Here is a 72,089-nt window from a genome sequence, read left to right on the forward strand (position 1 = left end):
TCTTCTACTCTCTTTAGTAACTTTTCTCAAAACACATGGTCAAAGGTTTACCTTACATCAACTTTTGTAAGGGTGAGTGTTCATCATGTTCAGTGGATGTGCATCTTGAGGAGAAGTATGATAAAGGGAAGTCTTCAAGAGCACTAGTTGTTCTTCAGTTGGTTCAAATTGTCCTAGCAAGTCCTTTTGTAGTGACTTCAGTCAGCCAAGGCCACTACATTCTTACTTTCATTGATGAATTTTCACACTTCACATGGGTCTACTTCCCTCATCACAAGAATGACGTGGTTGATAAGCTTCAAGCCTTCAAGATTCATGTTGAACAAAAATCAAGGAAAGCCATCAAGGTTCGACAGATGGACAATGAAAGAAAATATGTGGACAAAAGACTTAAAGAATTTTTTAAACTTGAGGGAATTGATCTTTAGAATCCATGATCATTTAGTCTACACAAGATAGATATTGTAGCCCTAAGGATTAGGACTCTTAAGTTAATTGAAAGTTACATGATACAAGCCAAGATTCTTGATCCTACACTTGAAGTCAAAGCTATAAGAAATGTTGCTCACATACTTAACAGGTCTCCTTGTAATGCCTTAGATAGTAAGACTCCTTTTGAGGCATGGTGTGGTAAAAAACCAATTGTGAGTCACTTCAGAGTCTTCGGTTGTCCAGCATGGGCAAACATATCTTCTAGAGGATACAAGGCACTAGCACCAAGACCTTGTACTTTCATCAGATATGAAGATGGTGCTAAAGCATAAAACCTTATGGATCCTAAGACTCGTGATATTTTTGTGGAGAAGGATGTTCACTTTGAGGAAAGTTCACCCAGCTTATCCTTTAATCCTCTTCACACTTCATATACTATGGAAACTAATAGTGACACCAGTGATAGTGCTTTAATAGATTCAAATACATGGGGTTCTATTGATGGTTACAATGAGATTTCATGACATCAGTATAGTCCACATGCATATATTGCCATAGTGATAGGTCCAACATAGTAGGATACACCTTGTCTTCTAGGTTCAACAACAGGGGATGAATTTTTTGGTAAATAGATTTGTTCTTTTTAATTATAACTCTTAAATACCCAAACTTCGAACAATATCTAATTACAAACAATTGAAAAGCCACTTATGAATGTATTGGCTTTTCTTTGAATTGGTAGGTACAACTCCCTAGAATAGATTTACAATGAATTATGTTTTTCTCCTAAAACTAATTTGGGGTGTGTTCTTGACCTAAGAACAAAAGAGGTAGAACCAAGCTAGACCTAAATAGGACCTAACTCAGGCAAATAAGAATTTTTGAAGATTTAATTAAGTTTATAAATCCACATGTCTTATGAATTTACAAAGCTTAATAGAGTAATAACTAATACTGAACTAAGTTAATTTGAGTTTGAACTGCGATTAAAAAATAGAAAATGATGAAGGGATTTCTCTTTGAATGAACAATGACACTACTTATCACATTCATTTGTTGCTTTGAAATAGGGGAGTGAAACTCTGTTCTTTTCTCACTTCAATTCAAACAAAAGAGAAAGCATAAGACTAAATTTGACAAAACTAGAATAGAAAATAGTTGATATAAAATACCATTCAATTGTCTCTGGAATGTAAAGTACTTCACACTAAAAATTTGCCAACCATTTCTTAATCTTTCAATCTCATACATATACAATTTTGAGATGACCATTACAATGGAAGTTCAATCAGTTCATCTTCTCAAAGATGACAAATGGAAAGGTACCAATTTGTCATATTACAATAATTACATAAGAAAACAAAAAAAGGAAGCAAAATGTGAATCACATTGACTTCTTCCCCTTTTCTACTTTTTCTCTCTAGGCCTTAGTGGCAGCTATGATTTGGATGAGTTCTTCATGCCTAGGCACATGTATATTGGTATATCTCAAGAGCCATTTGGAATTTTCTCTGGCCAACTCCTTCACAACATTCAATTGATTTATTAGTTCCTTCGTGGCCGTGTATAAGCATCCATTGAGTGTTTGGAGTTCAAAAACCCTATTTTGACTACTAAAAGATACACCAGATAGACTATCCAAGAATTTGAAAAAGTTCTTCTTCATGACATTTATCAGAATGAGTGTTTTTCCTTGGCCACTAGTCTAAGAATTTGTATGTAACCCCTTCATGAGCTCAAATCCTCTATCTTGAGTCTTCTTGACTTTGTCCTCTATTTCTTTAAGCCCTTTCTCTGCTGATAAGATCATTTCTATCTTAAATTGCATGCTCTAAAGCCACTCAAATAGAGGTTCATCTCCCTTCAATGAAATTTTTTCTTCAACAACTTCTTTTACCTTCATCTATATGATCATCTTCAAAAGGGAGATACAATCATCACACTTCCCCCTTTCTCTAGCTAGAGTATTTCTATTTGATAAGATGTTATCCTTCTCCATTTCCAACCTTAGGATAACATTACCATTTTTTATTATAATAGCAGCTCCTTCTAATTTGAGCTTCTCAATCTATTCCTTACCAATCTAGCCAAAATGTTGATCTTCCTAAAGTTGAGAGATGAGAGCTTGAACCTTAGTAGCAAGTTGGATTTTTAGTTACTAATACTATAGAGATAGCTACCAATAGAGTAACTAACTATCTAATGAACCTATTCAATTCTTCTATCTCAACCTTCATTATGGTCTTGGACAACTTTAGACTTTCTAATTGCCCCTCAATCACCTCATTGGTTGACTTCCACAAGCTAACTTTGGTGTCATGTCTAGCCTCACCAAGGTCCACCAAGTGCAAAGTAAAGTCATCAGAAGTCATGTCTTCAATCCTTCCTCCTTTTTTGGGCTTAGCTATCTCCATTGTTAGGTGCCCTATTTTTGGATTTTGCCCAAGTATAGACAAGGTTTTCTATTTCTTTACTTTGGTCAATGTAGATCCAGAATGAACTACAAGGGATATAGTTTGTTTGGTGGAAGTGCTCTCATCTTTCCTTTTCCTCTTTCTTTCTAGAGTATCCTCCAACCAATAAGCAATACCAACCACTTTGGAGATTATATACTAAACATTTTCTTCTTAACTAGAGTTATTGTCATAACAGTCAAAGAGGGGATTATTCAGATCTCGAGAGATGAGCTTAGAAGAGCTCTGGCCTTTATCAACATATAGTGTCTTCTTCATTGCCTCATTAGACTTGGTAGACTCACTACTACTACTACTCTTTCTATCTCCCAAATCTACTATTTGTATTGTAGACCCACCTAGTTGCAGAAGTGTAGCACTTGTTGGAAAAATAGGGCTATGATGAGGAGAGAGAACTGGAGTAATATGGGGAGAAGGGACTGGAGAAACATGAGGTGATGGAATTGGTGTGACATGGGGGATGGAATAGGGGTGGTGGCATTATCCTTTGGCTCCTCTATCTTTTTTTCTTTGGTACCAATTTGGGTTCCAATGACTGGGAGGGAGCCATTATAAAAATTATTCACTATGGGAATATTCTTGTCTAGAGGTTGATCACCTCTACCTAAAGGTTGATTTGGTCCTTGAGTGGTAGCTTTTGTTATGCCTGGTGTAGCACTCTAGGCTGAATAAGGCATTGTAGCTATTGGAGAGGCTTGAGTGGTTGCACCTTTTCTCTTGCTCCTATTGGTCGTCCATTCAACCCACTTCCCCATTCTCTTGATGATCCTAGCCATCATAATATCTAAATCTCCCTCAGTATCTAGATAAGGCTTTGAACTAAGAGGAATGCCCCTTAACTTAGTTAAATATTTATTACTATACATATTTTATCCATCATCTTCCAAGCCTTCTACATTGAATTTGATACCATATGTTTTAATCTACTCCACTGTGAGCCTAGCGAAAGTGCAATCTCTACTTTCAAGTCCATCTTTACAGTCTACCTAATAGTCCTCAATAGTGGTAATGTGTTTGATTACACTTCCAATCTACAACACATCCCTCACATATACATTCAGGTCAAACATAGGTCTCACGACCTCATATGCCTCCAATTTTTATTTAGTCTCAAATGCTTTGAGCATATTTTTCACATCAGAATAAGACTCACAATTGTAAGGTCCAACTTTCATAGGGAATTCATACCCTTTCTTCTTCAGGCTTTCACTCAGCAAAATTCACCTGGATCACCTACCTCATGATCTCTATTAGCACGATCATGTCACTTGGATACCTGGGAAGCTTTAGAGGGAATCCATCAAAAGCTACAAGATGCAAATATGAGAAAGATGAGAAGTGGATAAAATAATTCCTAAATTGACTAATAGCTGCCATCACCTTTGGGCTAAATCTTCTCTTTAGGCATCCTTGGAGTTCCCTACAAATTCTCATTGTAAACACATCATTCACTCTGACATATTCTGCATGTGTTTTGTAATTGTAAACATGGGTGCAATTCATAACATTTTACATCATTAGGAAATTTTTCTATTCTTGGAAGGCCCGACCACAACTGTAGAGATGCTAGTATATAAATCAGAAATGAAGACATATAAAAGGTGTTGTAAAACTTTGCAACATTGAGAGCTCTGGATAGATTCTCACTTACCTCATTGGCCCAATCAATATACTATGTATCTGAACAAATAACTTCTACCAGAAATAAATATTGTTCAAAAAAATTTAGAGCCTCTACCTCACCTTTCAATCTATGTAGGTGAACTAGAATATCTACAATCTCAGGCTTGAGATCAATACCAAATAGGGTTTTGGGGACCTTACTCTTAGCACCTTGTAGTTTTTGGAACCAAGATTGCATGATTTCTTTCTCCATACCATCTTCTTTGTGGAGAACTTAGAGATTGATCCTCCTACTAGCAATTCTAGAAATTCTTCTCATTCTAGGAATCAGAGGCAATTCATCACAATTTGCCTATCAATAAAGATTAGTATTGTATGACCAGGTAGCAAAATTTTCCTAGTATCTGGATTATAGAAATTCATGTACTCATAAATCAATTTTGGAGTTTGGACTACTATTGGAAAACCTTCTGCCTCCACTAGTCCACTTCCTTAAAGCTTCTTGGTTATAGGATGAATCGGCTCCAACCTCAACTTCCTTTGAAAATATTTAATGTCATAGAAATAGAGTGAGGTATCTATGAAACTTTGTAATGTGGATTTGATTCCATTAAGTTCGTCAAATCTAGCAAATCTGGTTGCCATTTGATTAGAGGATAAAGTAGATCGAAAATTCAAATTTAGATTAGGCACAAAAAATCAAATTCCCAACACAAAATATTTGAAAGCCTTGTGCAATTTCAATAGTCTAACAGTTCAACAAAAAGTGGTGGTTTGAACAATTGTTATGTTTTCCTCTATATAGGAATCCTAATTCATCTATTAATTTTTAGGATCCACGCCACACAAATGAATTAAAGGATAAATCCATTTAATCAATAAATGCAAGAGCTTTTAATGGACATTTTAGGGTCTTTTCACTATTTCTATTGGCACAATGGTAACTTTCCATTATTCCATACTTACCTTTTCATTTTCCATTCAATTTTTAGAGAATTAAGAATAGAGTACTCTGTAAGGAAAAATTTGCCTAGCTCGACTTTGTTCAGTATAGCTTTCCAAACTTAGTTATATTTCTTCCATTATCATCTTAAGATATCTTGTGAGTAATTCAAGAGCCCAATCTACTTACAAAGTTGATTTATTCATAAATGCAAAAAATTGCCTTCATGGGTTGAAAACCTGCCGAGGAGAATAAGATTTTTGATTTTTTGCATAAGCTTTTATTTACACTTTATCCTTTGAGTTAGTATGTCCTTTGGGTTTAGAAAATCTGATAAGGGCTATGAAAGTCAAAAAGGGGCTCACTTATTTGTTTCTTTTCTTCACAATTACCTTTGGCAGAAAATATACTTCGTGGGTCACAAGCTTGCCGAGGAGAAGTCATTTTTGGGTTTTTTGCTTAAGATGATTTTAAGCATCATGATGAATCCCAAGTATTTCTTAGAGTAAAATAGTGCAACGAAAATAAGGATTTTCCACAAAACAACTCGTTATCTTCTTATCTCAATCCATGAGCCTCATTTGTTAATCATTGTGGGAAATTGCCTTCATGGGTTGAAAACCTGCTAAGGAGAAGACAATATTTGATTTTTTGCCAGCTTCATTCTTTCATGGAAAAAATAAGATAAGTTGTGAACAAGTCTAGTTTTGTGAATAACTTCATGAAATTCAAGAATCTCCATCAAATTAGGTACTAAGCTACCCATACAACATCAAGGGAAAACCCGCTTGGCATGAAATGTCAGAGAAGGAACATATAGGAAATTTGATAGAGAAACTTTCACCTAAGCAGGAAAAAAATAGACCTAGACATATCTAGACCAAACTAAGACACAAAATTTTATGCTTTTGTAAAATAGGTATAGTGTGAAAAGTGAGGGAACAAACTTCTTGGCAGACATTTCAGGTTTGTTCATGGAGTCACACATAGAAAACTTGGGAGACATCCTTGATGATTTACATCTTCTCTTTGATGAGGAAAATCCTCCTAGAGTTGTTGTGAGGGCTCACTTTGACCCTCATGTCCATTCTCTACATGATCGATCTTCATAGGTTGATGTGATTGTGGATTCTTATGAACAACAATTTTCAGAGGTCTTTTTATCAGTTGAGGAGATAGATGGTTCTTTGGAATAGGTTCTATAGACATCCTTGCCAGATCTATATTCATTTTTTTGAACACTATTGGAAGGGACAACCATCAACATTGACACAGGGACACTTGAAAAGGTTTTAGGACCAACATACATTTGTGAGATTGTACCTTTTTCATTGTTTCTTCCAAAGGGGAGGAACATCATTCAACACTCTTGGACCAACTTCTACCTTGGAGTAGCTTTCATTGACAGGAATTCTTCATTTGTGGGGGGGGGGGGGACTACCTTGTCTCTCTTCCTCTTCTTTCTAATGGGGGGGACTTTTTCCTCTAATGAAGTATTTGTTCTTCTCATTATTCACTATTGTATATCCTTGATGTATGTCATAATGGGGGGCTCTCGATTACTCTATCCATCCATGCATCTAGATTTTTTATCTCTCTTTTTGGGGGAGGTTTTTTCCCATGAGGTTTTCCCTCTTTCTCTTCTTTATGAGAGATTTCATTTCATTATGTACATGGGTACCTAACATGGCCTAGTAGCTAGGACCCATCTTGCATTTCATCCTAGATTTTGTAAGCTTAACGACATTCCCCTAAGTTGCACTTAAGTGGGGTGTTGGTGTAAATACATATTTAGTATTTATACTTTACTTAAGTTTACTCAAGTTAATGCATTATTTTATTATATTGCATTATTTTATTATTTATTTTGTGACACTTAGGAGTTTGTGTACTTTCATGAGTTGTCATGTTGACAACACAAAAGTAAGAAACTCTAATTTAGCACATGGTATGTATGACGCTAGATTTTGCATCATTCATTGAGTTTTCATGTAGACAACATAGTTATTCACACTCCTAATTTAGTAGATGGTGTCTACAACATAAATTTGCATGCTGCACCTTTGTAGGCTTATCCTTGCATCATCTCACTTACTTCTATGCTTAATAGAGGATAACCCCTATCTAATGGAGATGTGCCTGGTTGTATATCTTATCATGATGCTAATTCTTAGGCATTCTAGATGAATCTTAGAGGCCTTTATATACAAGCACTCCTAGTGCACTTTCATACACATCGAATTGAGTACATATCAATATTTTGATCATACTCTTTTTGGTCTACTATTGTGCTTGTGTTTGAGTTCTTTGATCTTGGGTAAATTTTGACCTAACACAAATTCTTAAAATATTAAATATTGCTTCCATGTCGGCTTGAAAATGATTTATCTCAAAATCTATATTATTCCTAACTATCATCTAAACTCTGCATTGCTCGGACTTTACTATTTTTTGATACTAGACATTGTTGTTTCTTGATCTATATTGTGCTTAGCACATACTATGTAACTCTATGCTTGTATGCTTTGAAATGCTCTGTCGATGTCAAGCTTGGCTTGTATAGAAAATAATTGGTAACCATACACTTACTCAGCTCCTATAGAGCTTGGTACATACTTGTGTACATGACACGACCTATATAGAGTAGCTCGGTCATAGTGATGACTGTCTAACTCTACCTTCTAAATGACTAAGTGTTTGACACTAATAAACAAAAATAGTTAGAGATACTAACAATATACCCCTTTGACATTACTAGAAATTTTTTTTTATCACATTTACATCGTTTCAAATAAAATATGATATTGAGCTCTCCCCTTAAGTCTTATGACTTATGCCAAAAATAAAAAATCAATAAATAATGTAAAATGAATATGACAACAAATTCATTTCCCTTTCAACAAATCCATTTCCTCCTCATTTTTTAGCACATACCTAATGACTATTGGGCCTGAATGGGTGGAAGAAAATCACATTTCTCAATGAATGTTTAATGAACTTGAGGGATCATGGATGACGCATGGTACTATGTGGTTCTTGCTACCTCCAAAATGTGATTTTTCAACTATAATCTTGTAGCAAAATCAATTAATTTGTCAGCCACTAAAATATTGTGATCTTCTTTGATAAGATCCTAGGCTTATTGAATCTCCCTTTTGATGCCCTCTAAATGAGGTATCAACATTGCTTAAATAGAGATAAAATTGGATCTGATGTTGTTGTTAGCTTTGAAACTTGGCCAATGTCCCCTAAGAATTCAATAAATTATTGTAATGATCAATAATAGATCCTGATGACTATGAAATAATGTTGTTGGAGCTCTTTATCTCATCTTGAATCTAGTGTATTTGTGCCTAAATATCACTTGTGAATCTTGGCATGTTTGATAAAATGTTAAACAATTGTTGTAATTTCTATATAAGTTCTGTTATAACTTGTACATGCTCTTGCAATTGAACTTTCTACTTAACCATGGTTATGGAAACTTTATCCACAACATTATTCTCAAATCTTCTTATAGACCAATCCATAAATTTCTTATTTGATTCCATATTACTAACATGTACTTATTCAACAATATTTACAAGCTGGGTAATAATTGGAGTTTCTTCATCAAAATTTTGAATATCAAAACCATCAACAAATTTTTTTTGCACATCATAAAGTACCCACTTTTTTTTATGATCTCTCCTAACTCTTCTTGTCATTTCTTTTTTTTTCCAAAATATCTTGTAACAAAATTGTTTGTTCCAAGGTGATATTTTCCCAATCTAATTGTGGTATCTCAAATATTTTATCCAAATTGACTTCAATCTTCAGTGTGCTGTCCTTTATTGATTTTCCACTTCCCAATGAAGGAGTGATGTTTCTCAATACTACTTTAGGAGTGGGTGAGGGAGTTTCACCAGTCAATTTTCTTGGTGCATTAGTGCTCAAGACAACAATGGTTGCACTCGGTTCAACTCTACTTATTGTTGCATTTTCCTCAATTTGAGGTACTCAACTAGTTTGATTGTCTAAACTTGTGTCTTTTACCTTAGTTCCTTCCTCTATACCTATGAGCCTTGATTGTTCAGCCTCTGGAGTGTCTAGGTGTCAACATATACTGGTGACATGCTACCTTGCAAACTCAACACACCTAAAATTTCTCCATTATTCGATCATCCTCTATTGTCATAGTTTCAATCTCTTTCTCTATCTCTTCTCCCTTTGTTGGTAGCCCAAAAATGATTTTCTAAAGTCATTCATCCTAATGTGCTACAATTTCTATTTTATTCTATAAAATCAAAAACATTCTATACCTAGGAAAAAATATGCTCCTATACCAAAAAAAATCTTGTTGATCTTAGGATAGATCAAGCATGAATCTAACTAAGGTGTTAGGCCTTTTCTTTTTCTCATCTTCTTCTTCCTATTGCAATCTTCTTTCTAGTCTCTCATATAAATATTTGGGTATATTTTTCTCAATTTCACTAGGAGCTAGCTTATGATTAGAAATCATATCTACCATAACCTCACCAATTTTGTTTCTATCAGTATTATCTAGTGTATCATATTTTATGAATCTAAAGCATGACAATCCTAAAGATCTTTTTTGATTTATAGATATCTCTTCAATAGACTTATATTTTCCTTTAGGTGGTCCTCTAAAAAGTCTTCTTCTCTTTTGTTTAGATGCACTAGGCTTGATAGTCTCTAATACTCTTTTTTTTCCAAGTTTCTTGGCACTAGAAGATGCCCTAGTTCTTGGCTTATTTGGTGATGGAGGAGAGAGGGATGTTAGTATTGTTAGTACTAGCTTCTTCTTAGTTCCTTGAACCTTCTTTCTTGGTAGATTCACAACAACTAGGGCTTTACCCTTATCTTCTTCATCTTCCTTTTCCTCATTACCATTGTTTTTTTCTTTTTCTTCTCCAAGACCTTGTGTTATTTGTAATAGTTCATTTCCCTTACCTAGGGTGCCCAGTTTTGCATCTAGGCATTCAAGAATTATTTTCCTCTTCTTTTCCCTAGAATCCATCATGATATTTATAGTTATTCTAGCCTTATCTTCCTCAAATCTTCCAAAATATTCAGCCTTACTGCTTCTTTCAATAGTGCAACAATGTTTGCACTCACTAAATCACTATCAATTTCATAATCAAAATTTTATAATCAAGCCTTCATTGCAATTACTACCTACACAAATATGTTATCTATAAATACAAGAAATATGTCATTGTATACCTTGTAACCAATTCTTGAGGTATCCTCATCATCATATTCATTCTTTTCTTAAATTACTCAAAATAAACATCCATGACATTCTCAAAATTTTCTCCTAATAGAGTAGCGTATTTTTTTTATCTATCTAATCATTGTTTTATTATGTTCCCAAAAAACATCACCAACACGAGTTAAATACTTTTGGATATAAAAGAAAATACATACAACAAGGGACCCAAACTTTCAAATTGAATTCTTTGATTTTTTGATAGATGAAATTTTTTTTGCTAATTGTAATCTTTGTAGCTTGGTAAGATCATATTCATGATCTTTCATCGCTATCTTTCATGCTTGATCCATTTTCATACACAACACACTATCTAGTCTTCTTGACTAGTAAAATTTGTGAGCTATAACCCTCACAACAAATTTGATTAGAGGATCAAAAATGTTTGCTATAGATAGATCTCATCTGTTCCACTTGGCACCTATATTTGCCTCAACTTCCTCTTGACTCAGGCATCATATAGTTGTCTTCTTATATAGAGTTAGCTAGCCTATAAATCCATGAATAATTTTATTTGTGATCTCCATGGGTCCATTCTATAACCAAAACTTCATGTTATGGATTCTACACAAAATAATTTTAATCTATTCAATCTTGAAATTATTTGGAAAATCTAGGGTACAAGTTAATCCTTTCCTTTCGACATATGATCTTACACATGTAAAATCTCCTAACATCATGGATCATAAAAACTTTGGGTGATATCGAGGATAGCACACCCATTGAATCTCCTTTCGTTGCAATTTCTGGAATAGCATGAAACTTTGGTGGAGAAAAGGGGTCACTCTTCACCAATTGAATTCTACTAACCTCTTGGCTCATTCCAATGGTAGATAAAGATATCATATTCTCTATTACGGTTTGAAGTATTTTCTTTCTCTTCTAAATTACTCAGCACAGTTCATATCTTCACTTGTTTAAGCTTCTCATTTGAGTCACTCTTGAAATCTATTGCTAGTCACTCAAATCTCCAAATTTCTCTATGATCATGAAATATATGTGCAAGGTGTGAGATAATGTCTTCAAAACTTGATATATACCTTCTTTTGATCAATTTAGGGCCTCCACTAATGTTGTATACTCAGGCAGGTGGAAGCCAGCTGTCAAAATTGACATTGGTGCCTTTGCAGTACGTCTTTACTTTACATCTCAATCTCTTCCATATCACTCAATCTCTACCTTTTCACTTCTAAAGTGCTCTATCCATGTTGCAATTCTTGGTAAACATATACAATTTTACTAATGTTTGACAACCCTCCATAAAAAATTTCTTATGCATCTTCATATATGCAAATATGAATTTTGGCACATTTCATGTAAGGAAGTAGTGTATGATATATCAATTAAATATGAAATTCCATATGTACCTCTCTTTCTTATTTTAAGATGACATGATCACCTTCTCCATTGTATTGGGTGAACTTAGCTCCATTTTGTAAGGAAACTCAGGTGTGAAAATAGCTTCCTACACTAATCTCTTAAGGAAAGTATTGTACAAATTATTTGTAAATCCTTACAATTATAGATTTGATATTATGTAAACAATAATATTGTAGTCAATCATGATTATAGAAAATATATAGAGAAAGAAAATACATAAACACAAAGATATATCGGTGGGGAAAAACCTTTCGGTAAAACAACCCCACCCCTCCAAAACTTGCACAATGTATTATCTTCAACTCAAAGGTTACAAAACACTTGTAGTACAAGATTTTTTAGGACATGGAAGACTTATCCAATAGCAACCAACAATACACTTTTTCACTCTCCTATCTACAACCCTAAAAGTGCTTATATAATGTGCTTTCCATTTTTAGGGCAACTTCCAAAGAACAACCATATTAGGGTTTTACCATTCTCCATGTTCTAGATGGAGACTCAAGTGTATAGTACTCGATGGTCAATTTACACATGTCTCACCATCTTCACCCATCATCATATCTTCCAAAGATAGCTATTACATGTCATAGGAATCTGTCATAGCCATTTTAGTCATGATCTCCTTACACACAATTCAAGATGTCAACACATGCAAGTGGAGTACACTCACACTTACTTAAATTATTTGTAAAAAATACATTTACAAATCAAATAATAATAATAGGAATTATCCAAGGTTGAGACACCTTATTCCTAACATTCTCCCACTTGTTGAACACCTTGTAAGAGCAACTGGATCATAACTATAATTAACCACTATGGGCTAAGAGGCCCATAGACTCTAAACACCATCTGAACTTATCTATGCCCATTGGTTTCATCAATGCATCCACAAAATTCTTTATAGTATCTACCTTCTCCAAATTTACCTTTCCATTTTCCACCATATCTCTCACAAAGTGAAACTACACATCAATGTGCTTCATTCTGGCATGGAAAGTTGGATTCTTTGCAAGGTAAATAACACTCTGACTATCACAACATATAGTAATCTATCCTACATCAACACCAATATCAAAACACAATCTCCTAAGAAAAATTTCTTCCTTACAAGAATGAGTAGCAGCCATGTACTCAAATTTTGTATTGGACAAAGAAACCATAGGTTTTTGCTTACTCATCCAATTGATGGCACCACCAAACATAGTGAACACATAAGCACTTGTGGATCTCTATCTGTGAATATCACCTGTCTAATATGAATCCACAAACCCATGAGTACAAATTGAATTTGGAGCTCTAGAAGAGTTACCATGATAAAAAATGGAGTAATCTAATGTACCCCTCAAATATCTAAATACTCACTTAACTACATCCCAATGTACCCATCTAGGATTAGCCATAAACTGGCTTAGAACTCCCACTACTTGAGCAATGTTTGATCTAGTATAGACCATAACATACATAAGACTACCAACTACACTAGCATAAGGTAATCTACTCATGTCCCCCACCTCACTAGGAGATTTTGGACAATCATCTATAAATAACTTTGTTCCCATAGAAACGAGAACACATAATGGTCTACAATCTACCATGTTGAACCTATCCCACACAAACTTCAAATACTTACTTTGACTCAACCAAAGTTTCTTGTCAGACCTATCTCTACTGATTTCCATACCCAAGATGTACCTTGATTCCCCAAGATCTTTCATCTCAAATTGTGCTAACAACTATGATTTAAAATTAGAATTCATACCCTTACCCTTCCCAAATAGCAACATATTATCAACATATAATGCAACAATAAGAAGGCAATCATTTGCAACTCTGAAATAAACACAATGATTTTATTTTGATCTTACAAATCCAATTGACAACACAAAGGCATCAAACTTAAGGTACCATATCCTAGGAGATTTTTTCAAACCATACAAAGACTTCTTTAATCTACAAACTAGAGATTATTTACCTTTAACAATGTAGTGCTCAGGCTGTGACATATAAATCTCTTCCTCCAAATCACCATGAATGAAAGTTGTCTTCACATCCATGTATTCTATATCTAAATCATATGATATAGCAAGAGATAACTAAAATGTAATATATGTCAACTTTTCAATATGAGAGAATAGTTCACCATAATCTATTCCCTCTACTTGTGAGTACCCCTTCACAACCAATCTAGCTTTGTACCTTTCAACACTATCATCTACACAGAATTTCTTCTTGAACACCCATTTGCTACCAATAGGTTTTTTTCCTTTAGGAAAAGGTACAAGGTCCCAAGTTTTTTTTTAATCTAATGAAGCCATCTCATCATCCATGGCCTCAATTCAGGAACCCGAATCTTCCATATCCAAAGTCTCTTTCACAGACCTAGGCTTATTAGCATTAGTAATCAAAGCAAAGGTACAACTGGAATATAACATATAACAACCAAACCTTTCTGGCTACTTTCTTACTCTTGTGGATCTCCTCAAAGGTTAAGGTTGAGGTTGTTCTTCCTCTTCTTCTAAACTATTAGAGCTACTAAAGCTCTCCTCATCATTAGACCCAACATGGTCTTTCTATTCAATCTTCTTAGGGAGAGGAGGCAACTGAACAATATCTTCTTTCTTATCTTTTTCATATGTTTCTAGCACAACAAGAGAAGATGCTAGCTCTCTAAAAATAACATTTCTACTATACAACACCTTAGTAGTCACAAGGTCCCAAAGCTTGTATCCCTTCACACCACCACTGTATCCAATGAAAATACATTTGATAGCTTTATTTTCCAACTTAGGTCTTTTCTCCTTTGGAACATCTGCATAAGCTTCACAACCAAAAACATGAAGATGTCTAATTGAAGGATTCTTACCAGACCACACCTCCATGGGTGTCTTACCAACAAGGGCTAATGTAGGGGATCTGTTAACTAGATAGCAAGTAGTGGCCATAGTTTTAGCCCAAAATCTTTGTTCAAGACTAGCTCCACTAAGCATACTCCTAGCCTTCTCTATCAGTGTCCTATTCATTCTTTCTACAACTCCATTTTGTTGTGGGATATAAGTAGTTGTCTTATGCCTCTCGATACCTCATTCTTTACAAAACTATTTGAACTCTACTGAGTAAAACTCACCACCATTGTTATTTCTCACACACTTAATCTTTTTACTAGTGTGATTCTCTACAAGGGCTTTAAATTCCTTGAACTGAATAAAGACTTATGTCTTACTTTTTAGGAAATAAATCCATGTCCTTCTACTATAATAATCTATTAAAGATTCAAAAAAATATAGACTTGTAGATTGAAGGAACTTTTATAGGATCAAATACATTAGAATGTATAAGATCCAAAACATTAGAATATTTGTGAGAACTAGATTAAAATATAACTTGATTTTGTTTACCATACACACAGTGTTCACAGAAATCAAACTCAAGATTAAAATCATTTAACCCCTCAATGAGGTTCTTGTTTTTCAAGGTTCTGAGACCCTTCTCACTAATGTGGCCAAATCTCATATGCCACAACATTGTCTTTTCTGCAGGAAGCTTTCCCTCTAATGTGTTTACACCCTTATGTACACATGTTGCACTACCATCAACACCAATAACCACAGTCTTCTTTACTGCTCATTCAGATGGTGGAAATGAAGTGATAGTTGCTCTCTTCTTTGAATTAGAAGAACTATTGCACTAAGAAATGCATGCATCAAGCTGAAACAAAGTACCTCTACTAGTACCCTTAGCAAGCACCATAGGTCCTCTCATCATCTTACATCCATCTTTAGAAAAACCAACTTGCACACCTACATCATTCAACATACTTATAGATAATAGGGTTTGTGTCATGTCCCCTATTCAAATAATTAAAAAAAATAAACTTTGTTAAGGCAGACAGGCTCCAAAAAGGTGAAATTTCGGAAAAAGGGGCTAATCTTTGGAAACCAATGGACTAATAAATAAAAATTATTATTAAATTATATTTTATTAACCCCTCTTGGATGTGAGTTATGGTTATGCCCTTTTTAAAAGGGGTTTGGAGGCATTTTGGGCTCATTCCAGAACTTGATTTTTGCTAATTTTCTTGTTGTTCTTCAGAGGCTGCCAAACCTGTGGAGAAGGAGACCCAAGAATGGGAGTTTGTAGGTTTCTAGGAAGGCTAAGGATGGGAGTTTGAAGCCATTCCATGTGCATGCTCATACAGAGTTTTCCTTTGTGCTGAATAGTGCCGATTTGTGAGTTTTCGGGGTTGTTTTTGGGTTTGAGTTTGGTGTTTTCAATTGAGTGTTTCATATCAGTTTGGGTTGCTGCTTTATTTCAGACTTTAATATGTTAAAATAGAGCTGAATATATGTATTGGGTCATGATTAAACTTCTGAGATAGTTTATGAGTGTTTTTGTGGTGTTTCCGGGCATTGTGTGTTAATTTCGGGAGCCCAATTGAGCATAGTTTTGTCCTACATTTGTGAGTTGTTGCGTAAAGGCTATACAAATCTGGAAATGTCATTTTGTAGGCTGTTATGCTGCTGAAATTTCTATAAAAATGTCCATTCTTAGATTTATTAGTAATTTGTGAAGTTGTGAAGTTTTTTGGCACTAATTTGGACATACCCGATTTGGGTTTTATTGGAAAATTGGTAGATCTTTGTAATATTGGTTGTTTGATTTTAAAGATCTGATTTGAGGCTGGAAATACTATGTAAAATCAGTAAAGGGACATTTCAATGGTATCAGAGCCGTGATCTTGCTAGCCTGAGGGTTTGTAGAAGTTGCATGTCAGTTTTAATAACTACCCAGATCTTGCATGTCAGTTTTGACAACTACCCAGATCTTGCATGTCATATTTTATGGTTGCATGTTGCTTCTAATTAGTTGCATGTCAAAATTTATGATCGCATGCAACTAAGTGAAAGAGAAAAAAGATATTTGCAGCGAGAAAAGAATAAAGAAATTTTGATCAAACCCCCAGTTGAAAGCAAAAGTACAAAATCCAAGGAAGAAAAAAGTATGGCTGATCCAGATGAGATGGCAAAGAAATTCTTCCAAGACATCCAAAATACTCAGAAGCAAACAGTGGATGGTTTGGCGGAAACTAGAGAGGCTTTGCGAATATTGACAGAAAAATTACAAGGAGTTACATCTATTAATGAGAAAGGGAGCACTTCAGAGGAGCCAAGAAATGGGAGATCCACACCATCTAAATCAACCAAAACTATTTTCTTGCCTACAGATGAGCCACCAGTACCAAATCCAACCATTAATCCAGTGGAAGAGGTTACAGGTAACTTGATTACATTAAGAGTTACTTATAATGGCTTAGATGATGACTTTCGTAGTTCAGTTCCCTTTAGAGAATATGTGGATATAATGAACACTTTGATGCCCAAGAAAGAGAATAGGAGGGAGCATGACACAAGTGGAAGAGAGATCAAAAATAAAATAAGCAAGTTTATAGAACCTACTTTTGATGGAACAAATAAAATTTCAGCTAGAGCATGGCTACAAAAATTACAAACTTTCTTCACACTTAACCCCATGAAAGAGAGTGATGTTCAATTTGCAAATCTACACTTGGAAGATGCAGCCTATGATTGGTGGTATCATGGAATGACTACTCAAGGTCATGATCAGGTAACTACATTTGAAGATTTTATTCAAAGAGTGATAGATAGATTTGACCTCAAGGATGATGAAGAGTAATTTAAAGAATTGTCAAAGTTGAAGCAAACCAAATCGGTTAATGAGTATATAGAAGAATTTCAAAAGGTGGCTGTTATGGTACCTGATATGAGTGAAAAGAGGATCGTTTATCTTTTTCTTGATGGTTTAGAAGATTCTGTTAAGGGTTTGGTTAAGGCTTTCTCACCCTCAACCTTACAGGAAGCTATCAAAAGAAGCTTGCAACTTGAAACTTGCGTGCCTATGAAATCAATCACTAATCAAAAACCTCCAAATCTTTGGCAACATAAGGGAAATTTTTAGAAAAAGACTTTCCCAACACTACCACCAAAAGATGTGACAAATGTGGCAAAAAAGAAGGTAGATGAAGAGACTAGGAGTGAATTACGAAGGAAAAAGCTTTGTTTTACTTGTAGAGAACCATGGGTTCCAAGACACAGATGTTTGGGGAAAGGTCAAGTGCACTATATTGAAGTTGCTTCAGAATCTGATTCAGATGAGCATGAGGAATTTCATGATACTAAGGAGGAGGTAGAAGAAGAGAAAATAAAATAAATCAGCAAGGATGGCACTTTAGCAGCATTATCAGGAGTCCCAAGATACCATCCCTTCCGAATTCGAGGGGTACTAGCAGGGCAAAGGTTGACTGTTCTTCTTGATAGTGGGGCAACTCCCAATTTTATTGATGAGGGATTTTTCATGAAAAGAGGGTTTAAAGCATAAGATTTTGAGGGATTCAATGTTACTGTAGCTGATTAATTCACTGTGCCTTGCACACGGGTGGTGAAACAACTCAAGATGACCTTAGGAGATTATGAGTTATGTGATGACTTCTATGTGGTTGGTATTGGGGAGACAGATCTTGTATTGGGTGTTCAATGGTTGCACTCTATCAGAGGCCATTACATGAACCATCAAACTATGGAGTTTAAATTTCATTCCAATGGGAAAGAAGTCATATTGAGAGGGTTATCGAATGGAGCACCTAAGGCGGTCTCTGCAAAGAGGATGGAGAGGACTTTTCGAAGAGGACAAGTAACATGGGCAGCAGGAGTCATAATCCAACCAACAAGCTCTCCAAAGAATCAAGGTAATTTCCATTTTGAAATTCAAAATATTCTTGATAAGCATAGTATAGTTTTCAATGATTTTCCTCTAGGATTACCACCAGATAGAGGTTTTGAGCATGTTATAGAGTTAGAACAGGGTGCCAAACCAGTTATAACAACCCCATACCGCCATCCAAGAGGTTATAAGGAAGAAATTGAAAAAATTATTAAAGAACTCCTGGACATGGGATTCATAAGGCCTAGCTCTAGTCCATTGCATCATCTATGGTACTTGTCAAGAAAAAGGATGGTACAATGAAAATGTGTATAGACTACAGGGCTCTAAACAAGAAGACCATAAAAAATAGGTATCCCATACCACGCATAGATGAACTCATTGATGAGTTACATGGTGCTGTATACTTCTCAAAAATTGACTTAAGATCAAGCTACCATCAAATCTGAATGAGGAGTGAAGATGTGGAAAAGACTGCTTTCAGATGTCACTATGGGCACTTTGAATTTCTTGTTATGTCATTTGGACTCACTAATGCACCTGTAACATTCCAATCTTGTATGAATAAGGTATTCAGTTAGCATCTTCGAAAATTTGTTTTGGTATTTTTCGATGATATCTTGATATACAGTAAAACATGGGAAGAGCATCTAAAACACATAGACACTATTTTGGGAATCTTGGAGCAGCAATCCTTCTATACTAAGCTATCTAAATGTGAGTTTGGTTTGATAGAGATCCTATATTTGGGACATATTATAAGCTCTAAAGGAGTACAGGTTGATCAACAAAAAATCCAGGCAATTTTGGATTGGCCTCCACCCACTAATCTTACACAGTTGAGAGGTTTCTTCGGGTTGTGTAGCTACTATAGGAGATTTGCCAAGGGATTTTATCAGCTTGCTACCCCCTTGACTGATTTGACAAAGAAAGGAGCTTTTATTTGGACAGAAGAGGCACAAAAAACATTTGATAAGCTTAAGGAGGTAATGAGTTCATGCCCTGTGCTTGCAATTCCAGATTTCTCTTTACCTTTTGTTGTTGAATGTGATGCTTCTGGAGAAGGTATAGGGGCTGTCCTAACTCAAAGGGGACATCCAATAGAATTTGAGAGTAGAAAATTAAATCAATCAGAGAAAGGGTACTCCATCTATGATAAGGAAATGTTGGCAATCATGCATGCACTTCATAAGTTTAGACAATATTTGGTATGTGGGAGATTCATTGTAAAGACAGACCATAATAGCCTTAGGTTCTTCTTGAACCAAAGGGATTTGAATGATCGTCAAAAAAAATGGGTAAGAAAATTGCAAGCTTATGATTTTGATATTGAATACATGAAAGGAAAGAATAATGTGGTTGCTGATGCTCTCTCAAGAAAGCCCACTTTGTGTTCCGTATCATCTATCTCTGTTGATTGGAAAGTCTCCATAATTTTAGAGTATGCTAAAGATTCATTTGCCACCAAGATTTTGGATAAGTTAGTGGGTGATAATAGGTACAAGGTTGTTGATGAATTGATTTATTACAAGAACAGGATCTTCTTAGTGCCAGGGTCAAAAACTAAGGAGAGGATATTGAGGGCCTTTCATGACACACCTTTGGCTGGTCATCAGGGATACTTCAAGACATATAGGCAAATTCGAGAGCATTTTTCATGGAAGGGTATGAAGGAGGATGTCCTTAAACACATTAAGGAATGTATGGTATGCCAACAAAGCAAGAGTGAGCAAAATTTTCCTGCAGGGTTGTTGCAGCCACTTCCTATTCCCGAACAAAAATGGGAAAGTATTTCCATGGATTTCATCACTGGGTTGCCCAAGGTTAAAGGTAAGGATTGCATATATGTGGTGGTAGATAGACTAACTAAGTATGCACATTTATTTCCTATCACATCTGATTTCAAGGCATCACAAGTGGCTAAATTGTTCTTCAAGGAAATTTTTAGATTACATGGTTTTCCTAGAAACATTGTTAGTGACCGGGTCAATAAATTCCTCAGCTCTTTTTGGAAGGAGCTCTTTCATTTGGCAGGAACTGAACTCACTCCCAGTACTAGCTATCACCCTCAAACAGATGGACAAACAGAGATAGTTAATAAATGGATAGAGGGATATTTGAGGAACTATGTTTCAAATCAACAACATGCTTGGGTGAAATGGTTACACCTAGGGGAGTATTGTTACAATACATCTCATCACATGTCTATTGGTATGCCTCCTTTTCATGCTCTTTATGGTTATGATGCCCTTTCCTTTGTTGATCTAATACTTTTCGATAGCAGAGTACCCGCAGCAAGTGATTTCATCAAGCAAAGCCAAGACATAATAAGGTCCCTCAAGGATAATCTACAACATGCAGAAAACCAACAAAAGATATATGCTGACAGGAAAAGGATTGAAAAATCTTTTGAGGTGGGAGATTTGGTATTTGTTAGGTTGCAGCCATATAAGCAAAGCACCTTGAAGAGGAGTGGTGTAGAGAAACTCAAGCCAAGGTTCTATGGGCCTTATAAAATCATCAAGAAGGTAGGAGAGGTAGCTTATGAATTGGAGCTCCCACCAAACAGCAAAATACATAATATTTTTCATGTATCTTTCTTAAAGAAGGTTCTAGGTCAGAAAACTATAGTATCTATAGAATTACCACCTCTTGATGATGAAGGGAAATTAGTTTTGATACCAGAAGAGATTTTGGATACAAGAGAGAAAAGGTTGAGAAATAGGAGCATCATAGAGCATTTGGTCAAATGGAAAGGATTACCACTAGAGGATGCAACTTGGGAAGGAGCACATATTCTTGAGAATTCCAACTGTCATTGTTTGAGGACAAGCAATATTTGGGAGGGGAGGACTTGTCATGTCCCCTATTCAAATAATTAAAAAAAACAAACTTTGTTAAGGCAGGCAGGCTCCAAAAAGGTGAAATTTCAGAAAAAGGGGCTAATCTTTGGAAACCAATGGACTAATAAATAAAAATTATTATTAAATTATATTTTATTAACCCCTCTTGGAAGTGAGTTAGGGTTATGCCCTCTTTAAAAGGGGTTTGGAGGCATTTTGGGCTCATTCCAGAACTTGATTTTTGCTAATTTTCTTGTTGTTCTTCAGAGGCTGCCAAACCTATGGAGAAGGAGACCCAAGAATGGGAGTTTGTAGGTTTCTAAGAAGGCTAAGGATGATATTTTGAAGACATTCCATGTGCATGCTCATACAGAGTTTGCCTTTGTGCTGAATAGTGCCGATTTGTGGGTTTTCGGGGTTGTTTTTGAGTTTGAGTTTGGTGTTTTCAGTTGAGTGTTTCATATCAGTTTGGGTTGCTGCTGTATTTCAGACTTTAATATGTAAAAATAGAGCTGAATATATGTATTGGGTCGTGATTAAACTTCTGAGATAGTTTATGAGTGTTTTTGTGGTGTTTCCGAGCATTGTGTGTTAATTTCGAGAGCCCAATTGAGCATAGTTTTGTCCTACATTTGTGAGATGTTGTGTAAAGGCTATACGAATCTGGAAATGTCATTTTTTAGGCTGTTATGCTGCTGAAATTTCTATAAAAATGTCCATTCTCAGATTTATTAGTAATTTGTGAAGTTGTGAAGTTTTTTGGCACTAATTTGGACATACCCGATTTGGGTTTTATTGGGAAATTGGTAGATCTTTGTAATATTGGTTGTTTGATTTTAAAGATCTGATTTGAGGCTGGAAATACCATGTAAAATCAGTAAAGGGACATTTCAGTTTGTGCTAAACTAGGGATGTGCATTACCCTATTGATCCCCTTTACTCATCTATTAGGGAATTTTATAGTGACCTATCCTCATCCAACTATCTTTAGGTGAGAATCATCACCCAAGTACACCTTTCCACCATCAAAAACTCCATACTTTGAGAACCAAATTTCATGATAGGTCATGTGGAAAGAAGCACTTGAGTCTATGAACCACATACCATTAGATGCATGCATTTCCAAGGCTGAAATGAAAGCATTGCCATATTCTCGAGATTTTTTTGAACCTAAATTTGAGGCCTTCTTCTTCTTCTTTGGCTCTTTATAGTCTTTACAGAAGTGCCTAATCTTATCATAGCTCTAGCATTTTTCCTTGGACTTTCTAGGAGTCTTTGATTTTCCACAGGATTTGGATCTACCCTTTCTAGACTTGTTGTCATTTTTCTTCCATCTATCGTTGGATCTACCACGAATAGCAAGAGCTTCCTTAGCCAAATCTAATGAATTTCTCCTCATCTCCTTAGATAACAATAAAGACACCACATCATCCATTCTAAAATTGACTAAAGTACTTCTAAGAGCCATCACAAGATGGTCCCATGAATTTGGCAAGGAATATAATAGGGTCATACATCAATCCTCTTGCTCTAGATCTTGACACCAGATGATGTCAACTATGCAATTAGTAAATTAAATTCATTTAGATGATCTATAACAAATCCTCCTTCCTCCATTATTAGAGAATACAACTTATTCCTTAGGAACAACTTGTTCACCAAAGATTTGGCTTGATAAACAAACCCAAGTTGTGTGCACAAACTATTTGCAGTCTTCTCATCAAGAACATTCAGGAGAACTAAATTAACTAGTTAGAGTCTAATGAGACCCTTAGCTTTTCAATCCTTGAGATCCCAATCTACTTGAGGTATTGTTATGGGTATGATATCAAGTGAAGTCACCTCCCATAGATAATGATCTTCAAGCAAGTCTTCCATCTTGATTTTCCACAGCTCAAAATTACTACCAATAAATTTATCCTCCTACATTTTCCCGTATGATGAATTAGCCATCTCAATCAGCAAATAAGATTCAGAATGCTTTGCACAAAAACTCCCACTCGACTTGTGGTTAGCTCAAAAATCCTTACCCAACAACTAGGATCAAATGTTGATCAAGCTTTGATACCACTTGTAAGGAAACTTAGGTACAAAAATAGATTCCTACAATAATCTCTTAAGGAAATTATTGTGCAAATTCTTTTTAAATCCTTACAATTTTATATTTGATATTATGTAAACAATAATATTGTAGTCAATCATAAATATAGAAAATAGATAGAGAAAGAAAATACATAAACACAAAGATATGCCAGTGGGGAAAAACCTTTCAGTAAAATAACCCCACCCCTCCAAAACCTACACAATGTATTATCTTCAACTCAAAGGTTACAACACACTTGCACTATAAGCTCTTTTAGGACATGAAAGACTTATCCAGTAGCAACCAACAATACACATTTTCACTCTCCATTTTATAACCCTAAAAGTGCTTATATAATGTGCTTTCCATTTTTAGGGCAACTTCCAAAGAACAACCGCATTAGGGTTTTACCATTCTCTGGAAAAGTAGGAACCCAAAAAAATTTGGTAGATGGAGACTCAAGTGTACAGTACTTGATGATCAATTTCCACATGTCTTACCATCTTCATCCATCATCATATCTTCCAAAGATAGCTCTTATGCATCATAGGAATCTATCATAACCATTTCAGTCATGATCTCCTTACACATAATTCAAGATGCTAACATGTGCAAGTGGAGTACACTCACACTTAATTACATTATTTGTAAAAAATAAATTTACAAAACAAATAATAAGAATAGGAATTATCCAAGGTTGAGACACCTTATTCCTAACACATTTGCTCCACTATTTCCATCTTCTTCTTTCTTTTTCTATTTTTGATTCATTTCCTTCTTAATTTGCTCAATGTCTACTTTTCCTTTACCTTTTTCTTTTGTTTGATTTGTTGAATGTACTTGTGTCTTGTAGTTCTTGCCTATATGTCCAAACTTGTGACATTTGGAACATGTACTTTTAGGTACATAATTCTACCTCTGATTTGTCTAATAAGGTTTTGTCTGAGATGTACTTTCATGTAATCTATGTACATACTTTTGATAGTTATAGCAATATCCTTAAAATTAGGTGTAGTAGATGCATTCCTCATTCTTAACCTACACTCATGTATTTGATATCCTTGTTTCTTGCAGTAAAAATAGTAACTAGTAAACTTAGGTTTAGGATTTTTCATACCATGTTTTCTTTGAAAAATATTTGTAGTATGACCAAGTTTTTTGTAGTGATAGCACATTGGTTTTTCCTTTAATTTTGACTCCTCAACTCTCCATTCCTAGATGATTCTCCTTACTTGGTGTATGAATATCCTAACCCATCAGTGTTTCTAGATGATTTCATAAATTCTTCAAAGTATTTCATTGCCTCTTTTGGTTTTTTGAATCTCTCCATAGATTCTTTCTTAGTTTTTAGTTCATTCTTTAGTATATCCTTCTATGATTTGAGATTTGTAATGTCCACATCCTTGTAATTCAATTCCTTACTTGCAAGCATTAGCTGATTTATCGTGTCTATTTTTGTGTTGTGAGCTTCTACACATCTAATATCCTTTCTTCAAGTCTAGTTGTCATTTCTCTTTTGTCTTCCTCATGCATAGTTTGTGTCTTCTTTGGCTTATTCTTTTGTTTAGTCACTTCACATAATCTTATTGATTGGATTTCATGTTCTCTTTTTAGTCCTCTTATTTCTTCATTCATGAGTTTTTTATTTTCAATTAGATGTATAGATGCTTTGTCATTCAAATTGATTAATTCAAACAACCCTTTAGTCTCAATATATTCATAGGAAAATTAATTATTCTAGATAGCCAATTCCTTTTTTCTTTCCAAGGATTTCTTTAGATCTTGTCTTTCTTTCTCAAGATTGTATAGTATGAGTTAGATGTCAATCACCTAATTTTCAATAACCTTGTCTAGGTTAAAAGCCTCCATCTCCAAGTGATTATGCAGCTCTTAGAAAACCAATGCTCTAATACCAATTTTTGATTGATGGAAGTATAAATAGAATAAAAAGATATTGAGGCAGGGAGGGAGGGTGAATTATAATCTTAAGCACTTTTCTTTTTCAACAATTTATTCACACATTCACCAGTTAGCTTGTGCATGTAAAACTTGTTGTAATAAGATTGTTGTAACATGTAAACTTGATCTACCACATGCATCAAAACAAACACATAAGACATTTTTTGTTACCTAGAAACCCTCCAAGGTGAAGGGAAAATTAGGGTGGGGATGACACCCATAGATCTTCACTATTGCAATAATAAAGTTAACCTATTAGGGTTACAATGTTTGATCATAATATATGAGCTAACATGTGAGGGGTTTTCTCTATTAAAAGTGTTTGAGATTTCTAGGTCTTGCCTTGTTAGAGGGTTTAACACTTACAATGAAGTAAGGACTATGTTAGTAGATTTACAAAGATCTATTTAGACCACTCTATTAAGAGATTTACCCTGATTCAATACTTGGCTCTTGGTATGCTTTGTAAGATGATTTTAATTCTTTTCCTTTCTTATTAATCCTCTCCTCTAATATGATAAAACTTTCTTCCACTTCACTACTCTACTCTGTTAAGAGATAACATACCACTGTCACTGACTTCTGATCTAATCTCAATCCTTCACTCTACTATTCACATATTTCTCCTTTCTTGCATACACACTCTTCTCCTTACATTGCCACACTAATAATCCTACAATATAAGTTAAGATATTATCTATTAAAAGAGTTATGTAAAGAGTTTTCTAGATGCTTCCATAATTAGCATCTTCATCTGAATCATTGATCATAAAACATAGGGATCTGTGATCCACATCATAAACATGTAAAAATCTTTATAAAAACCTCTACATATATTAAATTTTCTTTCCATTTTGGCTTGATAATGATTTACCTCAAAATTTGTATCATTCCTAATTTTCATGTAAACTTTGAATGCATCAGCCTTTATTATTTTATGATACTTGATACTATTATTGTTTGGTCTATATTGTGCTCGACACATACTATGTAACTCGACACTTGTATGCTTTAAACTTCTTATTTGATGTTGAGCTTAGCTTATATAGAAAATAATCAGTGAGCATACACTTCCTCATCTCATATAGAGCTTGGTACATACTTGTGCAGATGACTCAACCTATATAGAGTAGCTCGATTGTAGTGATGACCATCTAACTCTTCCTTGTAAATGACTAAGTGTTTGACACTAATAGACAACAATAGGTAGAGATACCAACAATAGATTGGCTAGGCAGTATGGATGACAAAAAGAGCACTAGTGGTAGAGCATTTTTCCTTGGAGGTAGATTGATTTCTTAGCTAAGAAAGAAATAGATTATATTTCACAAAGTATTGCAAAAGCAAAATATGTAGAAAAAATAAACAATCATAATCAGATCATGTGGATGAATCAGATGCCAAATGAAATTGGGATATAATTTTTTAAATCTATTATCATATATTGTAATAACACGAGTACAATGAGTATGTCTAAGAATCTTGCGTTTCATTCTAAGACTAACCATATCTCTATTAAGTATCATGTTTTGAGAGAGAAAGTTGTAGAGAAAGATATCATATTGGACTATGTAAATACAAAAGAGTAGATTTCAAATATCTTTACAAATCCTTTTCCTAAAGATAAATTTGAGTAATTGTGAGGTATGCTTGGGGTTAGGCCCATACCTACTTCTAAGTAGATGATGTAGAGAATGCTTTAGTCTAGTGGTATAAAGTATTATTGTCTAAACTAAATTGTAATGCATCTTGTTTGGGGGAGTATCTATGATGAACAAAGTCATCAAAGACTCTTGGTAATTAATAATAAATAGTGTCTTTGGATACTTGAGCTGATTGAAGACTTCGAGAGTAGATAATTGACATAATGAAGCCTTTTTTATTGATGTCGATGGGGAGAAGCATACATGAAAAATATGTCTTATGAATGGGGGAGAAGCGGTACAATAAGATCGATTGATGTCAATAAAAGGAAACATTTATCAGGGAGAAGTTGTGAAGAATTGATTTACAACCATGTAAGTTGTTCCTATGAGTAAGAGTGTGAACAAATGATGTTGATCGTAAGAAAAAGGAAGCAAAAACATAACAGTATATCAATGAATTTCAAATTTGATTGATGAAGAGGATTTGAAAAGGAGAGAACAATAGTGGTAGTAGAGCTTGATTTGGTATTCTTGGAACTTAGATGTTTTAAAGCTATGTTGTCATCAATGATAAAAGGGGAAGATTTTTAGCATAAATTCTAATGGTATTCCTTTGTGAGAGTATCTTAAGAATTTAAAAAACACTTGGGGAGATATTTAACATGATTGATAATGTTGATGTATTAAAACCAACTATAGGCTCTAAAAACTAGTACCAGGATGCATAAGATAAATGAAAGCCTAAGGATTAGCTAGTTTCCATATTCGATGGAAATTATCTCAGATCTAGACCAACTTCAACAAAGCACACAGGGGCTTTCTACATTTTAGGCTCTGTAGGGCCACAGCAAGTGCACCTAGGGATTTATATGACTTCTGCACTAATATTCTTTCACAAATTTATTCACTAATATTCTTCTGCTCAGATTTATCCCTTATAGACAAATGATGGTCAAAAGATTTATTGAAATGTAATCAACTTGTTGATCTACAGAAGCTTACTATAAAATCACAAGAAGTTGTCACAATAAGGCAATGACCAACAATTTAGATCTTTATTACAGAAATGGAAAATTGATTTTGATTTATATTAGTATTATGCAACCATATGACTATATCAACTTGCATCTAAATTGATGACCAGAGCCTTATCCATCGTTATACAAAGTCAAACCAGTAACCCTAGACCTATTTAATTGACTTACAATTAAATTTTTTAGCTATTAACCCTAAATTTCATTCTTATGATATCACTCCCATATACCTAGAAACCCTAGCAATTCATGGAAGCATTTACTTAATTCATTAAATTAAAAGAAACAATGAAAAGATATACAACCCATCCAAGCTACATTAAATTGAAATAACTTTCTAATTTCAATCTCAAAATGAAAAATACATGAAAATGGAGATAAAACTTAGAGACACAGATATGCAGAACTTTATTTTGTATTAATTTTCCTTGAAAACCATACATTACTGGTATAAAAATCAAGACATAACTCAAAATATGACTAGTTATTCAATGTTTAATATATTCTTAGATTTGTAAATATTGAATACAACATACAGTTGACACAAAACTTGGATCAATTGTAATTAGAATAATAGTAAAATTCTATAGGACTCCAAACCTCACTCCACATCTTGGGAATCCTTTTACAAGAAAGGATTGTAACAAGCTTCAAATGGGAGGACACATGTCAAAAACTGATTTGAAAACAATACGAAGATATTTTTATATGTCACTTTATAATACATTCTTTGTAACCAAAAAATGGGTAAACAGTTGCAAAATTGGACAAGTGGCACTTTCTTCAAGTGTCTTCAGCTTGAATCTATTTTTACCTTAACTACCTATCATTTTCCTTTCCTTCTCTATCTATTTTTCAGCCTCTAACTATGAAATTAACTACTCAATCAATATCTCTTGTAGGTAAAGCCTTTATTCCTGTGATAACCTCCCAAATGGCTATTTCAATGTCCACATCAGGTTAGGTGGCATCTCTAATACTATTTAGTTCCTCAAGGAATTTGTTCCATTTAGCATCAGTTATAAACTTAACCTCTACAGTTATCTTTCCCATCTCTACCTCTAGTTTATATAACACATCTAATAAATCAAACACTACTACAATGTCAACTTCACCATTGTAGTATGCCAAGAATCTAGAGTGACTTAGGACATTTTGAAAGGAGGATGACCACTCTACCCACCCCTTGACTCCTCCATCATTATCCAAAATTGTAGGTACAAAATTTGGTGATCCTATGGAAATGGTTTTCATCTTAATTTGGATCAATTGCAACTTGCCCACAAAGAAACCATTCAATTATTTTATCTTATTAACCAATTTTATGATAGAAATGATCATCACTTTTGGTAAGTCTTTCTTCTATGTCAGCATAGGTATAAGGTTATCAAAAAATTGAGTATAAGGATGCCATGTAGTAAATAGGGAAGACAACAAGGCAGTTGCCTCAGAACATTTATACTCTACCACTTATAAAACTAGAAAGTTTCTATGCACATTCTAAGAAACCAACTTCAAGGAATTTATATGTTTCTGTAAAAGTGAGTGTGGCATTAATAGCATTAAAATTGGCATGCTTGAAATCCTATCGATCCTTGAAAAGATGGTGATATTTCACTATTCATACTTCTAGCTCACATCTCCATTTCTAGCTTGAACATGTATGTTTAAAATTGCTTTATGCTTTTACAACTAAAGGTTACGAAGTTGTGATCCCCTTTTATCTATTCTTCATCATGGTTTCTTATCTTTCTTTATTTCTAGCTACAATCATGTGAGAAAGGATATTTTAATTGTTTTGTGACTTTGTCACCTAAATCCCTAACTACTAAGCCAAGCTTGTGATGTTGCATTTCATACCAATCATCACATCACAACCCTATTTTCTCACTCACCATGTGGGCTTGCAAAACAATAATTTGTTTATTCTATCCTTTCTCACTTTCTTGCAACTATTTGTCACATAATTTTACTAACCACTATAAAGTGGCAATAACTATCATACTAACCTTATAGTTGCATCACAGTGTTGAATTTTTTTTTTTATCAATACCTTGTGATGTGGTGAAATGCTTTTAATTTGACCATCTCACATCTTCACTATCTTTTAATTCTTCACTTCATTAGTTGTAGTAATCAAGTGAAACTAGCACTTAATGTCTATTCACATCATCACTCCTTCAAAATGAAACTATGAGTTAACCCTTGTGAACTAGCAAAAGCCTTTAAACTAACCTTTTCACAACTTCTTAGTGGTTTAGGATATAGCATTTTTATTATGTGTGCTGCTATGATCACTAATATTTTAACCTTGTCACCTCTTTTTCAACCACTAGAGATAAGGATTTTTTGAATCATGTGATGTTGTCATAATTGTCTTCACTAATTGGTACCTTGTTTTGCATCTTTTGGACCAAAGAACTCAACTACCACTCAAAATTTGCAATGTTGTGATGGCTATTTCATTAACTATTAAATTAGTTTCACAACTTTACAAGTTGAAAAATCACATCTTCTTTGTCACCCATGATGTTGCAGCAACCACTACAAGTTTAACGTTTACCTTGTTTGCAAAGCTTGTAACTAGACATTGACTTGCTTCTTAACCCTGTGAAATTGTGATCATAAGATTTTGAACTTCACAACTATCATCTCAATTTAACCTTAACTATATGTGAGGCTATGATGAATCAAACTTTGACTATCATGGTTATCTCCCACACCTTCACAACTTAAATTTCTTTATGCTAGAACCAAGCTTCAATCATGCAATCTTTAGTGAATCACTCCTTTACAACCCAAACTTGAAGGTTAACACTAACAAATGTGATATCATGATGACCATGTTGATGACCATTTCTCTAATTCACAACTACTAAAACAATTAGATCTCAAACCAGAGCGATGAAGTGATTGAAAGGAATTAATGACATTGCAACTTAAAACACTTTAGAGACATTGAATTATAATAGGAAAATGATTAATACATCTAGGCATACAAAAAAAATGAATAACCAAGGTTTTTTATGCTCCTTATTTTATGCTTGCATGTCAATTTATGATCAAGTCAACAAAACATGAGACGTTATTTTTCTAGGGTTTTTTCATAAGGAGTGACACATTCTCAGAAACCCTAAGCAATTGAAACATAATTTCTTCTTGATTTTCATAGGATATCAGAAAATGTTTTGCTGGGTGAAAAATCAATTCATTAGTGCCTCTTTCTAGGCATGATGGATAACTTGTATCCATGCAAGAATTCATAATATCTAGGGTGAGTAGACCACATACATGAAAACTTACAAAAACTTTGGTGAGAAACACCTGACAAGGCAAGGGAAAACAATAGAAAAAACTAGAAAAAAATTTATTGTATAGAGATTTACATATAATACAAAACCAAACTAATGTTCATAGAAAGATAAGAATTTCAATACAAATACCTCTTCAAGAATTGTCTAATAACTGGCAATTCTAGAATATCATTTGATAACTCCCTTATGAGATAAGTCTTCTCCCCAATTTTCCATGAATTAGATATGGTCCTAACCAAATGGAATCAAACTTGCCATGTTTTTCTTTTTCTTCTAATTTGGAGTTCCATAACAATACCATATCTTTAGGATGAAACTTGCTTGATACCATCCTTTTGTCACACAAATATTTAACATGGACTCTTAATTTTGCATTTGTGTCAAAGACATCCCTTCTTGTTTCATCTAACTGCATAATTTCATCTATCCTAATCTGCATCTCATCAATGAGATCATCATCATAAAGCAGAGAAAACTTGTACATACCCCTTCAATTGTTCCAAGGAAGCCTAGCTTGTATTCCATATACTAGATCAAAAGGTGCACATCTTATAGCTTTCTTCATCATTACTCTATTAGCCTAGAGTGCTAATGGAAATTTAGAATCCCAAGCCTTTTTTTTTCTTCTAGGATCCTCTTGATGATCTTTAGTAGACTCTTATTGCTTGATTCTGCCTACCCATTTCCTTGGGGATGGTATTGATGTAGGACCATCCAGAGGTATAAGGGCAATCCTGTGTCACCCAAAAAAAAATGTACTTAGACTTAGTTTCTGTTTCATGTGTTTTCATTTTTGGATACCCATTTGGGTCAAATAAAGGTTCCAACTCTCACAGTTCCACTATTAGTGTTCTGGGATAGAGTTAGTAATCACCTTGGGATACATGTAAATGCCAAAAAAAATAGGAGTATGTAATTGAGCCATAATTTTGGTGAACTAGAAGATGTAAATTAGTTAGATGATTTTAATTATAATTTAGAGCATTCCAGAAAAAGAATCAGGTCAAAAGGCCCCAAGGTTTGAAAGTTATCACAATTTTTCAATTTTTGGAGACATCATAAGAATGCTTCAAATTTAGGTTAGGGGCATTAAATGACCTTGAACAAGGCCAAAAAATGGGTGATGAGAAAAGCTTGTCGACGGGGCTATAGAGCACTTTGAGAGCTTTTCGAAAATGTAAACGATTCGTCAATCGGAGCTACGGTTCAAAAGTTATGCCTCCCGAAAGTTCGGTTACCGTTTCTAGATTCTTCTAATTTTGTGCCAACTTCTAATGTGACTTCTAGAGCCTTCTATTTGGTCGGTGGATGCCAACTAGCACTTTCTAGAATGTATTTCTAATCCTTAACCCTCTGGGGTCCATTTAAGAACATTTCTAGCATTGTAAAAGGCAGTTCGGAGTGGAGTTTCAGAGAAGGTACTAGGAGAAGTATTTATCTCTAGATTTATGCTATTGTAAGCCCATAGGGCATGTTTTGAGTCTATTTCTTTGCACTAAGTGTACTAGCATATTTTTACAGTTAATAAAATTTTCCCTTTCCCGCTATGTCCATTCTATGCTTGGGTTGTGTCCCCATCAGGTATGGGGAAGATGTTGGTCTAGTAATACTATACTTGTCACAAAATTTTATAAATTCTTCAAACCTAAAGCACTTGGCATTATTAGTCACAATATTTTGAGGATATCCAAATCTAGTTACAATGTCATTCAATAGAAAGTTATTCACCACCTTACTAGTAACATTCCTAGTAGGAATAACTTCTACCCACTTTGTAAATTAGTTTGTTACCACTAGTATCCATGAGTAACCAGTACTGGATTTGGTTGAAATTTCTCTGATGAAATTCAATCCCCATTGTTGGAAAGGATCTTGTACTTCTACTAGTTTCAATGGAATGTTTCCAAAAAGAATCAACTTTCCATTGAATCTTCGATAGGGATCACACTTTGACATAAGTTTCTATGCATCTTTGAAAAGAGTAGGCCACCAAAATGTTGCTCTGATCACTTTGTGAACTATTTTTTTAGTCATATAATTTCCTTCACATACACCACTATGCATTTCATTCAAGATTTTGATTAAATGATCTTTTATCAACACATTTGAGTAATATACCTTCCATACCTCTCCACCATAGTTGTTCACTCACAATGACATACTTGATAACTTGTAACTTTAAGGCCCTTCTCTAATTATAACTTAAGTCTAGTGGAGATTTCATGTATTGCAAGTAAAATGTGACATCTCTATACCAATCACATGTATCCATATCACATAATCCATCTATGTCATCATCATCTAGTTGATTTATCTTATCTTCTTGAGGGTTTGCCTCTACCATCAGCTTGGAAAATTCTTGACCTCTCACCAACTTCGTAATCTAAATGTCTATATTGAATTCTTGGATCTTGTTGATCCACCTACATTTTCTTCCTAAAACTTCTTGTTGTGAGAAGATGTCCTTGACTAGAGTACTTAGAACATATGCAATCACTATAGCACCTATTAGGTAACACCTAAATTCTATAACTACTTTGACCAATGCATAAGATTGTTTTTCACTTATGTCATATTTCAATTCTATAGCTTCCAATGATTTACTAAAAAATCCTATTGGTTGTTCATGCCCATCCTCATTTTTCTACACTAAAACTACTACAACAATATGGAATGAGGCAAAGGAAAATATGCACATTGAATTTGAATAATAAGGGGCTTTTAAAACAAGGGTATCTTTTATTGCTTGTTTTATTTTATGGAAAGCCATGCTTGGTTCTTCATCCCATCTAATCTTAGAGCCCCTTTTTAACATCTTAAAGATTAGTCTATTTATTTTAGCAAATTTTGTAACAAATCTTCTAAAGAAATCTATTTTTCCAAATAAGGATTGAATCCCTTTTACATTCTTAGGCTTTTTAATCTTATCCATAACTTCTACCCTTTCAGGGTCTATCCTAACTCCTTCTTTCCCTACCAAATGGCCTAATAATTTACCTTTTAAAAATAACAAAGATACACCTCTTAGGATTTAAGAAATACCATACTTAGAGCTCTGATAAATACCATTTCAAGATGCACATAGTGGACATTTTCATCTTTTAACTATTTTTTCAAGTCATCTTTATACACCGCTAAAAACTTGTCAAATATATCTGCAAAGGCCACATCGATGGCTCTCTAAAAATGGCACCAACATTAGTTAGGCCAAAAGGCATTTTGTTGTAGACATATGTTCCCCAAGGTGTTTTAAATGTTGTCTTATATTTCTCTAATTCCTTTACAACTACTTTATTGTATCTAGAGAAGCCATCCATCATAAACATCAACTCTGATCTAGTAACACTTTACAACATGGCTTCCATATTTCACAAACCATAATTATCCTTTAGTGAAGAAATACTTAGATTTTTGAAATCAACACATAGTCTTATGTCACCATTCTTCTTCCTAATAGGGACTAAATTTGATACCCAAGAAGAATGTCTAATTGGTTTGATGATCCTAGCATCTCTTAATTTTGTCAATTCCTCTTGCACCTTTGGAGCTAGTGTTGGATTGATAGGTCTCTATTTTTTTCTGAACGGCTTAGCTCCTTCCCTCAAAGGGACTTCATGTTGAAAGAGATCCTCTATATGATTTTAGATCATCATAGGACCAAGAAAACACATGTCTATACTTTCTCAACAAATTAATTAAACTCTACCTAACTTTAGGAGATAATTTCTTTCCTATATATACCTTTTTAGGTGCTTCTTTGGTCCAAAGATTAATCTCTTTTAGGTCCTTTACATTATGTCCATATTAATTTTTCTTTAATATATCATGGTTATCAAAAATAATCTCCAACACAACCAAGCCCTTATGAATCTTATTTGTCTTTAATTGGACAACTTCTTTAGCAAAAATAGTATCTGTACCATCTATTTTTCCACAAGTGTTGCACAATCAATTTCCTATCCATGGTAATTATCCTCATTTAGAATAAATTTAAAGATATCTCTATCATTTTCAAACACTTTCCAAATTTCTATGTTATTAGGGATAGAAGGCATGTTATGCATCTCCATTATAAACACACCAATGAATGATACATCATCGGGCTTGATTGCTACATTAGCCAACAAGTCAGCCATCTTATTTTTGTTTCTATCCATCCAAGATATGCTAAAAGCATAAAATGATTCAATTTGGTTCCAAATAAAATTTATATCTTATTTTGGCCACTTATTCTTGGAAGCATATGTCTCCTTAATTTGAGACACAATTAGCTCTGAATCACCAATAACATGTAATTTCTTAATTCCATGATTTGCTACCACTTTTAGTTCCAATAAAAGTGCCTCATACTCTACAATATTATTAGTACATATGAAATTCAAAGTAAATGAATACCTAAAAGTATTCTTATCTAGATATATAAAAACAACTCTCCCTCCTAACCCATCTTTAAAAAATTTCCAAGTCGAAGTACATGGTCCAAACATTTTGAGAATCTATACAATTTCTTACCTCTTGTCCAATTAATGGGCTTGGTTTTCAATTTCTTGAATAATAAGTTTAGTTTTGAAAGCATTAACCTTAGTATCCCAAAAAAAAGTAACTCTCTATCAATGTTTTCCTCAAACAAATGAGTGAATCTTGGTTCTCTATCAACTTTGATGGCCTTTTCCCCTATGTGGAATGTAGCATATCACAGAGCACATTATAGGCTACCTCCCATTGCAGTATTCCATTTTTCTTGAGAGTAACATCCCATACTATGGAGTAATATCAACTACTAGGATTTTCATGGTTAAGTCAACATTAGGGTATGAAACTAATTTAAAAGGAAAAGCATTAATTGTACCATAATAGGCACTTCTCTTGCATCCATGGCCCTACATCTACCCTACTTTGTTTCCACTTATAGACATAGTGATTCCATAATTCTAAAAAGCATAACAATATTAGAAGCCCCTGAATCAATCATACAATTTTTTAAGGTTTTCCTAATAAAGAATGGATCAATGTTTTCTATGTAGGCTACAGATGAATTATCTAAATACATCTGAGGTATTTGGGACATAAATCCATTATCTTCCTTGTCTTTTATTATAAGTGGTACTTGTTGCATTACTGATGTTTCTTGTTCAATACTAATACTATTTCCTATCCCACATAACCAAGAGAGAACCTTAATTTTGTATTCATATATCCCAAACATCTTAGATAAGGGAACCTTGACAATAATTTGAGACAACATTACAATCATATCAAAACAATCATACACATTAGGCTTAAATGAATTACCTCTAGCTGCTAGTGCTTGAACAATAAGTTCCTCCACTAGCACCTAAATTCTTTTCTTGTACACTAACCTTGACTATTTCTACACTTTGAAATTGCACTTTCTTTTTTGGCTCCCACTTCTTGCTCTTACTATCTTTGATCTTTACATCATTTGATTATCCTTTTTATTTTCATCATCTATTTTGTGAGTAATATCATTGATGAAAATACTAGATGAATTATTCTCAATTCTATTCCTAAGATTGTAACTACTATGCACTCGGGCTATCATTTTAGTAGTGATTCTATCAATCTCTTCATTTGATGGTTTTCTCAAATTCATTTTCTCTACATCTAATATCATATTACATGTCATGTGTTCATCTTGATCTTCATTATCTAAAAATAATTGTTGATGGTGTAATTGATATATATTTTTCTTATTTATAACATCATTCTTAAAATCCTCTAGGTCAGACTCTTCTCCATTATAACACAAGTTTATCATGTTACATCCTACATCCTCATGATTTTTTTCATCCTCTCCTTCACTTTGTAGTTGTTGATTTGAAGAAAAAGATTGAGCAACTACACAATAATAAGGAGAGTGAGAGGATTGGAATACAATACACCAAGTCACATCATCCATCATGTTTACAGAATTTCTTTGTAGTGGATCTAGTGTGCTTTTATCTTTAGTACCTTGAGAAACATTAGGGATGGTTTTATCATCTTTCTAGTATGTGTTTTAAGGATTATTTTGTATCCTAGGATAATTGTTGTAATTATTACTAAATTTGGGCTTCTCACTAGTATTTGGTTTATTAGCATGATATGCTAGTGGATTTAAATTCTTAAGAAGATTCAAGACTTGACCCATGATGGGGACACAACCCAACAACAGAATAGACACAATAGAAAAGGGAAATTGTATTAACTGAGAAAATAAGCTAGTACAAATAGTACAGAGAAAATAAACTTCAAAGCATGCCCTAAGGGCTTACAATAGCATAAATCTAGAGATAATTTCTCCTTTCAGTACCTCCTCTCAAACTCCACTCCGAACTGCCTTTTACAATGCCAAAAATATCCTTAAATAGACCCCAGAGGGTTAAGGACTAGGAGTACATTCTAGAAAGTGCTAGTAGGCATCCACCGACCAAATAGAAGGTTCCAAAAGCTACAGTAGAAGTCGGCGCAAATCTAGAAGAATCCAAAAATGGTAACCGAACTTTCGGGAGGCATAACTTTTGAATCGTAGCTCCGATTGACGAACCATTTACATTTTTGGAAAGCTCTCGAAGCATGAAGCATTCTTAGGAGGTCTCCAAAACTCAAAAAACTGTAATAACTTTCAGACCGTGGGGTCTATTGACCTGATTCTTTTTCTGGGATGCTCTAAATCATGATTACATTCATCTGGCCAATTCACACCTTCTAGTTTACCAAAATGATGGCCCAATTACATGCTCCTATTTTTTTGGGATTTTGTAACACACTGATAGTGGAACTGTGAGAGTTGGAACCTTTATTTGACCCAAATGGGTATCCAAAAATGAAAACACATGAAACAGAAACTAAGTCTAAGTACATTTTTTTGGGTGACACAGGATTGCCCTTATACCTTTGGATGCTCTTGCATCAGACACCCAGGGTAGATTGAAAAGTGACCTTGTCACTTTATGAATGGTAGAGGAAATCCAAAATGGGAAACCTCAGCTACTGAAATCCAATTTGAGTCCTCGATCGGTCATCCTTTCCATTTGACCAAATACTCTTCATACTGCCTATTTCTGGTACTCCTACCCACACGATGATCTAGAATGTCTTCTATCTCCTCCTTCTTAGAAGCAGGAATTAGACATGGCTTTAACACCAGCTCCTCATCTGCACCATCATCATGATACTCTGTTAAATCTACAATGTTGAAAATGGGAGAAATGTGAATACCATCTGGCAGCTCCACTTCATATGCATTTCCTGAGTCATGTTGCTTCAAAATTTTGTAGGGGCCAAATTTCTTCATTTTCATCTTGTTGTAAGTACCGGCTGAAAATCTTTCTTTTCGTAAGTGCACCATGACTAGATCCCCTACTTGGAATTCCTTATGTCTTCTCCTTTGATCAGCCCTAGCTTTATACTCTTGATTCATCTTGGTAATGTGTGCTTGAACCTCCTCATGTAGACACTTGATATGTTCAAAAAATTCCTTAGCTTCAACACTTGTCCTCTCCCCTTGTTCTATCCTCCTCAATTCTGGTGCAGTCGTTGGGCTATTCCCATATACAATTTGGAATGGTGATTTTCCAATACTCCTATTTATAGAGTTATTGTAAGCAAACTCTACTTGTGGTAGAATCAAATCCCATCCCTTGGGCTTATCCCCAACTAAACATCTTAGCAAATTGCCCAGACTTCTTTTTATCGCTTATGTTTGGCAATCAGTTTGTGGGTGATGCGTGGAACTGAATTTCAAGTCTGTTCTCAACTTTTTCCACAATGTCCTCCAAAAATACCCCACAAATTTAGTATCTCTGTCAGAAACTATACTCCTTGGAAGACCATGTAGTTTTACCACCTCTTTGAAAAACAAGTCTGCAATATGGACAACATCATGAGTTTTGTGGCATGGAATGAAATGTACCATTTTGGAGAACCTATCAACCACCATGAATACTAAGTCATTACCCCTTTGTGTCCTTGGCAATCCAAGAACAAAATCCATACGTATGTCCTCCCATGGCCTTGATGGAACAGGCAATGGCTGATATAGGCCAGTATTGTGACTAAACCCCTTGGCAACTTGACAAACCTGAAAACTCTGTAGAAACTTCTTCACATCCTGTGAAATTTGAGGCCAAAAATAATGTTCTCTAAAAATGGCAATGGTCTTATCTCGACCAAAATTTCCTACCATCCCTCCACTGTGTATCATGTACTGCATGTCTATCAAACTGCCATGGTCTACCCAACAATAGATGGCAAACATCCATCGAAATAACATCACAAAGAGCTTCATCATGGTAACTCCCAATTTTGAATTTTACTAAACATTTTTCACTTACCAAGACCTTATGATCATCTTTTACCCAAGCAATGCGATAGGGTTGGGGATGTTTCTCCCTCTTGAGCTTCAGCTTAGAGACCATCTCTTCTGATACCAAGTTATCAGTGCTACCACCATTAGTGATCACGTCACAACATTTATCCTCACACTTGCATCTGGTATGAAATAAAATCCTCCATTTTCCTGGTTCAATCTCACCACTTAGTAGGACTCTTTCATTTACCAAGGTCTCTCCTCTTTCTACATCCTCTGAATGTGATGATTGTGCATCCTCATCCACATGAGCAACCCTAGCTTGGCCCTCAACTCTCCTATCTGTCCTTCCTTGTCATTGAGGGCATTCAAAGGCACGATGACCTTCTTCATTGCAATGGAAATAGGTACCATGGAAGCCTCCTCTTCCTTGTCCACGTCCTCTACCTCTTCCTCTCTGATTTCCAAAGTCTTGGTCATGGGAGCGGTTGAAACCCTCATTCCTCTGGTTTCTACTAGTACCCACATCTTCATTTTTATTTTGGGTTTCATTGCGGCCTCCATATGATCTACCACTTCCCCTTCCTCCTTGACCGCACCCTCTTTGTCTTCCTTCAAACCTTTTATTCAGCTTCTCTTCAACTTGTAGGGCAAACTGGTATGCCTCTTCAACGTTGGTCATTCTTACTAGACTTAATTCCTCCGGGATGCTAGGTCGCAACCCACTGATATAACAAGAAACCTTCTCCTTATTTTCTTCTACATGCCCCACTCTAATCAAGAGTTGGTAAAATTTCTCTGTATATTCTTGGACTGATCTTCCTGCTTGCTTTAACCCATGCATCTTCTTAAACAAATCAAGCTCATAGTCCACAGGAATGAATTGCTTCTTCAATTTGTCCACCATGCGATCCCATCTTGTGATCTTCTCCTTTCCTCTTCTGTTTCTTTCCAATTGAACCTCTTGCCACCAGATTTTGGCATGGCCTTTCAATTTGGCAATTACAAACTTAACCCTATCTGGGTCCCTGATATCCTCATACTCAAAGTATTCTTCCAGTTCATTGATCCAATCGATCAACTCATCTGGTTTCAGATTTCTTGAAAATATACCCACTTCAATTGTGGATCTTTTCCCAAACTTAGTAATGGCCTTAAAAAGCCTTTCTTCTGCATGATTTAGAACTTCCCCATCAAATTCCCCTTCTGGTCCCATAACTTCTTCTTCATTGTCATCCTCACTGTCGTCACCAGTGGCAACATTTGCTCCTCTACGAAGCTCCTCTTGCAATGCTTGTACTTGCCTTTGGAGGGCTCTAACCTCCTCAGGATTAATAGCTTTGGCCCTTTTGCCACACTCTCTTCATGGAGGCATCTTCTAACTCGAACCCACAACCACACTGTCCTAGTGCAAACTGCCTCACCATCGGCGCTCTGTCTACACACTCAGGAAAACTAGCTCTGATACCACTTGATGGGGACACAACCCAACAACATAATAAACACAACAAAAAAGAGAAATTGTATTAGCTGAGAAAAAAAGCTAGTACAAATAGTACAGAGAAAATAAACTTCAAAGCATGCCCTAAGGGCTTACAATAGCATAAATCTGGAGATAATTTCTCCTTTCAATATCTCCTCTCAAACTCCACTCCGAACTGCCTTTTACAATGCCAAAAATATCCTTAAATAGACCCCAGAGGGTTAAGGACTAGGAGTACATTCTAGAAAGTGCTAGTAGGCATCCACCAACCAAATAGAAGGTTCTAAAAGCTGCGGTAGACGTCGGCGCAAATCTAGAAGAATCCAGAAATGGTAACCGAACTTTCAGGAGGCATAACTTTTGAACCGTGGCTCTGATTGATGAACCATTTACATTTCTGGAAAGATCTCGAAGTTCTCTATAGACCTATGGACCAGCTTCACTCATCCCCCATTTTTTGGTCCTTTTCGAGGTCATTTAACACCCCTAGCCTGACTTTGAAGCATTCTTAGGAGGTCTCCAAAACTCAAAAAACTGTAATAACTTTCAGACCATGGGGCCTATTGACCTGATTCTTTTTTTGGGATGCTCTAAATCATGATTACATTCATCTAGCCAATTCACACCTTTTGGTTTACCAAAATGATGGCCCAATTACATGCTCCTATTTTTTTGGGATTTTGTAACACACTGATAGTGGAACTGTGAGAGTTGGAACCTTTATTTGACCCAAATGGGTATCCAAAAATGAAAACACATGAAACAGAAACTAAGTCTAAGTACATTTTTTTCGGTGACACAGGATTGCCCTTATACCTTTGGATGCTCCTGCATCAGACACCCAGGGTAGATTGAAAAGTGACCTTGTCACTTTATGAATGGTAGAGGAAATCCAAAATGGGAAACCTCGGCTGCTGAAATCCAAGTTGAGTCCTCGATCGGTCATCCTTTCCATTTGACCAAATACTCTTCATACTGCTTGATTCTGGTACTCCTACCCACACGATGATCTAGAATGTCTTCTATCTCCTCCTTCTTAGAAGCAGGAATTGGACATGGCTCTAACACCATCTCCTCATCTGCACCATCATCATGATACTCTGTTAAATCTGCAATGTTGAAAATGGGAGAAATGTGAATACCATCTAGCAGCTCCACTTCATATGCATTTCTTGAGTCATGTTTCTTCAAAATTTTGCAGGGGCCAAATTTCTTCATTTTCAACTTGTTGTAAGTACCGACTGGGAATCTTTATTTTCGTAAGTGCACCATGACTAGATCCCCTACTTGGAATTCCTTATGTCTTCTCCTTTGATCAGCCCTAGCTTTATACTCTTGATTCATCTTGGTAATGTGTGCTTGAACCTCCTCATGTAGACGCTTGATATGTTCATCAAATTCGTAAGGTTCAGCATTTGTCCTCTCCCCTTGTTCTATCTTCCCCAATTCTAGTGCAGTCCTTGGGCTATTCCCATATACAATTTGGAATGGTGATTTTCCAGTACTCCTATTTATAGAGTTATTGTAAGCAAACTCTGCTTGTGGTAGAATCAAATCCCATCCCTTGGGCTTATCCCCAACTAAACATCTTAGCAAATTGCCCAGACTTCTGTTTACCACTTCTGTTTGGCCATCAATTTGTGGGTGATGCGTGGAACTGAATTTCAAGTCTGTTCTCAACTTTTTCCACAATGTCCTCCAAAAATACCCCACAAATTTAGTATCTCTGTCAGAAACTATACTCCTTGGAAGACCATGTAGTCTTACCACCTCTTTGAAAAACAAGTCTGCAATATGGACAGCATCATGAGTTTTGTGGCATGGAATGAAATGTGCCATTTTGGAGAACCTATCAACCACCACGAATACTAATTCATTACCCCTTTGTGTCCTTGGCAATCCAAGAACAAAATCCATACTTATGTCCTCCCATGGCCTTGATGGAATAGGAAATGGCTGATATAGGCCAGTATTGTGACTAAACCCCTTGGCAACTTGACAAACTTGACAACTCTGTACAAACTTCTTCACATCCTCTGAAATTTGAGGCCAAAAATAATGTTCTCTAAGAATGGGAATGGTCTTATCTTGACCAAAATGTCCTACCATCCCTCCACTATGTTTCTCCTTCATCAGATTTTCCCTCATGGAACTCCTTGGAATGTACAATTGACTACCCTTGAACAACATGCCATCCTAAATCAAATAGTCTAACCACTTGGTTCTATCTATAGCAATAGGCTCTTTACAAGCTTTCCATGCTTTAGCAAAATCAGGATCCTCGAGGTACAATTTCTTGAGTTCATTAAACCCAAATACTTCAACCTGCATTACTATAAGCAACAATTGTCTCCTACTTAGTGCATCTACAACCCTGTTAGATTTTCCACTTCTATGCTTCAACACAAATGTATAGCTCTGCAAGAACTCTACCCACTTCATATGCCTCTGATTCAATTTACCTTGGCTATTTAGGTACTGTAATGCCTGATGATCAGTATACAAAACAAATTCCTTTGGCAATAAATAATGCCTCCATTTCTTTAAGGACTGAACTATTGCATAGAACTCTTGATCGTAAACAGAATATTTTTTCTTTGCATCATTCAATTTTTCACTAAAATATGCAATAGGCTTACCTTCTTGGCTTAATACAGCCCCAATAGTGCTACCACTAGCATCACAATCCACCTGGAAAACCTTTCTAAAATTTGGAAGTTCCAACACAGGTTTTTTTGTTACCTTCTTCTTCAGCAATTCAAAACTTCTCGTAGCTGCTGCAGTCCATTTGAACTCCTTTCTATCCCCTCTTATTGTATCAGTTAGGGGTGCACATATGCCATTGAAATTCTTAATAAACTTGCTATAAAAACTAACCAGACCATGAAATGATCTTACCTCAGTAGCAGACCTTGGAGTAGGCCATTCCAAGATGGATTTTACCTTCGGATGATATAACAAAACCCAAATAGACTAACTCCCTTTTTGCAAAGTTATACTTCTTCAGATTAATTAATAGTTTCTCTTCCCTTAGCCTTTCAAGGACACTACAAATATGCAACAAATGTTCTTCCAAAGTCTTGCTAAAAATTAAAATATCATCCAAATAAAAAATAACAAATTTTCCCAAGAACTTCTTAAGTACCTCATTCATGAGCCGCATGAAAGTTGTTGGGGCGTTCATCAATCCAAGGGCATGACTAACCACTCATAAAGACCCTCCCTGGTCTTGAAGGCTATTTTCCACTCATCTCCTTCTTGAATATGTATTTGGTGATAACCACTCTTCATATTTATCTTTGTGAAGTACTGAGCTCCACTCAAGCAGTTCATAAGATCATCCATCCTTGGCAAAGGAAACCGGTACTTGATGGTTATCCTATTTATAGCTTGAGAATCTGTACACATCCTCTGCTCTCCATCCTTCTTTGGTGCAAGTACTGTAGGTACTACACATGGACTCAGGCTCTCTCGAATCAAGCCCTTCCTCAACAACTCTTGAACCTATCTATTTAGTTCCTCTGTTTTAGTAGGAGTCATCCTGTGAGCAGCCTTGTTAGGCAAACTAGCTCCTGGAATTAGATCTATCTGATGACTGATTTGCCTTACTGGTGGCAATCCATTTAAAACATTATCAGAGATAATATCTCCAAACTCCCCTGGTAAATCTACAACTTCAAGTGGCATTTCACTACTACCTTCTTTATCTTTCCTAGGAATCAAGGCATAGCACATATGTTGGTGTTTCATGCCATCTAAAAACTTCCTTTCATCAACAAGACAAATCCTAGCACTGCTACATACCTTTTCACCTTCCTTTTTCATGGGCTTCAATTTGTGGCAAACTCCATCCTTTGTCAGAGAGTATGTGTTTGCATGCCCATCATGTACTGCATGTCTATCAAACTGCCATGGTCTACCCAACAATAGATGGCAAACATCCATCGAAATAACATCACAAAGAGCTTCATCATGGTAACTCCCAATTTTGAATTTTACTAAACATTTTTCACTTACCAAGACCTTATGATCATCTTTTACCCAAGCAATGCGATAGGGTTGGGGATGTTTCTCCCTCTTGAGCTTCAGCTTAGAGACCATCTCTTCTGATACCAAGTTATCAGTGCTACCACCATTAGTGATCACGTCACAACATTTATCCTCACACTTGCATCTGGTATGAAATAAAATCCTCCATTGTCCTGGTTCAATCTCACCACTTAGTAGGACTCTTTCATTTACCAAGGTCTCTCCTCTTTCTACATCCTCTGAATGTGATGATTGTGCATCCTCATCCACATGAGCAACCCTAGCTTGGCCCTCAACTCTCCTATCTGTCCTTCCTTGTCATTGAGGGCATTCAAAGGCACGATGACCTTCTTCATTGCAATGGAAATAGGTACCATGGAAGCCTCCTCTTCCTTGTCCACGTCCTCTACCTCTTCCTCTCTGATTTCCAAAGTCTTGGTCATGGGAGCGGTTGAAACCCTCATTCCTCTGGTTTCTACTAGTACCCACATCTTCATTTTTCTTTTGGGTTTCATTGCGGCCTCCATATGATCTACCACTTCCCCTTCCTCCTTGACCGCACCCTCTTTGTCTTCCTTCAAACCTTTTATTCAGCTTCTCTTCAACTTGTAGGGCAAACTGGTATGCCTCTTCAACACTGGTCATTCGTACCAGACTTAATTCCTCCTAGATGCTAGGTCGCAACCCATTGATATAATGAGAAACCTTCTCCTTATTTACTTCTGCATGCCCCACTCTAAACAAGAGTCGGTAAAATTCCTCTGTATATTCTTGGACTGATCTTCCTGCTTGCTTTAACCCATGCATCTTCTTAAACAAATCAAGCTCATAGTCTACAGGAATGAACTGCTTCTTCAATTTGTCCACCATGCGATCCCATCTTGTGATCTTCTCCTTTCCTCTTCTATTTCTTTCCAATTGAACCTCTTGCCACCAGATTTTGGCATGGCCTTTCAGTTTGGTCTTTGCAAATTTAACCCTATCTGGGTCCCTGATATCCTCATATTCAAAGTATTCTTCTAGTTCATTGATCCAATCGATCAACTCATCTGGTTTCAAATTTCCTGAAAATACATCCACTTCAATTGTGGGTCTTTTCCCAAACTTAGTAATGGCCCTAAAAAGCCTTTCTTTTGCATGATTTAGAACTTCCTTGTCAAATTCCCCTTCTGGTCCCATAACTTCTTCTTCATTGTCATCCTCACTGTCGTCACCAGTGACAACATTTGCTCCTCTACGGAGCTCCTCTTGCAATGCTTGTACCTGCCTTTGGAGGGCTCTAACCTCCTCAAGATTAATAGCTCTGGCCCTTCCGCCACACTTTCTTCATGGAGGCATCTTCTAACTTGAACCCACAACCACACAGTCCTGGTGCAAACTACCTCATAGTCGGGGCTCTGTCTACACACTCAGGAAAACCAGTTCTGATACCACTTGATGGGGACACAACCCAACAATAGAATAGACACAATAGAAAAAGGAAATTGTATTAACTGAGAAAATAATCTAGTACAAATAGTACAAAGAAAATAAACTTCAAAGCATGCCCTAAGGGCTTACAATAGCATAAATCTAGAGATAATTTCTCCTTTCAGTACCTCCTCTCAAACTCCACTCCGAACTTCCTTTTACAATGCCAAAAATCTTCTTAAATAGACCCCAGAGGGTTAAGGACTAGGATTACATTCTAGAAAGTGCTAGTAGGCATCCACCGACCAAACAGAAGGTTCTAAAAGCTGTGGTAGAAGTCGGCGCAAATCTAGAAGAATCTAGAAATGGTAACCGAACTTTCGAGAGGCATAACTTTTGAACGGTAGCTCTGATTAACGAACTGTTTACATTTCTAGAAAGCTCTTGAAGTGCTCTATAGCCCTATGGACCAGATTCCCTCATCCCCCTTTTTTTTCCCCTTTTCAAGGTCATTTAATGCCCCTAACCTAACTTTGAAGCATTCTTAGGAGGTCTCCAAAACTCAAAAAACTATAATAAATTTCAGACCGTGGGGCCTATTGACCTGATTCTTTTTCTGGGATGCTCTAAATCATGATTACATTCATCTAGCCAATTCACACCTTCAATTTTACCAAAATGATGGCCCAATTACATGCTCCTATTTTTTTGAGATTTTCTAGCACACTGATAGTGGAACTGTGAGAGTTGGAACCTTTATTTGACCCAAATGGGTATCCAAAAATGAAAACACATGAAACAGAAACTAAGTCTAAGTACATTTTTTTGGGTGACACAGGATTGCCCTTATACCTCTGGATGCTCCTGCATCAACCCATTGTGTCATCTCCAAGTTTCTTGGTTACAACAAAATTGTCACCTTCCTTCTTATTTCCCCTTGGATTGAATAGATTTGGATCAGCCCTTCTTCCTAACTTACAAGATTCTTTTATGTTATTTTTAATATTCATAGCCATCTTGTAAGAATATCTCAATGTTCTAAGATCCTCATCCCTTACAATGTAAGCCATTTTACTATAAAAAGCATTGAAATAAGTTGTAAAGAATAAATCTTCCCCTAACCTCATCACTTGAAATAATTTATACATCCCCTTTTGGAATCTTACATTAAAATCAAATGTAGACTCATTTTAGTTTTTCTTTATGTTTTTAAATTCATTCAACATAAAACTTGCATTGGCGGTGTCATCATATTGTTCTTTGAAAATATTCTCTAAGTCATTCATGAGGCAATACTATCATCAAGAAATCTTCTAAACACATCCCTATCATCTTCAGTAAGAGAATGAACAAATAATTTTATCACTACATCCTCATGCTCCTCCTCAATGTCATTGAGCATATCTATAAATTTTCTGAGGTGCTCTTCTCCAGCCACATCATTTTTTGTTGAAAACTTAATGACATTATCTCTTAAACCATTTAAAATAGGATTAGGAAAACAAGGGATGCCTATGAAGGACATTTTCTTATATTTTTGCTTGTAAATAGGTCTTCTCTGAAAACCTACAAGATTTGATGTGCTAGGTCCAATCCCTTGGGTTTGAGGATTTGAGGTCATTGAACTGCAAATATTTGGCTAGTGGTAGTTACTAAAGAGGAAGTGGGTGATTATTGAGATAAATGTTGCCTAGCTATTGCAAATCCATAGAAATGAATAGAGGGTTTATCTTGTGAAGTCGAGTTTGGACAAGATGCTAAGGTAGAAGTGGATATAATGAAGTGTATTTTTCTTCTAGTCTCAGTAGCCTAGGCCTCATTTTCAACTTTCTCAAGTTCTTTGGCTAACTCTTCTCTTTCTTTCTTGGCTTTCTCTAAATCTAATTCAAGTTTAGACATGGTAGACTTGTTAGAAAGAACCTGGGACTCATTAATTTGAATCCCTAGTACCTTTTTCTTTCCTTTATCAATATTTTTCTTAGTTAAATCTATGACTTTAGGTTCAATAGGTTTCTATGGTTTGATTTGGGAAATGATAGGTCCTTCTTTCTCTTATAGAAGATGCTCTTGTTCTTGTCCTTGTTGGATACAATTGATTAATTGTATGTTGTCTTTGATGTTACACAAATGTCATATCATTACTAGTCAGTGCATACTAAGCTCACTCAGACAATGATGATAGTTTTCTATGCCTACTAAGTGTTCATGTTTTGAAGATAGATTCTACCGAGTTCACTTAGGCATCAAAGAAGAATCCACGGTAAACGAGTGATAACCAAGCTCACTAAGTTACTGAAGGAAATATTGAATGGAACTAGTGCTAACCAATCTTGCTCGGTTACCAAAGGATTGTTGTGAGTTTGTAGTGTTAACTAGGCTTCTATTGGTTAATGCTAGGAAATCATTCCTGAGTTAGTGTCTCCCAAGCTAGGTTAGCTAATGAAGGAATTTCCTATTTTGGCATATTGAACTTAATTAATTTATCTATTGATTCTAGTTAACTTAGAGGATGAATGTTAATTATTCTAAGTTGTATTTAGCTGAATTGACAATAAGAAGGATATAATAATATGATCAAGTTATGAGATGGAGTATATGATAAAAAGGATCCTTATTGAAGATTTGAATATTTCTCTAAGGAAGAAAATTTGGAGGTCAAAAAGATTTGTTTGAGGAGCTGAAATGATATATTCAACTAGGAAGGATCAAGTACAAGCTAGAATAGAGATCTATAATCTGCAATTCAGTTGCATCTCAATTGGGTCATCTCATTGTTACTCTCTAACCATTGTAGCAGTGATCTAAATCTCTTAACATAGATGGCTTAACAATCATTCACAAAACCTCTAACAAGGCCACTCCTAATAGAGTGATTCAATCATTTAACAGGGTCATACCTAATAGTGTGTTATGTAACATTTAACAAGGTTGGCTCCTAATAGGGCTCATTTTAGAAGAGTGAAAAATAGTAACTAGTTACAATTGGTGTTTTTTCCCAAATTGGGTTTCCACATTAAATCTTGGTGTCATATGTGTTCATGATATTTCTCTCATGCTTAAAATTAAGATTAAGTACTGATAATCACTAACAACATCTTAAGATCTACAAAGTTAATCAATTACCAAGTACATTTAGTATTTACCGAGTTACAATATTCTATATGTATCTACCAAGCATCAATAGTATTCAATTTTTTGAGTTTATTTTGCACTAACATCTAAGGGATCTAGAAAATAATTTTTTTGTAGTAATTGATTCACCCCTCCCCTCTTAGGTTTTGATTAAGTAAAACAAGTTTTACAAGGATCCTAAAACTACAAATTTTTATAGCATATTAAAAAATAAAGTTTCAGTAAAGTCTAGCTAAAATGAAGCAACTTAATCAAAAGCCAACCATAAAACCAGCCTACAGCTAGAAACTAAAAACCAGAAAAATAAGATAAAAAATATCCAACAACACTAGGAAAGAACAACAACCTAACTATCAATTTTATTTTTCAAGAACTTGCAAGGATTCTGTAGCTTCAATAGTCGTCCTATTGTCTGTGTCCTCCTAGTCCTAGTTCTAAGTATCCACTTGGTCCTGGTGCTAAGCATCCACCTGGTCCTTTGTCTCTTTCAAATTGTCTATAACCTACCCATTATCCTGGTTGTCCTTCTCCAAAATTTCCCTGCCAAAACCAACACTGATCAGAGATTCACCCAGGCTATTAATATTTTCATTTAGGGTAGTCAAGGTGGTGATCACCTGGTTCACAAGGTTGTGGTGAAAAAATTCCATCCGTTGGACTCTTTTTTCAACCTTTGTGATTCTATCCTCCTAGTCAGCCATGTGATCCTAGTCATAGATATGTGGTTGTTTTTTATCCTAGCTTCTATCCTGCTCAATGTTCCCCTGGTCATTGCCTCCATATTGGTCTCCTTCCTGGCTTTTTCTCCCTTTGAGCTCTTCAATTTCATGGAACAACCATTTGATAGACTAAAATTTGTCTACCATGTTATTCCTAGCATTGTTTAAAAGGTTAAGCCCAATTTCCCTAGCATTATTTGAAATTGTGACCAGCCTGAGGTCAATGAGGTCCTCATAATAGATTTTCCCATTAATTTCCTTCATTGCTTGAATGTTCAAAGGCTCCCTGACAATCCCCAATTTGGCTTTATTCGAATTAAAATTCTACCAAAATCTCCTCCTATTTTTTGTAACCACCTCCCCACACTCTTTAACCAGAATGTCAATAGTTGGGGGAGGAGTGGGGCCAAGGCTAGGGATCTTAGGAATCTGGTCTTTAGTGTCAAAAGCCTCTTCAGCTTTCCTTTTATTAGGACTCCCTGACACGTCGATAAAATCCTCTTTTTCACTCTCCCTCCCCTTCTTTTCCTCCTTCTCTTCACCCTCTTCATTCTCCCCTTCCTCTGAATCAACATCCTCCTCCTTCTCACTGTCCTCCTCTACCTCTCGAGGCTTAGGCTTAGGGGGAATGAGGGGTAAACCTCTTATGATCTTTCTACAAGGGATGCAGGCCAAGGATTTCCTATCTTCTTTGGATTTGGACTCCTCTTCCTATATTTTATGCTCTACACTTCCTTGAAATTTGAGCTCCCAATTTCCTCAAAAGCACCTCTAGCATCACCAAGGGATTTTCCCCTAGTTTGGGCCTTCAGATGCTCGTAAACTAGGAGAAGCAATCCTTCATGAAGGTCAAGGTTAGCAGTTGGTTTTCTCTTAAAACCCTTGATACCCTTGCTCATGGAAGTAAAAAGATACAAGGGAAAATAAATTTTTATTTTATGCCTAAAGTGATTAAGCAAGACAAAATGATGCATTCTTATCCTGTCAAATCTAGGGTCCAGGGAAATATACTCAATGATGATCTTGAGAACATACCTCCATAGCTTTTTGATTAACTCCATCTCATAGTATGTCTCCACCTTGATGAGCTTATTACACTCCTTTTCATTCTTTGCAAAAACTTTGATAGCATTTGTCAACATTTTCTTATCTCTATAAAAATTTCTTCCTTCCAGAGGAATTTTAGTAACCTGGGCTATCAACTCTGCATTAAATTGGTGGGAGACCCCATCAATTTTGACTCTCCCATTTTTCTAGGAGTTCACCATGACCTTGGTTATCCCTACATCAAAATCATGGAGTTTCTCTAGGAAATAAGAAATCTTGCCCTTTTCCAATTTACACCAAACCTTCTTTTCTCCTTCTAGTTGCCTACCTCTCTCAATGGCTCCCTTCTATTTCTCTCTCCCACCATGGTTTTTTCTACAACTAAAATCCCCCACCTACTCACAATTTTCTTCTAGACCTTAGATTTCTTCAAATTGTGAAGCACTAAAATGTTGTCGAGGATACCATTATTAATGGTAGTATTCAAAACAACCCTTAAAACATGTCGTATGTACATGCTATTATGATAAAAGAGTTTCGCTTGATTTTTAATAACTCCCCCTCCTACGTGCAATCTTACAAATCTTTCCATCATTTATTTTGGATATTTCTAGTGCTTCCTTGGATGTGATCTTGTAATAGGAAATTATTTATTGCCACCAAAAAGATGTCACCGACATGCCACGTCCTCTCTGCATTTTTGGTGACCGCTTCATTAGTGAACTAGTTAGCAACCAAATTAGCCTCCTTGTACATGTGAATGATATAGGTCTTGTTGAACTTACTTAGGTTAGACTTTAATTCATAAATTATATTTGCAATGGTCCACAAGGGCTTAGTATGACCATTTAGATAGTTGATGATGTTTAAAGAGTCCCCCTCCAACCATAGTTTCTCAATTCTAAAAGCCAGGGCCAGCTTGACAATGTGACTAGCGGCACTGGCTTTAGTTAAATGATTTGTCTAATGTTTGAGTGGGTAGGAAAAGGCTACAACTCCTCCCCCATGACTATTCCTAATGATGCCTCCACTACCAGTAGGTCCTGGCATCCCTTTAGTGGCCCCATCAAAATTGGCCTTGAACTAATTTTCAGGGGGAAAAGACCACCTAGCCTCCTATTTTTTCCTAACCCTATCTATTTTCCTCTAGATACTATTCCCTCCTTCCTCAATGTTACCATCCTTGGTGGTGGTGAAGTTCTCCTTCATTAGAACTTCAGTTTTCTCTGTAATGACAAACTCAAGGGCTTCCCTTTCTCTAAAGATTTAGTTATTCCTCTCCTTCCAAATGCCCCAATAGAAATGTGAAAGGAACTAGGAGCCAATTAGATGAGAAATTAAGCCATTATGTGAGCTCCTTCATTGACTAAAGAAATCTTGGATAGTGGTCAGAGGACACTAGCTGATCCTAGATTTCCTAGTTAGGAGGTTCCAGACTTTAGAGGAATAGGGACAATGGATAAACAAATGATTGACCATTTCTAGATCCTACTTGCATAAACTGCATTTTTTGGGGATAATCTAACTTTTCTTAGCAAGATTATCTAGATTAAGGATATTGCATTAGAGCAAAAGCCAGAAAAATATATTAATTTTAGGGGTAAGACCAGAGATCCAAGCTTTTGCCTAGATGGGTTTCTCCATTCTATCCCACAAAGAGAATTATCCAGAAGTGATTGAGTAAAGGCCATTCAATTTGCCTCTCCAAATAACTTCATCCACCTTATTATTTATTGGAATCACATTCAGAATAATCATCAGGGGATTAAGATCCAAGGATATCAAAGACAAGTCCTGCCATCCATTACCTATTCTGTAATCACTGACTTTCAGACCATATCTTCTTATGCATTGCTCTTCCCATCTACCATAATTAGGGTGATCAATGAGAGGTCCCTGGCTGGTCTAGTTGTCCTCCCAAAACAAAATATACTCACCTTTGCCAACTTTCCATTTTGCCTTGGAATTAGCCAACGTCATAGCATTTAGGAACCCATTCTATATGTAAGATCCTTGAGGTAAATCAACCTCATGAATCAAAAGGCTTAGCAAATACCTACTCAAGTACTTTTTACTAATGATTTCCTTCCATTCTCTAGTACTCTCAAAAATGTGCCAAATTTGTTTGGCTAGAAGAGCATTGTTGATATGTTTGATTTTTTTAATACTAAGGCCTCCATAACATTTGGGAAAGCAAACATGGTCCCAGGCAACTAAATGATACCTTTTATGTTCTTTGACCCCTAACCAAAGAAAATTCCTCTAAATCTTCTTCATTCTATCAGCATGCTTAGCCGGGATCCCAAAGAGACTTAAGACATAAGTGGGGAGATTTTGGAAAATAGATTTCACCATAGTGCATTTGCCTACCTGGCTAAGAGATGCACCTTTCTAGCCTGCAAGTTTCTTATTGAATCTACCTTTGATGCTATTCCAAAAGGATTTTGGGGGTTTGGAACCTAGATGCATGCCAATATAACTTGTAGGAAGGGTACCAATACCACTTCCTAATATTCATTCAATTTTTCTTTGTCTCTCCAGTGAGGTGTTGATGAAGTAAATAAAACTCTTTTCCTAATTGGTAGCCTAGCCAGATCTCTTGGTATAAGTATTGAGCAAGCCCTTGAACTCTCTATCCTCTTGGACCATGCCCTCACCCCCTATAATAGTATCATCCAAAAATTGATGGTGGATGAAAGAAAGAGGACTAGATGAAGGCTTGATTCCTTACAATCTTCGGTCTTGTCTTTTTCTTAAAATAAGTCTTTCCAAACAATCAGCCAAAATGATGAAGAGAACAAGGGAAAGAGGATCACCTTGTCTCAACCCTCTTGAAGGGAAAAATAAATTTGAAGAGGAGCCATTAACCAAAATAGATAAGGAAGGGGAAGAAATGAGCTGAGAGATGATTTTATAAACTTGGGTGTCAAAACCAAAAGCTTGAAGGACGGCCAACAAGAAATTCCAATCCACCCTATCATAAGCTTTGGACATATCAAGCTTAAGTAGGAAACCTTCTCTCTTTCCAACTTCAAGAGAGTGAATCACCTTGTGCACCATGATTATGGAATCTAGAATCTATCTCCCTGGAACAAAATTAGTTTTTTGGGGAGAGATGATTAGGTGAAGAACTCTAAGGATCCTAGTAGTGAGAACCTTTGCAATGATTTTGTAGAAGAAATTACAAAGGCTAATGGGCCTAAACTTATCCATCAAATCTACCCCTATGGTTTTAGGAACGAGGACCAAAAATGTAACATTAAGTTCTTTCAAAAGGTTTTTGGCCATAAAAAACTCCTACACAGCCTTCACAATGTCCCCTTTGACCACTTCCAAGTAGACCTGGAAGAAAAGAGTTGGGAAACCATCCAGACCAGGGGCCTTATCACCCAGAAGAGAAGAGACAACTTGAAAAATTTCCTTCAGGGAAGGAATAGCTTTGAGCATAGAGTTATGTTGGGCTTGCAGAATAGAAGGAATGGTAGACATAATATCCTCTTGATCGAGCCGCAAGAGAGATTGATCCTTAGAAAGGAGGGATGAAAAAAACTGTACAGCTTCATCCACTATCTCATTGTCCTTAGATAACAAAGCCTACCCTTTCTTGATACTGGAAATCTTGTTAACAGCCCTATGTTGTAAAGTGGTTAGATGGAAAAATCTAGTGTTCTAATCTCCTTCTTTAAGCCAATTAACTCTAGATCTTTGCTTCCAAAAGTGTTCTTCCCTAGTGATGATGTTATCAAGGTTGGAGAGGATATTCCTTTCCTCCAACCAGTTCTAATCATTATATCCATCTTGTTGAATCACTTCCTAGATTGTGTGAAGCTGATCAGTCCTCTTATCATTTTCTTGGAAAATGTGGCCAAAGTCTATTTTGTTCCATATCTTAATATTTCTTTTCACATTCTTCAATTTTTGGGCCACCCTAAACATTGTAGTACCTTCCACCTCAATATTCCACCATGAAGAAATCTTGGCTTCCAGAGCTGGATGAGAAATCCACATTTTCTCAAAATGGAAAGGGAAGGACCATTTGAAAGAAAGGGGACAAACTGAGAGAGATATGGGGAAGTTGTCTAATCCCAATATAGGGAGAAGAGATAGCTTGCAAGAGTGACGTTGCAACCAAACAAGGGAAATAATGGCTCTATCAAGATAGATCTAGATGCAATCCCTCTCAACTCTCCTATTAGACCAAGTGAATCTGCCCCTCGATAATTCAACACCCATTAAGGCCAATTTATTAATGAAGTTTGAGAAGTCTAGCTTACTCTCCTGATCTTGGGCTATTCATCTACTTTTTTCATCATCAATTAGGGGTGAATTAAAATCCCCCATTAAAATTCCTTCATTTATTTTGTTTTAGTTGATAACCTCTAAAAGCTTCAACTAGAAAGCCTTTCTCTCCCTTTTGGAATTAGGAGTGTATAGGTTTAAAATGAACTAGGAATCATTGCTATGTATGTGGGATATCTTACATAGGAGGGAATTACAACCATTATAGATAGTGGAAACCTTATAAGCCTTATTTTAGAGAATCAACACCCCACTTATAGCTCCCTCTATGTCTGTGGGCTCACAACTCATGTTTTTGTTAAAAGAAATCTTGCCTACCACTTCTTTTCTCATTTTAATTTCTTGAATTAAAAAAAAGTCAAGTCTTTGGTCTCTAATCATATTCATAAATAGCTCCTATTTGTGAGCCCCATTTAGGCCCCTTATATTCCAAGAGATGATCTTCATTTCTTACCAGAGTATTCCTTGATGGTTCTCTAGCTCCCATCTGCCAAGTTCCTTCTGGCCTCTTCCTATAGTAATTGGTTCATTTTTTTCCTTCCTGGAGATTTGATTGAACTCCCAACATCTAGCTTAACCCTACTTCTAGTTGTCATTGGTGACAGAGGATGATGTTCATGATTTTTCTTCTTTCTCTTAACCAAACTCTAGTCGTTGTTACTATCTTGAGAGTAGATGTTAATCCACTCTTCCCATTGGGAGATCTTCTCTGGGGAAGAGTTGTTTATAAACTCTATGATCTTAGTCCCCAGGTCTTTAGATACAACACTATTCATCAGAGTCCCTATACTTCCCACCTAATTAGGCTCTTTGCTGACTACTTCCTCCGAGGGATCTAGATCAAAAATCCTAGGATTCTTCATGTGGGGATCTCCTTCCTTCCAATAATCTGCTCCACAACAATTGAGTCATGCTTCAAAGGCTCATTAGGAGCATGAACATTGAGACTAACTTGGGAATCTGAATCAAGGTGGGAAGGGTAGTTCCCACACTTATCACCTTGGAAACCATCTTGTTTAGCCGAGATGCTCTTAGCCTCCTTGCCATCCTAATTCTTAGGCTTCTTAGCATATTTGTGTGTCTAGATCAGTTTCTTCCTTCCCTTAACAGAGGTTCTAGTGGATTTGGAGTTCTGCTTAGCTTTGACCAAGTTAGCAGGATCCTAACTTTTCTCACTATTCTACTTCATATCTTTTGGGCACTGATTAGCTTTATGGACTACTTTCAAACAAAGGAAGCTAGAAAAAGGCATTGTTTCATCAATCAATTTTTGAGCATGCACCCCAAGTTTTGAGTGGAAAGACACAGATTCAAGCATATCCATTCCTTCTCTTACCCCTATACAAATGCATGCATAGTTGAGACATATTTTGGAGGCAATGATAGGATCAATGGATAGAAACTCTCCAAAATATTTGGCTAGCCCCACAAACAAATCTTTTCTCTAGTATTCTAGAGGCAATTTAGGTAGTCTAACCCAAACAGGGGCTTGAACAAAGAAAGAGTCATTCATATTCAACTTGGAAGACCACTTTTAGAGGACCAAAGTCGAGCGACGAATAGCCCATTGCCCTTTACTGAGAATGGAAGGAAGATCTTCCATACAAGTGAACTCAAAAGATAGAAAACCTTCGGCCATGGCCATGACTGAGACCTAACCTTTGAGATCCCATTTCTTCTTAATAAAGTTCCTCACAACATCAATGTTCGGCCTAGGCTCCAAAAAAATTTTGATCAAGGTAGAAGCCATGGATCAAATGCTATGATCCATGATTTTGTCTAGGATGACAATGGCACCAAAACCTTTCTCTGACTCTAGAAGAATCTTAACAGGTAGGAAAGAAGACTTACTCAAGGGCTTGATATCGAAAAGGGAAGACCATTTAGCTTGCTAACCACCTTTGGGACCCAAAGGAATCTTTTCCACTTCCTTGGGGGAAGCATTTGGGTCCCCGTTAGCATTTTTTGATGGATCCCCTATACACAAACCCTGATCATCCTCCTTTTGAGACCCATGCTCTAGTCTAGGGATTTGATCCCAACAAACCAGAGCAATCCCACCCTTTTTTGAATTCAAATTGTAAGAGCCTCCCTAACCACTGCTCGCGCTCACCATTTTGAAGTTTTTAATATGCATGAAACAAATAGTTAATAAACCCCTCCCCTGTTTGTTACTCCTCTTATATTTCCAACAATTGGTATTAGAGCATTTGGTGCTTGTAGAGAAGGTTTCAAGGAACTAAGCTAAAGATCAAGATGTCTTATAAAAGAGAGATTCCAAAGCTGAACAAAGACAATTTTGTAGTATGGCAAGGATATATGAAGTTACATCTAGCTACTATTAGTGATTCAAGTTGCAAGTATCTTGATACTTAATACAAAATTCCCTCTGCAATATTATCAGTTGAAGATATTTTTGAAAAGAAGAATCACAACATCATGATGATTGATATTGCATCTTCTCTCAGTTATGTTGAATTTGATTAGGTAAAAGACTATAAAACTGCTCATGAAATGTGGACCAAACTAAAAGATATATATGGAGGAGATGAAAATGTAAGAATAGCCAAATAAGAAAGTCTTAGAGGACAATTTGACCAAATGAGAATGAGAGAATATAAAAACATTACAAAATATGTGGAAAGAAACAAAGCTAGTGTAAGTGTAATCAAAGAATCTAGACGAGACATTAAGGAGGATACTATTGTAAGTAAGGTACTCAAAACTCTTCTTCCTATCTATGCAATTAGAGTGTCTATTATTCAAGCAATGAGGTGTGTTCCAAATAAAAAATTAACCTTGGATGCTCTAGTTGGAAGACTAAAAACTTTTGAACTTGTACCTGTCTCCATAAATATTGAGTCTACATTTGAAGAAAAACTCTCACTCAAAGAAAAGAGCAATAAATCAAAAGCCAATCAATTATGAAGTGAGGAAGAAACTGAAGAAAGTTCTAAGAGTAATCTTGAAATTGTTGAAGCCCTACTTACAAAGAAATACTCCAAAGGCAGAGGAAAGTACAAAGGTAAAATTCCTCTAATTTTCTTCTCTTGTGAAGAAGTTGGTCATATTGTTGCTAGGTGTCCAAACAGAGATGGCAAGGATGAAAAGAAAAGCCACAAGAACAAAGGCAAGAAGGAATTCAAAAATCACAAGAACTACAAGGACAAAGGTAAGAAAACTTGTTTTATGGCTAAATATTCTAATAACAATGAAGATGAAATGGTGTATATTACTATAAAAGATGAATCTAATGATGAAGAAGATAAGATGATACTTATCTCTCATATTAGCAAGGATGATGCATGGATTATTGAAAGTGGATGTTCACACCATATGACTAGAGATAAAACAAAATTTGAACATTTTAAATACTATGATGGAAGTAGTGTAAGGTTTGGGAACAATGAACCTTGTTGTATAAAAGGAAAAGGGCATATATTATTAACCAATGGACTTATATGTGATAATGCCTATTGGGTTGAAGGACTAAAGAATACTCTACTAACTGTGGCTGAGTTGAACAACATTGGATTCAAGGTAGAATTCATGAATGAAAAGACAAAATTGTTGGATGACAAAGGAAATCTAGCTGGATTAGGCATACAAACAAAAGGTAATTTATTTTATCTTGATCTTAGTGAATGCTCATGTTTTATTGCTCAAACAGAAGAAAGCTAGTTATGGCACAAAATACTATGTCATGTAAACTTTGATAATCTAGTTAAAATAAGAAAACATAGAAGAGTAAGAGATATTCCTAGTTTAAAGAAACCTAATGTTGTATTGTGCAAGAATTGCCAAATTGGAAAAATGGGAAAGACTAGTTTTAAGAGAAAAATTATCAGTCAAAAGAAGTCTTTGAAATTGTGCATATTGACTTATGTGGACCCATTGGAATAGAAAGTTACAGTGGAGCAAAGTTTTTCACTCTTTTTGTTGATGATTATTCTAGAATGATGACTATGATGTATCTAAAAGAAAGATTAGAAGCTTTTGAGAAATTCAAATGGTATCTGGCAAGAGTAGAAAAACAAATTGGAAAGAGATTAAAATGTTTAAGATCGAATAGAGGTGGTGAATTTTTTTCCAATGAATTCAATAATTTTTTCATTGAAAGAGGAATCAAGAGACAAGTATCAGCTCCTAGTACACCACAGTAGAATGGTATAGGTAAAAGAAGAAATAAATCCATCATGGATTGTGCAAGGATACTGATGATTGAAAATAATGTTGCTATCAAATACTGGAAGCAAGCCATCAACACTATAGTTCATAATTTGAATCGAGTTCAGTTGAAGAAAGACTCAAACTAAACTCCCTATGAACTATAGTATGGCTACAAACCTAATTTAAGTTATTTGAAGTATTTGGTAGCATATATTATATCTTGAAAGAATATAAGAAATGAAAATTTGATGTAAAAGGTGATGAAGGAATATTTCTAGGATATTCTTTCAGAAGTAAAGCATACAAATTTTTAAATTTGTCTACTCATAAGATCATAGAATATGTCAAAATTGATGAGTTTGCAGAAAAAGAGTGAAGAAGAAAGAAAAAGGAGCCAAAGGATTATAGAAGATTTGTCTACTATGAACCAAATACCCTACCAAATATAATTGAAATAAAGGAGACTTCATCTCCTGAATTCCCTAAATCTCCAACAGTTACTAAGTTGCAGACAATACAAACCAAGTTGCAGTCAGAAGCTACCGAGCAAGTTAAAACTAAGTCATAGATAGAAGCTACTAAGCTAGTTCAAAACAAGTCTAAAGGACCCAAGCTTGATACAGAAGTTCATGAAGCAAATAGTGGAACTCATACCAAATCTAAAGAACCTATATTAGCAAGATATGTCAAAAGGCATCATGCACCTTATCAGATCATTGGAGACAAATCTGATGGAACAATGAGAAGAACAAAATTGAAAGGTACATGTTTACTTGCTAAATTTGAACCAATAAATATTAAAGATACATTAGATAATGAAAGTTGAGTTGAAGCTATGAATGAAGAGATAGAACAGATAGAGAAGAACAAAACCTGCACTCTTGTTCCTAGGCCTAAGGATAAAAATGTAATTGGTACAAAATGGGTATTCAAAAATAAGCTAAATGAAGATGGAAAAGTGTCTATAAATAAGGAAATATTGGTATATAAAGGTTATTCTCAACAAGAAGGTATTGATTATGGTAAAACTTTGGCCCCTGTTGCAAAATTAGGTATTAGAACTCTACTTGCATATGTAGCACACAAAGGATTTAAAGTATATCAAATGGATGTTAAATATATATTCTTGAATAAAATTATTGATGAGGAAGTTTACATTGAACAATTAGAAGGTTTTGTAGATCCTAACAAAATAGACATGGTCTGCAAATTACATAGAGCATTGTATGGTCTCAAGCAAGCTCCTAGAGCGTGGCATGAAAGACTACATAACTATTTGGTATACATTAGTTTTCAAAGAAAAAATGATAATAGTAGCCTATATATCAAATAAGGACTAGACAAAAATATTATGTTGGTAGAAATATTTGTTGATGAAACTTTATTCATAGGAAATGAAGACTTGTGTAGAACATTTTCAAATGAAATGAGCAAGGAATTTGAAATGTCTATGTTTGGAGAGATAAAATTCTTTGTTGGATTACAAACTCAATAAAAGAAAAATGGTATCTACATCACTCAGTCTAAATACATCAAGGAGATACCAAAGAAATTTGGAATGGAAGATTCAATACTAGTTAGAACCCTTGTGTCTACTACATATGAACTTTCCAAGAATGATGATTTAAAAGAAGTAGATTAGACCACATATAGATCAATGATTGGGAAATTACAGTTGTAGTGCATATAAGACCTAACATCACATTAGTAGTTGGTATGATGGAAATATTCTTAGAAAATCCTAGAGAGAATCATATGATGGAAATCAAGAGAATCATGAGATATCTGAAAGATACTAAAGACTATGGATTATGGTACAAACTTGGAGGCAATCTAGAGTACAAGTTGTTTACTGATGCTGATTGGGCAAGAAGTCTTGATGATAGAAAAAGAACTAGTGGTGGAGGTTTCTTTCTTGGAAAAACATTAGTGTCCTAGACAAGTAAGAAACACAATTGTATCTCTCAATCCACAACAAAAGTAGAATATGTGGCAGCAGCAGTCAATTGTTGTAACATTGTTTGGTTCAAACAACTGTTGGAAGGAATGAAAGTAGAGATCAAAGAGTAGTAATATATTTGATAACACCAGCAAAATAAATATATCAAAGAACCTAATGATGCATACCAAAACAAAGCATGTTGCTATAAAATATCACTTCTTAAGAGAATTGGTGTAGGATAAAGAAGTCAAACTAGAATATGTAAACACAAAAGAGAAAATTGCTGATATATTCACCAAGCCATTACCTATGGATGCATTTTTGTATCTAAGAGGTAAGGTAGGGTTCATTCCCCTATTTGAAGCTCACTAAATGAATTTTGGTGATGCATCAACTAGAGCAAGTTGAAGATCAATCAGTTGATGCAGTATTGACAAGGGCATATTGCAAACGAATCGATACTTAAGGTACAATGATATTATAAAAATTGTTTTCTTCAGCATGTGTTGTCAAAGAGGGAGAATTTTACTATCATATCTCTCAAAAAAAATAGTTCTTACATAGAGGGAGAATATTACAAAGAGGGTGAAGTTCTATGAAGAAACATCAAAGAGGAAGAATAAAATTGGCAGAAGATTGTTGTAGATAGAAGTTTTCTAATAGAGGGACAAAGCTGAAGAGCTCACACTAATAGAGGGAGTCTTGTTCTCAAAATTTTATTATTCTATTACATTTTGTGTTACCATCAATACCAAAGCAAGATATTATTGGATATAATTGATTAATTGTGTTGTCTTTGATGTTACACAAATGTCATATCATTATTAGTCAATGCATATTGAGCTTACTCAGAAAATGATGACAATTTTTTGTGCCTACTGAGTGTTCATGTTCTAAAGATAGTGTCTACTGAGTTCACTCAGGCATTATAGAAGAATCTATAGAAAATGAGTGTTAACCAAGCTCACTCGATTAATGAAGGAAATATCAAATGGAACCAATGCTAATTGAGGTCACTCAGTTACCAAAGGATCATTGCAAGTTTGCAGTGTTAACTAAGCTTCTATTGGTTAATATAGGGAGATCATTCCTGAGTTACTATCTACCAAGTTGGGTTAGCTAATGAAGGAATTTCCTATTTTGGCATATTAAGCTTAATTAATTTATCTATTGATTCTAGTTGACTAAGAGGATGAGTGTTAATTATTCTAAGTTGTATTGTAGCAAACTTGACAATGAGAAGGATATAAGAAGAATGTCAAGTTGTGAGATGGAGTGTGTGTGAAAAAGGATCATTATCAAAGATTTGAAGATTTCTCTAAGGAAGCAAATTTGGAGGTCAAAAAGATGTGTTTGAGGAGCTGAAAGGATACATTCAACCAGGAAGGATCAAGTACAAGCCAGAATAGAGATATGTAATCTACAATTCAATTGCATCTCAATTAGGTCATCTCATTATTAATCTCTAACCATTATCGTAGTGATCTAAATTTCTTAACGGAGTTCGCTTAACAACCATTCACAAATCCTCTAACAAGGTGGTAGTTCTATTGAATTGTCTAAAGACCTCTAACAAGGCCACTTCTAATAGGGTGATTAAATCCTTTAATAGGGTCACACCTAATAGTGTGTTTTGTAACCATTAACAGGGTTGGCTCCTAATAGGCCTCACTTCAAAAGAGTGAAAAATAATAACTAGTTACAATTGGTGGTTTTTCCCAAATTGGGATTCCATGCTAAATCTTGGTGTCATATGTGTTCATGTTGTTTCTCTCATGCTTGCAATTAAGATTAACTAATAATAATCACTAACAACATCTTAAAATCTACAAAGTTGATTAAATACCAAGTACATTCAATATTTACCAAGTTACAACATTCTATATGTGTTTACCGAGCATCAGCAGTATTCAGTTTTCAAATTTTTTTTGTACTGACATCTAAGGGATCTAGGAAATTTTTTTGTAGTAATTGATTCACCCCTCCCCTCTTAGTGAATCCTCTTATATTTCCAATAGTCCTTCCATCTCTTTTAAGAATCTCCACTTTAGTAAGAAAATCATTAGGATCTATAGTTGTTTTTTATTATATAGAGTTACTAAGATCAATGAGGTTTCTCTCAATGAAAGTAACATAGTGAGGGTAAGATCTACTTGATCGAATACTTCTCAGTCTAAGAAGTTGATTTATTCTTCCTAAATCACTAGATCTAAAATCAATATCCCCCATTGATGACACCATTTTGTCTTATTAAGGATGACCTTCATCGAAAGGTGTAGTAAAAAGACCTAAAATCCTAGGACCCTCATATTCTGACCTATGGGATAAGACTTATTTCTCAACTATAGGTTGGAACTAAAAATTATCTCTAGGTTTCCATGCATGATTGGTTTCTCCCTTCTTCTTAGGCCAATTCTTCTTGCCACCCTTTGGTAATTTTGTGTATAAAGGAATATCTAAGTTTTTCCTTACATATGCTCTCGTATTCTTTATCCTATTAGCCATTTTTCAATTTATTATGAGCACTACTTAGCAAAACCTAAGACCAAGTTGCCACCCACTAAGGGAAAAAATATTATTATGGCTAAAAGAAAATAATCTTCATGGGAAAATTATTTCTAAAAACAAATCTGATAGAGGGACCCAACCCAAATTATTTTAATATTGTATTCTTCAAGAATGTAAATTCTATATGGAAAATAAGGCAATTGTAAGCATACCACATGTCACACAACTCTTGGGTACTGGGACTATTGCAAATTCTCAAGGTTTGTCACTAAAATGAACCAATACCCAAACATGGGCTCATAGAATAAACAAGTATATAACTATAGATATATGGCTTACATTAGATATTCTAGCACTTAAAATATGAGTTATTCTAATAGGCTCCCTAGGAGAGTTTCCATTTTGTTGGTTTTTTAAAAGTAACTATAGGTTCCAATACTAGGATGTAGAAGATAAATGAAAGCCTAAGGATCAACTAGTTTCCATATTCAATGAAATTCATCTTAGATCTAGACCAACTTCAACAAAGCACACAGAGGCTTTCTACTCTTTAGCCTCTATAAGGTAAAGGTGGGTGCACCTAGGGATTTATATGACTTCACTAATATTCTTTCACAAATCTATTCAATAATCTTTTTCTTCTCAAATTTATCCATTACAAAAGAAAGATGGTCAGAAAAATTCTTGAAATATAACCAACTTGTTGATTTACAACAACTTACTATGAAATCATAGGAAGTTGCCACATTAAGGAAATGACTAGCAATTTAGTCCCTTATTACAGAAATGGAAAACTGATTATGACTTATATGTGTATTAGGTAACCATATGATTATATCAACTTGCATCTAAATTAATGACCATTGCCTTATCCATCATTATACATAGCCAAACCAATAACCCTAAACCTATTTAATTTAATTGCAACTAAACTTGTCAACTATTAACCCTAAATTTCATTCATATAATATCCCTCCATATTCCTAGAAACCCTACCAATTCATGGAAGCATTTACATAATTCATTGAATTAAAAGAAATAATAAAAAGATATACAACCCATCCAAGCTACATTAAATTGAAATAACTTTGCACATTTCAATCTCAAACTGACTGATACATGAAAATGGAGAAAATACTCAAAAACATAAATATAAAAAACTTCCTTTTATATTATTTTTCCTTGAAAACCATACATTACTAGTATAAAATTCAAGACATAACTCAAAATATGACAAACTTAGTCATTCAATGTTCAATGTATTCTCAAATTTGTAAATATTGGATACAACATACAATTGATACAAAACTTGGACTAATTGTAATTAGCATAATACTAAAATTCTATAGGACTCATAGCTTCACTCTACATCCTTGAAATCCTTTTATAAGAAAGCAATGAAAAAAGCTTCAGATGGGAGGACACATGTCAAAAACTGATTTGAAAAGAAAATACAAAGATATTTTTATATGTCACTTTACAATACATTCTTTATCTAGATAAAATGGGGAAATAGTTGAAAAATTGGGTAGGTAGGAAATTCTTCAAGTGTCTTTAGCTTCAATCTATTTGTACCTTAACTACTTATCATTTTCCTTGCATTTTCTATCTAAGTTTGTCTCTTCTACCTTTAACTATGACTTTAATCACTCAATCACTATTCCCTAATGATGAAACCTTTATTCCTACTATAACCTCCCAAATGGCTATGTCAATATCCACATCAGGCTGGGTGGCATCTCTAATACCATTTAGTTCCTCAAGGCATTTTTTCCATTTAGCATTAGTTATAGCTTTAACCTCTACAATTATCTTTCCCATCTCTGCCTCTAGTTTAGATAATATATCTATTAAATCATACACTTCTACAATGTTAGCTTCACCATTGCAGTATGCCAAAAATCTAGAGTGATTCAGGATGTTTTCAAAGGAGGATAACCACTCTAGCCACTCCTTGACTCCTCCATCATTATCCAAAATGATAGGTACAAAATTTGGTGTTCTTGTGGCAATGGTTTTCATCTTATTTTGGATCAACTGCAACTTTCCCATAAAGAAACTATTCAATTATTTTACCTTATTATCCAATTTTTGAATAGAAATGATCATCAATTTTGGTAATTATTTCTTTTGTGTCATCATAGGGATACATTTGTCGAATAATTGAGTATAAGGACCCCTTTTAGTGAATAGGGGAGACAACAAGGCAATTGCCTCATAACATTTATACTCTGCCCCTTGTAAAACCAAAAAGTTGTTATGCACATTCTAAGAAACTAGCTTCAAGGAATTTATCTATTTTTGCAAAAGGGAGCATGGCTTTAATGGCATTAAAAATGGAATGCTTCAAATCCTGTTAGTCCTCAAAAATTTGGCAATATCTTCACTTTTTCACTATTCATATTTCTAGCTCGCATCTCTTATTCTAGCTTGAACATGGTCATTTAAAATTATTTTATGCTTTTACAACTAAAGGTTGAGAAGTTACGATCCCCTTTAATCTCTTCTTTACCATTGTTTCTTATCTTTCTTTATTTCTAGTTGTGATCATGTGATAAAGGATATTTTAATTGTTTTGGTGGCTTCATCACTTGAATCCCTAATTTCTAAGCCAAGCTTGCAATGTTTCACTTCATACCAATCACAACATTGCAACCCTATTTGATTACTTACCACATGGGCTTGCAAAACAATGATTTTTGTATTCTATCCTTTATCAATTCCTCGCAACTATTTGTCACTTCATTTTACTAACCACTGCAAAGTGGCAAAAACCATCATACTGACCTTATCACTACATCACAATGTTTAAAAAAACCATCTATCAATACCTTGTGATGTAGCAAAATGCTTTGAAGTTGATCATCTTGCAACTTTGCTATCTTTTAATCCTTCACTTCATTAGCCATGGTGATCAAGAAAAATTGTTACTTAATATCTCTTCACATCATCGCTACTTCAAAATGAAACTGTGGCTTAACCCTTGCAAACTAGAGAAAGCCTTTAGATGAACCTTGTACAACTTCTCATCAATTTAGGATATAGCATTTTTATTACCTGCAACACCATGATGACCAATATTTTAACCTTTTTTCCTCTTCACAAGTGTCAAACATAAAGATTTTTTGAACCATGTGATGATGTAATGACTATCTTGATTAACCTCTACCTCGTTTCATGGCTTCATTACCAAAGAACCTAATTGCCACTCAAACTTTGTGATGGAATGATAGTTTTTTCATTAATAGTTAAATTAGCTTTGTGGCTTTGGATGTTTAAAAATATTATCTTCTTGGTCACCAGCAATGTTGTGGTAACCACTTTGAGTTTAACTATTACCTTGTTCCCAAGCTTGCAACTTAAGACTTTGACTTGCTTCTTAACCCAACAAAATTGCAATCATAAGCTTTTGCTACTTCACAACTATAATCCTTAGTTAAACTTAACTATATACAAGGCTGTGATGGCTCAAACTTTGACTACAATGGTTATCTCTCGCATCTTCATGACTTAAATTTCTTTAAGAAAAAAACAAGCCACGATCATGTGATCTTTAGTGAATCACTCCACAACCAAAACTTGAAGGTTAACATTAACACATGTAATGTCACGATCACCATGTTTATGACCATTTTGCTACTTTGCAAATGCTAAATCAATTAGATTTGAAACTAAAGTGATGAAGTGATTGAAATTATTTCACAACATTGCAACTTAAAATTCTTTAGAGATATTGACTTATAATATAAGAATGATTAATAGACTTATGGATATAAAAACAATGAATAACCAAGCTTTTTTATGCTCCATTTTTTATACTTGCATGTCAATTTATAAGTAAATTCAACAAAACATGAGACATCATTATTTTCTAGGATTTTTCACGAGTGACACATTCTAAGAAACCTTAAGCAACTGCAACATAATTTCTTTCTAATTTTCACAAGATATCACAAAATGTTTTGTGGGGTGAAAAGTCAGGCCATTAGACATGTTATATTCATGACTGTATTTGTCATTAATGTCAACATAGAATTATTTTTGTGAAGGCTAACAAAGTAATAGATAGAGAATGAGGTTGTATAGACTGTATATTGTGTTACAAACAATAGTCCACCAAGATCTTTAAAAAAAATTTGGTGGGGGGGGGGGGGGGTTGAATCAATTATCTAACAATTAAAACATTTATCTTCCTTAAACAAACTTAACCATTCAACAAAAGTAAACAACAACCATAATAAGATGCACATAGACAATTATACTAGATATGTTGACTAGGGAAACCCTTGATCAGAGGGAAAACCCCAGTGGGAATGATGCCCACAAGATGATGTACTAATATAAATATTCCTTGTTAGAGGATGGACCTTGTTAGGAGTCTATTACAACATTTAGTACAATGAGTCCCTATTAGGAGACTTTGAACCCCTATTAGTAGATTCCAACCATGTTAGGAGTTGTGGTATAATGTATGCAAGAAGAGTCCACTACCAAACATGCAATTTCAACTACAAGAAGAGCTCACTACTAAAACAAGTAATTTATTGTTATCTTTCTTTTTCCTCTACTCTTTCCTCTATCATTTCAACCAAACTAATTACTTTCAAACCTTGTAGACTAGTTCATGAACCTTGGATCCAAATACCAAACCTCATATCACTCAGTAAAACCTTGGCAATGAGGTTTCCTTCACTTCTGCATTGTTCTGCACAACCTCGCATTATGCACTCTTTCCTGCTTATCATGGATCTAAAATCATATCATCTCATGCCACAATAAAGGAAAATTTCCTTCCTTTATACAGATTCAAAAAAAAATTTCCTTAAGCTGTTTGTTAGACCTTCTCAATTAATTATTATAGGACCACATTAAGAACACATTACACTTAGCAATAACATTAATCTTCTTCCTTACAACTTGAATAACTTTTTGTACATGCAATATTGTGATGAATGAGCTTAGCCACATCATCCTAAATACATCTTCTTCATGTCCTAAACCCCAATCCTCAAGATATTAACTCTACTAAGAGATATAAAAATTTTACCATAACATGCCTCTATAAAATCTATCTCAGAACATACATCACCAAAACTTACATAACTTCTTCTAGACTTATCCTTTTTTCTTCCAAAATTAATTGCATATACTAGATACTTAGAATTATCTCCCATAACTTTAGATAGTTATAATGCTCAACTAGTCGTCTGTACTAGCTTGATCTTTTCATTGTTCTTTTGTTAGATACCATAAAAAATATCTATGTTGATATCAATGAAAAACTCATTCATGAATGTAATATATCATCATAGTAGTATTCCCCCATAGGAATATCATCTGCATTCATGCTTCAAACCAATAATTCAACAATCTCCCCAGTCTTCCAACATATTGATGATCAGTTCAAGGATAGTTAAGGATGTGTTTTACACTATATCCTAATGACATGGCTAAGTGCATATGTAGAAATTCAAAGTCATGCAAAATTTATTCAAGATTTATAGAAGACAATAAGTAGATAGAGTATCTAATAAGTGGTTTTTGATGATTGATTTGTATCTCTTAATAAGGATAGAATCATGATGAGTGTATGAGCTAAAAGTGATTTGTAATTCTAAAATGATTCAACATTTTGTATTATCTTAATGATTTCCTATTATAATTAATTGGAAAATCCTCAAGGCTGACTCAAGGAATTATTTTAAGGAAATGGTATAAAGGAAGGTTATATTCCTTGTTGTGATGTATGCATTCAAGAGTGTGATATGTGAAGTATTTGGTAAATGTGATTTAGCGATCCAAGGGATTAATGGATATGAAGTTGGTGATTTGGTACCAAGATCAGAAGAGGTTTGATCCAATGAAGAGGACAGAGAAGGATCTAACATTATTTTCATTTCTATTATTCTACAAGGAATAATACAAAGATCAGTTGGATAGTGAGTTTGGTGATCTTGCTCCTAAAGTTGTTTGGACAGTGGGTCCATCTACCTTCTACAACTCCTAACATAGTTGAAACAACTTCTAACATGATTGACACAACTCCTAACACATTTGGAATCTCCTAATAGGAATTCAAAGTCTCCTAACAGGGGCTAATATGTATTGAATGTATTACATTGACTCCTAATAATAGACTCCATCCTCTAACAAGGAATATTTATATTAGTACATCATTTTTTTCGTACCATCCCCACTAGCGTGTTGAAAATAGATTGATACAAGTATGATAAATGTGATTCAATCATTTTTTTTTCATTGATGTCAAACCTACTACTTGCTGGTAAGACAATTACTTATATGATTTAAGCACTATCATTTATTTGATTAATGAAGAGGATTTGATCAAATGAAATAACAATAGCACCTAGAGGAAAGGTTGAGTTATGATATGAAAAGGAGTATAAGAATCAGTTAAGATAGTGATATTATAGTGCATTAATAATCTACTGAAGGTTGCATTAGTTGGTTATAGTGAGTAAATTTGGAAGTATAAGTTAAATGAAGTTTGTCTACCAAGCTTGATCGAGTAGATAGCAGGTGCCGAGAAAAGTTAGTGCAAGCCGAGAAAAAAATCAATTAGAGCTGAGAAAAGTCAATTTCAATGTAAGTTAGGCGAAATAGTATAAGTTGAGTAAGGTTTAGTTGATACCGAGCACCAATGAACTTTGGTTCATGTTGAGTGTTTTGATAGTGGATGCTAACAATGTAGTATGTACTAAGCATCAAAAGCTAGTTAATGTTGAGTGTTAGCATTATGAGAAAGATCAAGAATTCAATAAATCTGAGCTGACAAGTTTGATTTCTTGAATTGTTTGAACCATGTGGAAGATAAGGTTGGTGATTTTATGGCATAGAACTCATGGTGAACCATTTTTAGGTGAATTCAAAGAGACTTGAAAGAGAAGTTTCTAGAAGGGAATGAAATGAAATGAGTGGTAGAATCATTTATCCTACCTAATCTGACCTAACCTTAAAATGGAAAATAGAGGATGAATGACAAAAGATCTTAATTCTCTATTTATAGAGATGGCTAGATAGAAGCAAGGGTTGTCATGATGGGGACACTACCCAAGCACAGAATGGATAGAACAGGAAAGGGAAAATTTTATTAACTGTAAAAATGTGCTAGTACACTTAGTGCAGAGAAACAGACTCCAAAACATGCCCTATGGGCTTAGAATAGCATAAATCTGGAGATAAATTCTTCTCCCAATACATTCTCTCAAACTCCACTCCGAACTGCCTTTTACAATGCTAGAAATGTTCTTAAATAGACCCCGGAGGGTTAAGGA

The sequence above is a fragment of the Cupressus sempervirens genome, chromosome 3 (assembly GCF_028749045.1).
Source record: "Cupressus sempervirens isolate cs-2001-9-10 chromosome 3, ASM2874904v1, whole genome shotgun sequence".
Lineage (NCBI taxonomy): Eukaryota > Viridiplantae > Streptophyta > Pinopsida > Cupressales > Cupressaceae > Cupressus > Cupressus sempervirens.